The sequence below is a fragment of the Triticum aestivum genome, chromosome 7B (assembly GCF_018294505.1).
Source record: "Triticum aestivum cultivar Chinese Spring chromosome 7B, IWGSC CS RefSeq v2.1, whole genome shotgun sequence".
NCBI lineage: Eukaryota > Viridiplantae > Streptophyta > Magnoliopsida > Poales > Poaceae > Triticum > Triticum aestivum.
In genome coordinates this window covers 609585440-609657528 of record NC_057813.1, presented here as the reverse complement: position 1 = coordinate 609657528, position 72089 = coordinate 609585440, and the positions used below count along the sequence as shown (strand labels likewise).

Genomic DNA, 72089 nt, shown 5'->3' with positions numbered 1-72089 from the left:
CTATGTACGGGGGCAGGGTTCAAGACCCGTGAATTGAAGGTACGGTCTCCAGCGAGGAATAGTAGAACACAGGATACGGACCGGCCAGTTGGCACACCATGCCCTCCCGCCTCCCATGCCCTACACATCCTCGGAGGAGTCCCCGACCTCGGCGGTGCCGGACGTTGGATGGCGGCAAGTAGGACGTGTGGCTGATGGTGCTCCCGTCGTCGGCCGCCAGCGTGGCCACCGCTTGTGCGGTCGCATCCGCGTCCGGCTACGCCGCTATTGTGTCGCAAGAGGCGACTTGAGCGAGGGCGGCAACCTCGAGCTTCATCCCCGAAGACAAGCTCTCCCGAAGAGCATTCGCACTTGCGGTCATGGCGGATGTGGTGCCAGGTAGGAGGACAATGCGCTATGGTGTGGAGGTTAGCTGGGCGTTGCCTCTTTAAGTAGCCAATGCTTTGATGGGGCAACCTTGGGCACAAACCAAACATACCGTTGGTCGTGCCACAGCACTAACGCCACCCTCGGCACACTGAAACCGACCGTGTCTAGCGAAGATATGAGCGTGTCACTCACCGCAGTCGTCGTGTCCAGAGGCGGTGCTGGAGCTGTGCCCCGTTGTTGGCCCCAACGACCCACATGAACGGTTGTCGGTGGCGAGGAGGTCGTGGGCCAGCTCCTCCATTGGACTAGTCTACGCTACGTCGTCCCGACGGTTGTGCCCCACATGTCGGTTTTCCTGTTTTCCCGACCATATTCGAGCGTCAGTGCTCTGCATTGCGCATTAGGCCTTTCACTATGTAGGCCAAGCGAGACAACTTATTGTTTATTTGAGCCGTTCAAGTATAATCATGTGGTGTTTGCTTATTTCTCATTCCTCTCCAACCCTCTTCTCCATCGATCATGTCGCCCTCCAGTCGAGTCCATCCTCCCGCATGCCTCATTTGTACATCCCGCCGAGTATCATTCGCATGTACCCACCCTAGTCCTCTTTCAAAAGATCTCCGGACCCCGAGATGAAATCGAGAGGGAACGAGTGGGGGCACGTGATACCTAAGGCAGATTCAAAATTTTGAACCGGTGATCATAGAATCCGCAAATCATATATAAAGGGTATTCATTGTTCGTTTTGTTTTTGAACATACAATATACTCCCTCCTATCCTTTCTAGTTTACATATAAGTTTTATGTGTAGTCAAAGTATCTCTACTTTGATCAAAAAGGTATCAACATTCAACAACGCCCAATCAATATTGTTAGATTTGTATGTACTCCTAGATTTGTACTCGAGATGGTTTCCAATTTGACTATTGACAAGATTAATAGTACATGAGATGTATAATGTGAAAAATATATCATTGGAAACTCCTTTCACATACCAATTTGACTGTATGCTTTGTGTAAGTTCCATGTCATATATTATTACTCTAACATTTGGTCAAAGTTAGCCTCGAAAAGCGCATTAGACCCTGTATGCTTTGTGTAAGTTGCATGTCATATATTATTACTCTAACATTTGTGTAAGTTGCATGTCATATATTATTACTCTAACATTTGGTCAAAGTAGTATAGTGGAAGTGGATCCTCTAACGTAGGTATCCCTACCTTACCCTCCCTTTCGGTCACTTACTGGCGGACCCATGCTTGCTAGGCTCCGAATGTCAGTTACTCAATGGGTTCGGCCACGTCAGGGGATCCTCATCCGTAGTATACTCCCTCTGTTTTTATTTACTCCGCATAAAACGGAGGGAGTGGTGGTATAATAAATGACGCGGGCAGGGGAGGGGGAGGGACGTCGGTTTGCTCTCAACTGCGGTCCCACAAGCGAGCGAAAACGCAAGACGAAGTGCGTTCCATTCGGTGAGCGACGTGGAGGGTCCAGCGTGCCGGGCTGCAATGCAAACGCAACAAGAGCAATGTACAGTCAAAACCGATTGACCGGTCGTCACCGGAACAACTATTCACACCAGAACCTTCGCTGCTCGGCCTATGCCAGCCACTGCCCTAAAACCACACCAAATCTCGAGCCCATTCCCCCACCTTTCGATCCCCTAGCCCGCATCAAGCGTCCCCTAGTTCGCCGGAAAGCCATGGTGTGCCGCAAGATCACTTACTACAAGATGCTGATGCTAGAGCGCCGTGCAGAAATCGCAGCGGCAGTCGGCGCCACAGACCTCCGTTCCCAAGCTCGCTTTGCGGCGGGCCAATCCCCGAGTTCTCTGAAACCAAGCTACGAGGAGGAGGAAGCCGATCCAATGTTCATCGCGGAGGTCGCGATGCAGAAGGCCCCCGATGAGTATGAGACGATGGACGTCGACTTCGTGCCGGCGTCTGAGTCCCCCATGGTGCAGGCGGACTAGCGGTTCAACATGGCGATACTAAAGGAGGACCGGGAGGCAGAGGCTCAACTCTACGCAGAGCGCATGCATGTTGCTGCCATCGAGGCTCTCCTGCAGGCGGAACCGTATGTCGTGGATGTGAACCGGGCGGCGGAGGCTCAACTTGAGGCGGAGCACGCGGATGCCGTTGCCATCGAGGCCCTCCTGCAGGCGGAACCGGACGTCCTGGACTTGAACCAGGCGGCAGAGGCTCGACTCGACGCAGAGCACGCGGATGCCGCTCTCATCGATGCCCTCCTGCAGGTGGAACCGGACATCCTGGACTTGAACCGGGTGGCGGAGGCTCGACTCAACGCAGAGCGCGTGGATGCCGCTCTCATTGACGCCCTCCTGCAGGCGGAACCAGACGTCCTGTACTTGAACCGGACGATGGAGGCTCGACTCGACGTGGAGCGCGCGGATGCCGCTGCCATCGAGGCCCTCCTGCAGGCGGAACCGGACGTCCTCGACTTGAACCGGGTTGTACTCTCGTCCGTGCAGAGCGCCCGCATGCTCCGCTTGAGCGAGTAGCTGGAGGCCGAGGACAACCATGGTATGGAGACACACGTCGGCAGCGACGGCTGGTTCGCGCCGGCAGCCAAACACGACGAGGCCGTCTCTTTCCGCGAGCAGTGATAGTTTTTCTTTATGTTGCTGTTTTTATGGATCTTTTGATGTGTAAAAACATATATTTGTTATGCAAGTCGCTTGACTTGGGTCAGTCTACCATTTCAGGCGGTTGGATGAATATCCTACGTCTCCTAACCCTTCTTTCCTTCTTCCTCACCTCTTCTTCTTCCCCAATAAACCACCGCACGGGTCGTACGGATACTCCCCAACATGCGGTTGGATAAACATACTCTATGAACAAAAATTATGTGTCAGCGATAGGATGGCTGAGTTTGGTTTGTTCACATGCGACAACACGTGTCAGTGAGGGTGCGTTTCCTTGGTTGAGTTTGCGGCGTGCAGGAGCGACTGTGTGAGGGTGCGGTGCGACCGTGGCGTGCAGGAGCGACCGTGTGAGGGTGCGGTGCGACCGCGACAGCCGTGCGCAACTGTACCTCCTTCTCATTTTGAAAACTTTAGGCAAGCTTGGCAAAAATGTGTGGCGAAGTTTGGCAATGCAAGGCCTAGACCCAAACAGGATAAGTATGTACGTACTAGGAGTACTAGTGTTAAAAAAGAAAGGCGGGGTTTTCCTTCATGCGATTTAGTCGATACAGATCCTCGTTTCACGTGTCAATTAATGCGTATTTGTTTCTCCAAAGACCAAAGAGCTAACCATCTCACTCCTCGTTGTTTGATTAATGCAGCGCCATGCAAACCAACCTTCTCACTTCCGCATGCATGCAGGGGATATTAATGTCCTTGGTTGCTAACCCCATCAATTTTGCCTCGATTAGTGTTAGTGGCCCTTTGCAAATTGTAATTTTGATATTACTGGCTTTGTGTACAAAAAAATGGAGGTAGTAACTATATTTGACTTCCTTCCCCATTGCGGTGACATCGATGATATCTTTCTTTTGTGGTTTGGCGAAGTGCGTTCGACGGAGAACACCATTGAGGGAGACCACGGTAAGACGTTCGCAAGTGCCGCCTGCAAGCCGAGACAACCGCCTTATTTGCATCCAGGAAGTCCTTTACTAGTACTACTAGGAGTACTAGTGCGGTGAGATGGTTTCTCGAAGAAGACGATGGAGAAGCAGAGTCAACGAAGAGTGAAATGATGGTTGCTTCGTTCGTGCTTTTGTGATTTGACACCTCGCTGCTTTGTGATTTGTGATAGAAGGGACAGGGGAGTAGACTCTGTGCTCTATACTGTAGTACATGTGTCCAAACATGGGAGAAAGAGGAGAGATGTTGCATTTTTCTATTCCTTCAATCAATCAATCAGGGAGCTTCGGTTCCATCTTTTTGGCTTTGGCAACACCGTCCACAATGGTTCCCACGATGCCAAAAGCTATTTTCACATTTGGCTACACATTGTGGATGCCCTTAACCATACCACTTGGTTTTGCTCCTGTGTGCTATCTATACAAATCTCAATAATATTGATCTAAAAAATTATAGAATCAAGATTAGTAAAAAGGAGGTGATTTTGCCGCGCGGATGGCGGGGGAGGTTTCTTACTTGAGCAATGCTACATCCACGTAATGGTTTACGTAAAGTTATGAACTGATGTGATGTGGGACTATTTGATTGGATTAAAGGAGAGGATTAGGCCCACCCCACCTGAAAATCAGGGGGGGGCATATATATATTAGATGGAAAGTATACGTAGCAGCTACGTAGCCCTTTGTAAGTCTAGGATTAGGCTTCTTATTTTCGGAGGACGTTGTCCTGGCGGTTTGCTAACATGAGGTCCCACGTGTCAGTGCTTTACCAAGCCGATCCGCATCCCACATTAGGCAGAACAATGGCAGAAGCAACACATGGTTAAGTTGAAGAAGATGAGGGAGAAGCGGATTCAGCAACGAATGAAATGATGGTTGCTTCATCCCTCCAACTTCTTTTTTTAGCATTATTACTTCGTCCCTCCAACTTAACTGCGGGAAAGGTGCAGCTTTGTGATTTGACGCCTCATTGCTCATTACTACGCCGGCGCCATGACGGGGGTGCTTGGCGCCATGACGGGGGTGCTTCACCCCGGCTGCTCTGCACTGTATTCAGGTGTGGCACCCGGTAGCTTGATGTCCCACATGTCGGCGAAAGGGACCAGAATATTTATGAAAGCGAGCGCTGCACTCTTACGACGGAGCAGTAGATGACATGGCGGCCCAGTGAACTGTCACTTGTACTGTATAGTACTATAGTTTTGCTGTTTCGCACGATCCATCAGTACAAACCCGATTAAACAACAAAGGGCAGGATTTTTCCCGCGCGGTAGATGATACTGGCCATACATTTCAAAGGCAATTTTAATGTATGCAAACTGAATAATTATAAGTAACAATATGATATCTAATAAAACTAAAAACACATATGATTTATTGTGTTAGAGTGTAGTAGTAGTGTTGTATTGCATAGTTGTTAGATGTAACATGCGAGAACGTGTAGAGATGTAGTTTTGGAGGGCCTACAGAGAGAAAAGCGTAATACGGTCACCGAACTTCAGAATAAGATGATTACGGTCACTATATACATTTTGCGGTGATTATACGGACACTTGCTCACAGTTTAGCATCAGATTGCACTCTGTTGACCGGCCAAATAGTCTGCGTGGCGCCATGTTGACTAGTTAAATTGACCATGTTCCTTGTGGGTCTCACCTGTCAGTTCGCATAGGGAAAAGGTCAAATAAACACAAATTTATGTAGGTGCGACAAGGCTCCAACCCGTGCGCGGGAATCACCTGGTTGTGTATGTGTTTGTTAGGGCCTGATGTGTGCGCATGCACGTGTGGGTTGAGCACTTGAGCGTGAGAGTGTGTGTTGGTCGTCTGGTGTACTGGTGTGTGCATGCATGTATGTGTGTGTGCGTGTGAGTGTGGCGTGCGTGCGTGGCTGCGTGTGTACGTGTGAGTGTTGCATGCGTGCGTGGGTGCATGTGTTTGTGTGAATGTTGCGTGGATGCAGTTCGTGTGCATGTGTGCGTGTGTCTATAATCACCACACCAGCTCTTGTGTGTTAAAACAGATGGCTCAGCATATCAATACAAGGCCACCTTGTCCTCTGTGCCCACGGTCATGACTTCAAACCACCGTCCAAATATTTTTTTGTCGTTTGTTTTCATTCTTACTAGCAAGATGTCTATGCGTTGCACGTAACATCAAGATGCATTTTTATGACTTGTTTATCTTGTGAGAGAAAAGGATGAACGAGGGAAGGCCTTATTTGCAAATGTGGAGAGGTGTGTGGGTACCTTTTTGCAAAATTGCCATAGTTTCTTTCCTATCTGTCAGATATAAATCGGACGGCCTATATTGCACGATGGCAGGCACACAATCATCACCAACTCTATTTTTTTAATAAGAGTGTTTTATGTATTTTATAAGAGTGTAGATGTAGAGTAGATACAAGTCAACAGGTGGGCACGATGGTAGTGAGATAATGTGATGCAACACTAGAGGTGCCACGTGGAGCGTTTATGTCATGAGCAAATACAGAGTTGTACGGTGAGCCCGTGACTGTATAATAACCACTAAACGTAAATGGTGACTGTAATGAGTGGATTCTGAAGTCCAATGTATGTGTCGTGCTTTCACTTCAAATACAATGATCGTCATTGCATATATCGCGAGAGAAAGATGAAACATGCGTGAATTTTCTGGGGGCTTACTTTTAGAGGACCTGGAGATAGTTTTCTGTGCATACGTGAAAGGGGCGTATAGGGGGGGGTATGCGATGGAGAGAGAGATGCTCTTCGTTTCTCTTTATTATGACTAACTTTGTATATAGTATTAAAAATATACAAATTCGCAGTGCGGAATAAATATGATTGTGGGCACCATGCAATGCAAATTAGCGTTCGTACTCCTCCATATAACTTTGTAATGTTGTATATATGTAGAAACTCTAAAATAGTTTTTTGGCCACACTTTATTCAAAAGGAATGTTGTATGCGAAATAAACGTGAATAGAAGGCCTTTTAGATCAATGGGGTACGTGATGTAACATGTGTGAATGTGTAGTTGATGCATTTGGTGGGGCCTAGAGAAGTATGTGTGTGTATTACGTATTCGAGAGAGGCATGGATAGAGGGGCCGACGGGGGTGCGTGGGAGAGATAGCACGAGAAATGAGAGTGGTCTAGAGAGAGAGACGAATATGACGTCACGACAAGAGATTCCATTCCCTTGAGTGTGTATATGCAAGGGGGGGGGGAATAGAGGCACCAGGAGAAATTTTCTATGTGTGTGGTATTTGTGTTGGTATGTGCGGGTGTGAGAAGATAATGAGACGTGGGGGCAGAGGGTCTGTCACCGCGTGAGGTCCGGTGGGTCGAGGTGAGGCCCGTCGTTTGGTTCCATCCTGCGCCACATTGGTCGGTCCGTGACGCATTTAGGAAGACCCATGGATGACTAGTCGTACAAGACAAAGATAGCAGAATTGTGAAGGACTCTTTGTCCACTGACAAAGCCGGCTAGGATTTGTAACCCTAGGTTCTCGGACTAAGGTAACCCCTTTATCTCTGATATTACTATTCATCCAACCTAACTTTAAAGGGCATCCTATAGAATGCTCTGCTAGAATCATACTCATCAATTAGGAAGAGAGATGTGAGACAATGCGTGAGAGATAGGCGTAAAGATAATGTGCGTACATGAGACACGTAGGCAGGTCCATGTATATAGAAAGGGTCGATGAGGATTGTGCATGTGTATGTTTGCGAGAGGAAGAGTTCTTGTGATAAAGGTTAGTGAAAACAGTTGTAAATGGTTACGAGAGGGAGGGAGGGTTATATCTAGAGCATGTGTGCGAGAAAGACACCTCGGGAGAGAGTGTGTGAGCATGTGTGAGAGACCACCGATGGAGAGTGAAACTACACGTAAAAGACTACTCTACACATTGATTAAAGATATAAATTGTATCCAAATATTAGGATGGGATCATGATATTTGCAATTCGCACAAGGAGCGGTCATTGATCTATCAGACATCTAGATTCTATCGAATTTGAGCATGTCTATGTTATTATTCGACACAATTGATCCACATAGTTAGTATTTCGAACTCCAGACAATGCATCGCTTTAGCAATCGAATATAAACATGAGTATAGTTCATGTTGTGTGTGTAAAGCACATTATACATACGAAAGTTATACAATGGACATTATAAATAGCTACCTATGAACTAGCATACATTTGAATTCAACTTAAGGTGGTTTAAAAAAATCGAATTCAACATGAAGTCCATTCAATTATTTGAATTTGATATCATGGCATTTGTAAACCATACCTAAATTATGGGGGCACCAATCTTTGCTCCGATTTTCTACATAATAGCATATGTAGTCGTGTACAAAATAGATTCAAATTTAGCTCCTCCATTCCAAAATAATCGTAGTTATAGGATTTTCAAGTGTCAAAATTTCAAAAAGAAGCGGATAATTTAATGAGGTTTTCAAACATACAAGGTCAAATATAACGTTGTCTATTTAGGTCAATCCTCATAGTTCAAGAGTACTCTAAACGTGAATGCTTGTGTTTCAAAATTTTGAACGAAGCGCCAAAAGAGCCTCTACTCGCCCGAAACCGCGTGAGACCAATGTTTGGTAGTACAAGGAAATTACTTTTCTAATAACTCCGACCCGTGAAACCTACCGGCCCGACGTCCAAAGGTCTAAACCGGGGTAGTTTGTAGCTTCATCTAGACGCCACGCAACCGCCTCCGAAAAACATTCATACACAATGGCCGCCTAAGCACACATGCGCGCGGCCGAAATCGCTCCCGCCCACTATTTGGGACACCTGGGATTACCATCCTACCCCCGACCCGCAGTAGGTCCGAAATTTAAGAGGGGGGCAAAGTTTGTACTTTCCCCAAATTTCAAACAAGCGTGTCTCATCTTCTGTTCAAAAAAGCCAAAAACAAGCGCGTCCCAGACCGAAACATGGTCCCCCCCCACCCGTCCAATTCCCCATTCGTACTCTGTGGGCGCCAAAACTACCTCTCCACCAGCCGCGAAACCCCGGCGTCCTCCGTCCGCCACCCCATCCCACCCATCAACCGCCGCCCTCCTCCATCACGCCGGAGCGATACCCGACGTCGTCGTCCACCGCAACCTCAACCGCAACGCCCTCCACGGCTAGTAGTTGAAGCCAAGGCCGAGCCGTCCATACCCGAGCCAGTTCAACCATGCCGTCCTGTGCCTCACCGTTGCCGCTCCAACTTCGCCACCCTCCACCGCACCGGAGATGTTCCTGCTACGCCGTCCTTCGCCGCCTCGGATCTGCTTCCCCTCCGCCGACATACGGCCACGGCAACACAGTCAACAATTTGGCCATGGGTTCGTCCAAGCCTGCACCTCGAGAACATCGGTTTCCCCGGTAAAAAGAACAAGATTGGCGCGACATGTGGAGGTGACCACACCAGCAACCGAAAAAGGTACTCCTCTTCCCTTATTCGTGCAAATCTTATGTCTCTGCTTGCACGGTATTCATCCCACAGAAGACACTAGTTGACCGCTTCTTCTTGATACTAGATGTTCCTAGTAACTCGCGATGCACAAGGTTTCTCCTCATATACTATTTCACCTTAGCTAGAGGTCCGTCGCCCCCCTGAATTTCAATTTCTGGCCAGTTGATTCCCAATTAACGGAAGCATTCCCCGGCGTAACAGGCGCTAGTACGCCTATTACACCGGGGAAGCAGCGCCTTGGTGTTTATCTTAGGGGCGTGTGCGGCCTAGAGCTACTGGCGCCCGATCTGGAGGTCGGCCGGGATTAAAGGGATGGCCTGGGGGCGCTGCCAAGCACGGCGGTGGTGTGAGGTCGATGGGAGGGCGGGGCGGCGGAGGCAGGGGTCTGGGCCGGTGGTCGCTGGCGGTTCGAGAAAGATCGTCAACAGTGACTGGCGGGAGGTAGACGAAGGCCATCTGCCCGTTCCTTATAGATCGTACCGTTCATTAAAAAAATCGACTGACCTATTTATTTTCAGTCGACTGATATCTTAGATATGACCACATGTGGTGGTGTGCTGGAGGAGTACCTGCATTTCCTGTGCTCATATATTACAAAATCATACATAGTAGAATCTAATTTTGTTTGCCATGCAATGTTGTAGAGCTATCATATGTCTCCTGTCATTTATTTTTCAGCCACCTGCTATCTGCTACTTTTACAGTGCACTAGTTCTACACACACTTCACCCATACTCTCACTATTGTGTTTTTATGCAAGGGTATTTCAGAGTCTGCCGAAAGAGAAGCAGCAAAGAGAAGAGAGAAGTCGCACCAGCTTTCTTCGCGGGTATGCACGACACGTTACAACGCTATAAAGGGTGCAGTGTCAGCAGATGGAGACGGTAAACGTAGCTCTGGAGTTGATGACCTCGCTCGCAATGAACCACCATCCCAGGTGCTTGATTTAACTTCGCGGTGTCATATGTGATTGCATGTTCCATATGGTGTCTAGCTTGTATTCGAAAGGCCGAAGTGGGTAAGATAAGGAAAGACATTTTTTTACTTGAACCACCATCCCGTGAGCACCAGAAGACAAATAGCTAGTTAGGGCACTGGCCGAGCCAGTGACAAGACCAGCAAAGATAGGAATCATCTGGAAGCCAACTAAAAAGCTGTGATGGTGGCGAAGCAGCCCGCCTCCCACCAGGATCTCAGGTCCTAGATGATCATGCTCACCACTCCAGCCGGATGTCTAGCTTGTATTGCTTCCAATTTGGTTAAATTGCATCTGCTTAGCTTACACATTATACCTTTGAATATGACATGCCTTTCTGTTTTTGGTACATACTAGTACATCTGTGTATTAACCATGTTCTTACATCAAACTAATGTTCGTGTGTATCCCTCATCAATCACTTATGACGAGGCAGGCAGGCAAGGGGACTACTCCTCATTTAAAGAATGCAGCGTCAGCCTCCCGACATGATTCTCAAGAAACAGAAATGCTAGATGAAGATAGTGAACGTAGCTCTGTAGTTGATTACAGCATTTCCCCTACACTAGCATCGCAGGTGCTTGCTCTAACTTGGCAGCGTGATATGTGGTTGCATGTTGCATATGGTGTCTAGATTGTAATTCTTCCAATCTGGTTAAACTGCATGTGCTAGTCTGCTTAGCTTATACATTATACCTGTTAATGTGACATGCCTTCCTGTATTTAGTACATAGTACATCTGTCTATTAAGCATGTCCTTACATAAAACTATTGTTTTTTTGTATCCCGCATCAATCAACATGACGAGACACCTTTAGTATATGCAGTGCGATATTAGTTGCATCTTTCATATGATTTATAGCATGCGCTGCTTCTAATTTGTTGAAATTCCATTTATGATGGGACGCTTTTAACTTGGCAGAGTCATATTGGTTGCATCTTTCATGTGGTGTCTAGCTTGCATTGCTTCTTATTTGCTGGAATGGTTTCTGCTTAGTTTACACAAACAGTTGTGAACATGCCATGCGTCCTGTTTTTCGTACATATTCCATCCTGGTATCATGTGTTTGCCTTACATCAAAGTAGTGATTGTTAGTATCATGAATGAATGAGTTCTGAAGAGAGAATTTTATTGCTTTTTCTTGTCAGTTTTACTTGACAATTCAAAATCAATAAAGCGGAAGGAAGTTAGCAAGGCAGCGGATAAAGGTGCTCCTTCCGAACGGAGGGCCTCTACAGTTTCTACTCCTCCACACCCCCAAGATGATTTCCAAGACAACACATGCATAGACACTCAACAAAGCTGTGTTTATGATGAGCACGTCTCCCCTAGTGCAGCATCACCGGTGCTCCCTCTAACTTGGCACTGTTATATGTGGTTGCATGTTATGTGTGATGTCTAGCTTGTATTGCTTCTAATTTTGTTGAATTCCATCTGCTTACTTTACACATTATACTTGAATAAGACACGTGTTCCTGTTTCTAGAACATACAATATCTGTCTATCACACCATGTTCTTACATCAAATTACTACTGTTGTGTAACCTGCAACAATCACTTATCATAAGACACGTTTGACTTCGGAGTGTGATATAGGTTACATCTCACATTCTTTTATAGCTTGTACTACTAATTTGTTGAAATGGCACTTATGACGAGACAGTTTTAACTTGGTAGAGTGATATTCGTTGCATCTTTCATATGGTGTCTAGCTTTCATTGCTTCTAATTTGTTGAAATGCCTTCTCCTTAGTTTACACATCATAAGCTGTGAATATGAAATGCTGTGAATATGCAATGGCACTAATGACGAGAGACCTCTAACATGGTTGTGTGATGTTGTTTGCATCTTGCATATGATTTATTTCTTGTACTGCTTCACATTTGTTTAAACGCCATTTATGATGAGACACTGTTAAATTGGCAGAGCGATATTTCTAGCATCTTTCATATGGTGTCTACCTTCCATTGCATTGCTTCTAATTTGGTGAAATGTCTTCTTCTTAGTTTACACATCATAGTTCTGGTTATCTCTTCCGTCCTGTCTTTCATACATATTACATCCTCCTATCATGTGGTTGTCTAACATCAAAGTTCAGTTTGTCCGCATCACGCATCAATTTGTTCTGAAGAACTAAATTGTTATTCGTTTTTCTTGTCGGCTTGACTAAACATGGCACAGAGAAATAGGAAGAAACACAGACTGGCAGGGAGTGAGAAGCGGATGAATCCTGCAGATTCTGCTGGTACTGATGGTGCAATAGAAGGTCAAAGTCCAGCGGAAAATTCTACAAACACGGCATCCCATGTTACACGAGTTGCAAAAAAAGCCAAACAGAAACAAATAGCTGCCACCAAACAAGCAGAGACAACCATAGTTCTTGCAACACCTACCACAGTACTACCAGCTACATGACTTACTCGTGCATCAACTGAGCTAGCAGCACGTTCCCAAGCTCCCTTGCCACCTGACACTACTTCCCAAGCACTCTTGACACAAGACGAGTTGGCAATATCAGATGAACCTTGTGAGCTTCAACAGCAAGAAGGTAGTTGCTGGAGTCAAGTTATAGTTGCATGCTTCTTTATATGTAGTCTCACAGTTTGATGTACACTAACACTTCCTATGTTCGTTGTTGGACTAGCACCTAGGCGCAAGAGGAAACAAACATCAGGGATAATGCTCGATAGGTTAAGTAAATCTAGAGGAGGAAGAATGGAGATCCGTTTTGAGGCAGGTTTAAAAAGGCCACGTGATGCTACAGAGTTAGCCAAGTTAGTATCAGAGGCAGCGGTTGTCGTTAGGTGTCATGTACGTATCCTCCCAACATGGATTCAGTACAGGAATGACAAAGACGAAACCCAGTTCAACACCTTCCTCGACCATTTATCAGTAAGTATGGTTATGTATGGAAACTAGTAATATCGTCTTGCTCTGTCCCATACTTTCTAGGTTGCTGATAATGAGACTCCCATAATTTTCAATAGATGAGGTTCAAGTTGGATAGCCAAGATGATGCAACCAGACAAGCTTGCACCCATGTTTTCAAGTCTACTCTGCGATAGTATCGGTATAACTTGAGGAAAACTCACTTTGAAGGCAAGGCTAACCATGAACTTTCCCAAACATCTCCAGTGGAAAATATATCGGATGAAGACTGGAGGGGCCTTGTTAAACACTAGTCTGATCCGAAGTATCAGGTACATTATATATATGTTATCAGATCACATGTTGAAGTCCTATTTTCGCATGTGCCACACAAATCTATCTTCTTGTAGGTGAACTGTTCAAAGAACAAGGCCAACCATACGAAAGTGAAATTCCAACAGACGACAGGATCTCGTAGCTATATTGCACACTACGAGGCTCTTGTAATTAGCTGATGTTTCACTCTTTTCGTTGTACCATATTATCAGATCTATATTGACTTGTTCGAAATGCAGAGGAAAGCCCGCAAGGACCAAAAAGTACCTGAACCAAATGTTGTGGAAATCTTCAAGGACTGTCACACCAGCAAGAAGAAGGGCATGACTACACCAGTCAAAGCCGCTGTTGTAAGTCCTTAATCCTCATGCCTTTTAACTACTACTTACTCTGACTTGTGCCTTGAACTGCATGGTTTGCAGCCAATGTCTATTACTCTTTTCAATTTTATACACAATTGTCTTAGCATATCATTGCACCTTACAAGGTTTAAAAGAGAGGAGTGATGTTCCTTTGATCTTGACCCGTAATCTAGTTCCGTGCTGGACTTGCCCACAACATTACAATTGCATGTTTGTCTGTTCTCAGTTGTTTTGTTATATGAATGATGTCATACTATGCTTACTATATTATAAACTTCATCTCTTTATCCTTAGCCCTCAATACAATGTGAAGAAATAGACAATACATTAGCGATGGTACATGGTCACATGTTTGGAAGCTGGTTTTATTATGTACTTTGCAATAAAATACAACTAATATTTTACATGGGTTCACCGGAATAAGTTCTGTATATAGACCAAAGCTACTTTGTTTGGTTTTGCTGCCTCCTTAATATCTTCTGTTCTGGTACTACTAATGTAAAACCTCAACTTTTCAGCGAGCTATGGAAATAATGGTGGAACCGCCACCTTCTGAAGGTGGCGAGGCAACTATAACCGCAATGTCAGCTCTTGTTGCAGTGGGTCGGTACCTGTCCACTAACAGTGCCAAAAGCACGTTCCTGCATAATACTGGGTTGGTTGTTAAGGCAATATCATCCAAACTGCCTCATGATCAAGATATTCAAGCTCAAAGCAATGTTGTATCTGCGCTCCAGACACAAGTCCATTCCCTAATAGAGACCCTTTGTGAAACAAGGAGAAACATTGCTCAATGTCGTCAAGATATGCATGGTTTTGAAACCAGACTATCGGACATTTGCTATGTTGTTCAGGAGCCTAGGGGAAATGAAGGCGAGGGTTATGGTGCTCCATCAGACAATACAACATGAAAACGTAATAGTCAGGTCAAATGAACTGAGCTTCTAAACTTTTGGTGGTGCATTTATCTGCTAGACTATTAGTTTTATGCCAACCTTCCTTTTGTTATATAGTTGTAATTTGTTTTGGTGCGATACAAAATTTATTCTTAACGTGCAGCCACCGGCTGAAGAAAACAGCAAGCCATTTTTGTATAGTGTAGGGTGTTCCCTATATTTTCACTGGTGGCGATCTTTGATGCCGAGTGGATGCAATCTGTGCAATCGCCTTAATAGCCTAGCATTAGTTTCGGCCTTATTTATTTCTTAGTCTTCTTTTTCCCTGGTTTGCTAGTGGCCGCAACTACCATGGGCCATATACGGGGCATAGGATCCATCGGTCTCCTATGGGCCGTCGATAAATGGGCCTGTAATCGGTGGGCCTCGGGTCGTCGGATAAATGGGTCTACATGGGCTGTAATCGGGCGTAATTGGTATCGGCCCAGCAGGGTAACGGGCCGTTAACAGGCCATAGGACAGCAAAGGCTTAATTCTGTCACAGGCATAATGGGTCGTTAATGGGCCAGAATATAGGACGGGCTGGAAACGGCGCAACAGGTTAACAGGCCAAAAACGGGCGGACTCTTGCCATGGGCCGAATTTGGCCCATTAGGGTAACAGGCCAGTAACGGGCCGACTCTTGCCATGGGCCGAATTTGGCCCATTAGGGGAACAGGCCAGTAACGGGCCAACTCTTGCCATGGGCCGAATTTGGCCCATTAGGGGAACAGGCCAGTAACGGGCCGGAAGTAATCAAGGGCCGAAAAGGAGCCCAAGAATGTATGGGCCGTCAATAGGCCGAAAGCTAACACGGGCTGGAAATGGCCCATGTAAATCACGGGCCGTTAACGGGTATAAAGAAAATTACTGTTCATTATGGGCTAGAGTCACCGTGGTCCTGTAAAGGGCCGAAAGATACAAAGGCCTCATATGGGCTGAAAGACGTCGTGGGCCATACATGGGCCGAAAGTGAAATGTGCTGGTGTTATATTCGACGGCCCACATGACGTTGTTGGGTCGATTTCCTTTAGGGCCTAACGGGCCGTAAAATGGGCTATTTGCGAAGAGACTGTTAACAGGCTTTTCATGGGCCAGCCCATTAACTTTTGACCAAGTCAAACGTGCCAGCTTTGTAAGCTAAATGGGCCAGTGGTGGGCCGTGGCACGTGTCGACATATCATAGGCGCCTATCTGACCCACTGATGAGCTGACACGTGTTTCGTCCGGCCAATAAGAATTTTACACGTGGAAATTTCCCATTGGTCAGGGCTGTTAACGGGTTATCGGATCCAAAACCCGACCCGATAGCATAACGGCGTTCTGTTACGGTGGATGTCATGTGTCGGTCACCCTTGACAAAAGCACTTCTGTGATGCGCGATTTATCATCATGGAAGTGGACACTTCCGTGATGATAATTTTGGTAATGTCATGGAACACTTCTACGACAGCACAGGTATGACTATCTTGATTCTGTCATAAAATCTTCATGGATGTACATGCATGACAAAAAACGCGACCTACTGTGACAAACACGTATCATCACAGAAGTGTATTTTTTTGGTAGTGCATGTAGTCGACGTTTACATAACACCACTAGAGGAAAGACAACATACATTTTATCAAAATATCCAACGAATACCAAATTCACATGACTACTAATATCAAGACTTCACCCATGTCCTCAGGAACAAACGTAACTACTCACAAAGCATATTCATGTTCATAATCAGAGGAGTAATAATATGCATTAAGGATCTGAACATATGATCTTCCACCAAGTAAACCAATTAGCATCAACTACAAGGAGTAATCAACACTACTAGCAACCCACAAGTACCAATTTGTGGTTTGGATACAAGATTGGATACGAGAGACGAACTAGGGTTTTGAGAGGAGATGGTGCTGGTGAAGATGTTGATGGAGATTGACCCCCTCCCGATGAGAGGATCGTTGGTGATGACGATGGTGATGATTTCCCCCTCCCGGAGGGAAGTGTCCCCGGCAGAACAGCTCTGTCGGAGCTCTAGATTGGTTCTGCCAAGGTTCCGCCTCGTGGCGGCGGAGTTTCATCCCATAAGCTTGCCCGCGATTTTTTCCAGGGTAAAAGCCTTCATATAACAGAAGATGGACACCAGAGGGCCACCAGGGGGCCCAGGAGACAGGGGCGCGCCCAGTAGGGGTGGGCGCCCCCCCCCCCCCCCCCACACACACACACACCCTCCTGGCCAAGGTGTGGGCCCCCTGAGGTGTTTCTTTCGCTCAATAATTCTTATTAATTCCAAAAATAAGTTTCGTGGAGTTTCAGGATTTTTGGAGCAGTGCAGAATGGGTTTCCAATGTTTGCTCCTTTTCCAGCCAGAATTCCAGCTGCCGGCATTCCCCCTCTTCATGGTAAAGCTTGTAAAATAAGAGAGAATAGCCATAAGTATTGAGATATAATGTGTAATAACAGCCCATAATGCAATAAATATTGATATAAAAGCATGATGCAAAATGGATGTATCAAACGGCCTTGTGTTCGACCGGCCATGGTCGAAACGGGATCCTGTTCATCGAGAAAGGTCTGGCGTACCGCAAAATGGAGGAAACGGACTTCTATTGAACCTCCTACGGTCGAAACGGGGTCCTGTTGATCGAGAGGGGTGTGGCGTACCGTAAAACGGAGGAAACAGACTTGTGTTGGAGCGCTAGGTCGAAACGGGGGTCTTGTTCATCGGGAGGGGTGTGGCGTACCGCAAAAGGGGACTCCACGGGATACTGTTCATCTCCACCATCAACCTCCTCCACAGGCTACTGGTCATCCACCGTCGACCTCCTCTAGCCTCCACCTGTGACTGTTCGTCCATGGGCTCATGTTCATCTAGCCTCCACCGCGCGCTCCTCCACCAGCTACTGTTCAACCAACACTCTCCATGGGGTCCTGTTCAACCACCCCTCCACGGGCTGCTGTTCATCCAGCCCTCCACTGGCTACTGTTCAACCAACCCTCCACCGGCTACTGTTTAACCTTCCCTCCACGGGGTCCTGTTCATCCAGCCCTCCACGGGGTCCTGTTCATCCATGCCCAACCGGTTCGATCGATCGGGGTCCTGTTCATCCAGCGGCAACACCACGGGGTCCTGTTCATCCAAACCCCATCAGGAGTTGTTCATCCAACCCCCCCCCCCAGCAACGCTCACTATTCATCCAGAGGCAGCATCGATCGGCTTCAGTTAGCAGTAGTAGCGAAAGAATCACTCGGTCGCTCGGGTTCAGTAACGCATAGTCTGCAGTGTAATCGATCGGGTTCAGTTAGGCGACGCCTCGCTCGGCTTCAGTTAGAGCCCAACGCCTCTCACCCACGCGCATACGTGTACGAGAGAAATGCGCATTGCTCAGCCCCCGACCACCCACCATAACCGGGAACTCCCCGACATTTTCCTCGCCCTCGCTTCTACCACGGTTTTTTCCATCATGGATGGCCCAAAGAATGTCATGCAGCCGCGTCTCCGGCCCGCCCAGGATGAAAAACCCATTTTATGTCATGATTTTTGTCATAGAAGTAGGAGCCCACCACATCTATGATGATACCGGGTTTTCTCACAATTATCATCATAGAAGTGTTATAAGTATGACAGAATTTTTTTTTGTTCGGCCCAATATGTCACGGATGTGTCTTTTTTTTGTAGTGTAATATAAAATGTTAATTCATCTAATATGTGAGTATATTGGATGTTATAAGATATTATAAAAGAGTGTTGTACTACATCATTGTGCAATTGTTGTTTAGCTTCTAATATTAACTTGGTGCTTTTAGGTACATATGTCATTGGTAAAGATCCGCGCTTCGGCCCTTTCTGCGTATGGGGAATGAGATATCGGTGAACCAGCATCAAGTGAGGAAGCTGATAAAGATTGTTAGTAAAATGGGTCAAAAGATGGCAATTAAACTATTTTTTTACACTTTATCCAATACAACAGCGAACTGCAGGATGGTAAGTAAGAATTCTGCAGCCTTCTTTTTACTGCCCATAATGAGTTGTGTTATATGACAATGTCTGAATCTTTTTCCTTTGCAGTGGTTCCCAAAGCAGTTTACTCAAGATTACCTCTCAAACTACATGATTGGTGGGCATGCAAAGGTTAAAGTATTTCTACCGGAACACAATGATTATCTAGATGTTTTCATGAAGACCGTGAAGGATGGGCGGTCGGCCATCAAAAGGGGTTGAACTAGAGTTGTGCGTGCCTTCTGCATGGAGGAGGGCACAATATGGACATTCCGCTTCACCTTATTCAGCAACCAGAATGTATTTCGTCTATTTCTTTACCGTCTTTAATAGTACAAGTATACAACTGTGGTTCATCATTTTTTACTTGGTTCTTACATAATTCTTGTACATATGTACCTATGAATCGAATAACGCATTGGTTGTTTGAACCTGATGAATATGAATAAAGCTATAACATACATTTTCAAGTTCAAATTCAAATCCGGTACAGTTTGAAATAGCAACAATTAAATCACGGTGAAATTACGCTCTCCAGTTCGTTACGGCACACACGGTTGGTAAAACACAAACATTTGCAATGTACACCATAATTCGATATGATTCACAGAGAGAAAACGTGTGCAAGCATGCACATAGTTGTCGTTTGCAAAGCCTGTGCGATGTCAGACAATATCACAAACGGTGCAGGCAAACTAAATGTTTGTGATAGTTGCCTTATCGTACACGATTCGCAACCATGAACTGTTTCTGATAAAGTATGCATCGTAAACGTTGCACCATAGAATAACGTGTGTGATAGTTGTCGTCTACGACGATGTTACGATGATCCGACGTTTTGTAATCCAATCCGACACTCTTACGATGATTAGCTAATCTTCTTAATTAGTTATCGCATACGGTTTGGGAAAAGCGAATGTGTGTGATTGTATGCTTATCATACACGTTCTATAATAGTGAACCATTTGTGATGGACCGCGCATCATAAACGTAGCACCACGGAATACCGACTGCGACGGCAATGTGAGCACAAACGAGTAGGAGTACTGTATATGCATCTTGGCTCCCTATCCCCGACGGTTTCTGAGTCGTGTGGGTAGGACCCCCTATTGCCCACACTCACTTGGCGACGGTTCCAAATGTCGTCGCGGAAAAGAGTTAAAAACCGTTTGTATAGCGCCGACGCATACTAGTGCATGCTTCAACAATAGTACTTAAGTTACTTGAGGAGTAATGTAAGATGCACCGAAATATGGTGGACATACTTCGTGACGGAGCTGGCGGAGAGATATCAGGGGTGATGTTGAGGCTGTCGGCGAAACAAATGGCCAAATGGGGTTCCTCGATGCGAGTGAGCAGGCTGATCGGTTTCCGTGGAACAATGCAATTTTGCAGCAACAACGTATTGGGTTTCATTTTCAGGTGGAGAAGAAGTGATTAAGGCATGTGCACGATTCATTTGTTCCTTCATTTGATCCTCCCTTATTTCACTCAACTTAGATTCATTTACTTTTGCACTTACCCATGGTTGACGAATCGAGAAATTTAGTGACATTAATTGCAATGAGAAATATCATATATCCATAAAACTTAGATACTTTTTCAATAGAAAATGATTATGATGAGCCAGTAAGATTTTTAATTTTTTAAATGCCCGTGGCAACGCATGGGCATTCTACTAGTGTGACTTTATGTCAACGGATGTATGGAATAGGTGAAAGACAACTAGTTATACCAGTTTTGGGCACATGAATCTTGAGATTTGAAGCGACGGCTGGCGATCTACATACCGGCACCACGCAATTTTTCAATTTACTCGGTCCATGGGGGTGGTAACACGCGTGAGGAACGGAGGACCGCTGGATCACGCACGATCCGACAGCACCGCACGCAACCGATGCTTCGATCGGATCAGCCGGCTAAGTACAATCGTTTCCTTAATGGGAGAGGGAGCATAATTTATTCTTGATTTCGTTACGTACCATATAACCCATTAATAAATACTTTCTCCCTTCCTTTATGTAAGATGTATTATTTTTGGCACAGTAACCAAGGCGTATAAATATAGAGGTGTTAGGACATAATTACCCTTGGCAAATTTATTGATTAGTGGCAAGTAAATCAGTAAGTGCAGGAAAGTAAGAGATACATGCAATTTAGAGAGAGATTCTTTCCTTATTTTGCAACAAAGAGAGGTACATGCAGTCAGGAGAAAGATACTTTCCTTTTGCTGAAGGGCTAAAAAGGGAATTAGAAGGATTTAGAAGAAATGCATCTTATATTATGGATTTTATCAAAAAAACAAGTACACCTTATATAAAGGAACGAAGAGAGTAGATTGATAGATTTCTGTTTGCTTTGTTCCACGACTAGAAGTGCTATAAATAGCATATAAATAATTACAACTTGGAGGCTAAGCCATACTAATGGAATTAGAAGCAAACTTGTACAAACTTGGAAATAGCAGGGAAAACCTTCTACGGGACGAAACCTTACCATCTCCAATTCGTACTGCGTAGTATTTAAACTTGCACTTGGGCTGGCCCCTGATGTGGGTCGCCCCCCACATGACAGTTACACAAACCAAGTAAGGATTGCAAGGACTGGGTAGAGTTAGCAGTGGTAGATAGAAAAACACTTAGGAAAAAAAGAAAAAACAGAGACGATGATACTTCAGGACGAGAGTGGTGGTTCTTCCAGCTTCACAACAGGTTTCACTAAGTTTGGATGCTCGGCAAACTGGCTCTCAAGTTGCTCTTTTAGTGCTTGGGCGTGGGAATTGCCAGGTAGTAAGACTTGCTTCAGTTCTCCTAGATTCCCTAGGCCAGTGAACTTGTATACCGGTGACCCACTGAAGCAGTCAATCTTGAGCAGCTCAAGTTTTCTCATTGCTTTTGAACCGAAAGTCACATCTAATCTGCTGTTGCTCAAACCGCAACCAATCTGGAGGACCTTGACCTTTTTATAAGAATCTTCCTCTTCTCCAGGCACCATAACACGGAAATGGAGCTCGTGGTTATGAAGCAGCTTGATACGAAGAATGCATAGTTGTGGTAGCGAGCTTAGGAATCTCATGCTGTCTTCTGTTAAAATGGCCATCTCCAATTCCAACTTCCTGAGCTTGACCCAGCTAAGATGCCTCCCTGGTGCTGGCAACATTTTTCCAAGCCCATACAGTTTCACGCTCCGAAGGTTCTCCCAAGGCAAGAGGACGTCATCCAGGCAGCTTTCGTTATTTTTTTCGAGCCACACTGACAAGGATTCTAGATGGACATGACCTGAGATTGCAGAGATGAACCGTTTCCCGTTCTTCCTGTTGATGCCGGACACCCCGAGCTTGCGCAACTGGGTGAGCTTCTTGAGTTCTTCCACAATGGCCTTCCCTCCTGAAGCGCTGACATTGACAACACCGAGCGTGTGCACCGCTGTCAATTTTCCAATCCCTCTAGGCACCACAACACCAAATACACAACGACGTCTGCGGGGCTCTGGCAACCTGCTGGATGACCTGGTGCCGACACGGATATACTGCAGCATCTGTAACTTGGTGATGCTTGCAGGCAGTGACACTATGGAGGTGTATCTGGCATCCAAAGTCTGCAGATGCCTCAGATCACCTAACGAACTTGGTAGATGGTGGATGTCACTGCATCCTCGAAAGGAGAGAAACTTGAGGCTGCGCAGCCGCTTCACTATCTTAAAAAGATCTTCATCCTTCAAACCAGATACACCCTCCAGATCAAGAACCTGAATCGACTTTCCAAACATTGTGAGCGAGAAGAATGATTCCCACTTTCCAAACACAGTCATCGACCGCAGCCGTGAGAAATCAATGCGCTGAAATACATCTTTGTCTCTGTCCCAAGACTCCAATATGACAAGATGACGCCCTGTGCGTTCAGTTGTCAGGGTACTACTACCCCCCAGCACAAATACATGGTTCTCTTCCATTTGCCGTGAGATAATGTACTCATGGATAAAACTGTTGACCTGGCACAAGACCATCTTACTGTCATTGAATACAATGCTGACTGACTGTGGTACTTGCTGGACTATGCTCAGATCAAGGAGCATGGAGAATAAATTCTCTCCTTCCTCCTCTGCTGATCTTTCATTGATGTCCTTGGAGTAACCCTCTGCAATCCACCGCCTTATTAGTCGCCTCCGACGAATAATGTAGTTTCCAGGAAAGATTGGCAGGTAGAAAATACATGGCTTGAGAATATCTGGGCCTGTATAGAAGCTGGAACGCATCCAACTGAATAGTTTCTCTAGTCCATCAAACTCCGGGTTGGCCTCTAAATGTTTCATAAATTTATCATTGAGAATTTTCGCAGTTTCCATCCAACTGATTGTCTTGGTACTCAACAAAACAGCTATAGCAACGATTACTTTAGGAAGTCCGCCACATTTAAGAATAAGTTCTCGTACCACTGCCGGATCGTGACGTACCACTTCATTATTTTGATGAAGTGATGAACACTGCATTGGTCAAACAAGTTATGATCAGTTCAGCTATCATGATACATATCTACATGAGCAAATGATAAGTATGTGCCAGTTTAAGAGAATAATTGCACAACAAATAAATTATTTATTCTTACATGTATTAATTGCCAAATCTAATACCTTGTAGTCCATTTCTACATATATGTATTAATTATAAAAAGTAAAAACTCGTAGTAGTATTTTGTTTTGGGTGAGCTGATTCTCTTAATGTTTCATACTTACACATGCTTACTTGCTATCATTACCGCCTGGACAATTAGACAGCCAACCCGTAATCGCAACGACCCAATTGCAAGAGCGGAGCTCTACCAACTGAGCTATATCCCCCCCCCCCCCCCCCCACCACCACCACCCCGAGCCAAATGGAGTATGCATGAAAGAGTCAGATGCTTCTTCTATTCTTTTCCCTGGCGCAGCTGGGCCGGGCCCGGGTATGTAAGTTCAGCGATGTACAAACAAGGATTTATTTTACTTCCGTACCTAGGTTGGGGGGTTCTATTTAGGAAGAATAAGGAAGAGGAATAGAATCTCCATCTTTTCCCGAATCTCCCTTAACGGAAGAAATAGAAGCTCGAGAAGGAATACCACTAAATACCTAGTTCGCTCTCAAATAAAAACCTAGTTCACTCGCTAAAGCATCCATGGCTGATTAGCCGTAAATCAATTTGATTTTGTTATGCCGTTAAGGAAACACTATTTGGGATACAATACCCATTTTAGAACCGTTCACTACTAACAACTTCCTGATTGGGATTGGTCTGTGCAGGATCTCCTTCCCTATGAGACTCTTGCTTGGAATGAAAAGAGGAGTAATGCTTCCTAGCACGGGACAGAGAATAGGACCACTTAGATCGAAATAGCATTCACATAAATGTTCTAACATAGAGTAGACGTAAAAGGAAGGAAAAAGGAATTCGAAATCAGTCCCTTCCCACAGAATCATCGGGCTTGACTTTCCTTACTTTCCAACCCCGATTAGCGAGATGATCTTAAAAACTACAGGCTTGCTGATAGGGAAGAGTGGGGCAGCTAGCTAGGGCTTACCTCTGACCCTTTTTCAGTAGCAGTCTTGCAAGCAAGCGCCGTACGTTCAATCTATCATCATCACGGAGCAACCTGGTACCTTTTCTTAGGCGAGCGACTGAAATGAGAGCTTTCAATTATGCCGTTTTGGTGATCCGCCGATGGAATCGATTAGGTGAAATAATTGACATCGAATATACATATGAATATACATGCTAAAATGTCATAAGAACATGTTGTTTTCCTGTGAACCGATTTCTTTTCCTTTATGTTACATACTTACATTAGCTTGGTTGCCTAAAATTTTATGTTGGAGAAGCAGTTTCAACTGTTATGGTACCAAGTATGCGAAACCTCGGAAGAACAAAAAAAATATTTATGCTTTATTATTCCACTATACTAATACTACAGGAAAAACACATGTAGCCGAGTGTTTTCAGGTACGTCGAGTGTTATTTGTCATGTTCTCGGCTTCTAGGTTCCTAAGAGCATCTCCAGCCGTTCGGCCCCCCAGGGCGCCGAAAAAGAGCGGCCTGGGGGTGAGCCGGCGGTATACTCGGCGCTGGGGGCGGTTGGGCACCCAGCCGTCGCCTCCAGGCGCCGATTTCGGCCCAGTATTCAGCCCAATTGTGTCCAAAAACAGCCCGATATCTGTGTGAATCGGTCCATATTCGGCACGGTTCAGCGTGTTTCGGCGTGAATTTTCGTATACAAATAGAAATCAATTAGTTCGTCACATAGTTCGGCGTGTTTTATCACATAAATCAAATATTTCATTTAACAAATAAAAACTCAAGTTTCATCACACGTCATTCCCGCGTCGCCCCAGCCTCGCCCTTGAGCCTCCATAGGTGCTCCACCAGATCGTGTTGCAGTTCTTGATGCACCTGTGGGTCTCGGATCTCCTGGCGCATATTGAGGTAGTCAGTCCAGGTTGCTAGTAGCTGGTGATCAACTTGGGCAAGACCCTGCCTGTAATATGGTTTAGTGTCAAGCACTGGCTCTTCCTGCTCGTTCTCAATGATCATGTTGTGCAAGATGACACAGCAAGTCATGATCTCCCACATTTGATCTTTCGACCAGGTCTGAGCAGGGGCAATCCATCTGGATTGAGGTGAATCCAAGTGTGCCGGTGCAATCCATCTTGCACTTGAAGTAGCTGTCGAACTCCCGGATGGAACTCACAATCCTGAGGAAAAGCTTTTGGCTCATTCAATAACGGCGCCAAAAAAATTTCTCACCGTGCAATGGAGCGTCGACGAAGTAGTCCGAGTAGAGCATGCAGTAGCCTTCCAGACGATGCTGGTTCTTTGCTTTCACCCGCCCAGGCGCCAAGCCACCTTGTCGTGGCTTTTCACTGCTCGCGAGCAGGCCGGCGAGGGCGGCAAGCACCATGAGATGCTCCTGCTCCTAGACGTCGACTTCGGCTTCCTCCTCCAGAAACGCCACGAGCGCCTCCTCATCTTCGGAGTCCATCGCCAGGCCAGGCAAATCACCGAACACCTTGCGGGCGAGGTGGGCGCAAACCCGCCAGTGTACAGGCCCTGCGCGGCCGGAACGCCAGAAAAGTTGCCCGGACGGCGGCGGAGAGGCTGCCTCGGCGAAACCTCTTCTTTTTTACGGTGGGGAATGATCTGTCTAGCTACGGTGGGCGGTGGACGGCGCCGGGATCGACGGGGTGGCGCAGCGTGTCGGCCGAGCTCGGGGTGTCGGAGGCGAATCTGGACGGGTGGCTTGACTTTTCGCCTGACAATGTGGCCCCAGGAGCGCTTTTCCCTTGCACCGGAGCCCCCGAGCGCCCCCCCCCCCCCCCAGTGCGTCGGGTTCGGCCTGCGATCGCTGGGCGCTAAAACAGGCCGAGCCGGCGGAATTCGGCATCCTGGGGGCGCGACTGGGGCGTTTTTTCGGCGCCGGCGCGGAAAAAACGTCTGGGGAGGGCTTGTTGGGGGCGCGGCTGGAGATGCTCTCTAAGCTGAGTACTGTCTCAAAAGCACACGACATAAAGAAGACCCTCGGCATATCACAAGCTTACATTAAACACTTGGCTTAAGTAGGAGAAAGTACTCTGCGTATACACATGGCTCAGTGTTTGGGCTGCCACGTTGCCATCATTCGCGTGCTTATCGCCTCCATGACGGCGGGCTCTATAAGGCTAGTACCCACTAACAGCGTACTCGCCTTACATTTTCCCTTTTGTAAACGCCCGCCCGTTCGCCTTCTAGGTTAGGGGGTTTAGGGGCCACATGTCAGCATTGTTATTCTATTTGTATGTTGACTTTCAGTCCGCTGGGGCTCCCTTTGAAGAGATGTTCCTAGAGGAAGGATCTCGACTATTGCCGTAGGGCTTCATTCCTCTTATTTTCTTACTTTGCTAACCTTGGTAACAAAGAAGGAGAGAGTAGAGCGACACCGACAGTCGAAATACCAACGAGGGAGTGTCCACCATACATACAACCACTTGAGAGATGAGATTTTTTGAAGAGATATGAGATATGAGAGATGTTCCCTGAGGAAGGATCGCGACTATTGTCGTAGGGAGTCATTCCTTCTCTCTTCCTCTGAGACCTCTGTAACACAGGAGGAGATGGGGAGGAACAACCATCACCAAGAGTCAAAATACCAGGGAGGGATTGCCCACCATATATACAACCACCTGAGAGATGAGAGTTGTTGAAAAGAGCCTCGATGGACTGAATGTTAACCCACATGCCGAATAAGCGAGCCTTCTAGGTTAGATGTTTAGGGGCAACTATGAGCGGCATTTTGTTATGACAATTGAATAGAAGAAAATTATGCTTTGTTGGTCGTCAAGTAGAGGATATTTCTTTTGTGACATAATTTTTGTTAATGAATTTTTAGGTGTTAGCACCGACCTCGAGGTCATATTGTCTCCCAGCGACGCCCCTCCCTTTAGGGTTGAATCCCCTACCGAGAAGGAGGCCAACCACATGACGGTGGAAGTCGCGACAGAGCACGCCAATGAGGATGTCTTGGCTACGCTCGTTTAGGCAAACCCACAGCTCCTTGCTGAGAGCCATGCAGTCTATGAGTCCATCAACGATGAGATGAAGGCCCAGGTCATTCCTGAGATGATGGTCCACCTTCGTGTCGGGCAACAGAAGTTTTTCGATGAGCTTGACAAGAAAGTTGCGTCGCCCGAGGAGAGCGATGACCCAATCCCGTCGAGTTCAACCCTTGCTTTTGTCCTAGTCCAAAAACAGACAATGATGAGGTTTGTGGACCGATTGTGATAGGTGTTTTTAGTAGTGGGGTTTTGAATGACTTTTGTAGGCAGATTTGATAATATGTTATACATGTAAGGACAACTATCTATGTGATGTGAGGGCCCCTCTCTTCCCTCGCGAGCGCCCCTCCATCGCCGCCGCTGCTACCAAATCGCGGCCGCCCCTCCCCTCCCCTCTGTCGCGCCCGTGCGGTCCCAGCCCCAGCTGTCGGACCTCCCCGCCTTTCCCTCCCTCCCCTCCACCACCGTCGGTGGTCGGCTCCGGGCAAAGCCCGTGCATCCGACGGCGGCGGTAGTGGTACTTCCTCCCCTCTCGGGTCTTTGGGTGGCGTGGTACGCCCCATCTCGAGGGTGTGATCCCGATCTGGATCGTGGCGGCGCCAATCTGGAGCAGGGTACCCTGATGGACAACGACAGTGTGGCGGCCGGCCGACATCCCAACGGTGGCCTTGGCAGCAGGGCTGGCGCAGCCCTTCCCAATCAGGGGTGAAGGGCTCTGAATCAGGGGCGGGGGGCTCTGGATCAGGGACGGCGGCCCCTAGGATGGCCTCTCTGTCCGGTGGTGTAGCGGGGCGGGTGGGCTCTCGGGGATCGGACTGGGTGGCTGGCAACTAACCGGTGGTTGGTGTCGCGGCTTGCTGCCCCTGCGGCCAACGGTGCCGACCTGCTCCCTCCTCCAACCCATGTTGCGTGCACTCCATCTTACCGGACATGGTCGTACTGCTAAATAGTTACCGCATGAGGGCGGAGCGGGAGTTGGGGATCCAGATTGGGATAATTCCCGGGTAGGCTCCTACCGGCCACGACAGCAACACACTTGAGGGTGCCGTTTCTCTTCCTGGAGACGTCGTTCGGGTTCGCCCTACCTTTTCCCACCTCACGATCTCTCGGGTGAAAACCCTATGGCGGCGATGACACCGAGAGTGTCGTTTTTCTTCTTGGAGACGTCGTTCGGGTCCACCCTACCTTTTCCCGCCCCACAGTCTCTCGGGTGAAAACCCTAGGGAGGCGATGATGCCCGAGGGTGCCGTTTTTCTTCCCGGAGACGTCGTTCGGGTCTGCACTACCTTTTCCCACCTCACGGTCTCTCGGGTGAAAACCCTAGGGCGGCGACAGCGCTCTAGACGTCGTGTCCTTCTTGAAAGCGTCGTCGTGAGAGCTATGTGGCGGTGGGCACAGCTTGGGTGCGTCGGTAGTTGCAGATGGTGTGCCTCTCTTCCTGTAGGTGGTACCTGTTCCCGGAGAAACCATAGATCTGGGTCTCCCGGATCAGATGATGATAAAGACTATGGTGTCGTTCTCCCTCCTGGGGGCATCGACTTGGAGCAGTGGTTCACTGGAGAGGCCAACAGGTGGAGCGGTGTTACATCGACCACATTGAAGACGGTGGGTCTCGGTAGCGTGGAGCAGTGGAGTCTCAGAGTTGGACGCGGGTTGACCGACGCACGTAGGCTGGTGGAGCTGTCTGGTGTCGTGGTGATGTCGATAGCAGATGGGACTGACAAGATATATGCAGTGATTCCTCCTGAAGACGGGATGGCGGAAGATGGCGGCGAATGATCCTAGAGCGTGCGCAGATGGTGCACGTTCTGGGATGCCTAGACCGGATGGTCTTAAGGCCTCTTGATTAGATTGTGTCTGTTATGCGGACATGGCACATCTGTATACTTGTTGGTGCAGGGACTTTGTTCGTCTAGAAGGGGGCTTCGGGTTGATCCTTATATTCATTTTGTTAGACTCTGGAGAATAATTAATAAGGATGGTTGTATGCATTGTAATGATGCAGAGGCCGGGTGTAATCCTCTTTTTCGAAAAAATTAATATCTATGTGATGTTACCTAGGACGATGCAGAATACATGCTAAATAGGCTGCAGGACGACTAATAGAACTTATGCAGATAACCATGACGTGATAACCTCGAGTGAAGGACGACCAATAAAACGTATGCTGATAACCAAATTAGAGTAGAGAAAGCATACCTTCTCTGTAAAGAGATCATAGGCCGCATCGTCTTCTAAACCCTTGACATTATACACGACCTCTGGGTCATGTGCACAATATGTGGCGGTGCTTGCTTCCGTCGTAATCACAATGATAACACTCTGACAGGGTGTAGATAGCAAGGCAGCTCGTATCAGATCCCATTCTTCTTTGGTCTGGAGATCATCAATAACAATGAGGCATTGATATTGCACCAAAAGCTGCTGACACTCTTGAATGGGGTCTCTTTCTGGATGAAAATCCTTCAGTAAGCTCCGAGAGAAATCTCTTAAACTGAAAGGATGAGATACATCCACCCATCTGTACTTCTCAAATAGGCGGCGGCGATCAAGCATTTCGTTGCGGTACAGGCGTCTGACCAGAGCTGATTTACCAACGCCTGGCATCCCCCACACGGACATAACAACCGGGGAAGAGTTCAAACGTGCCTCAGCTAGATATTTACCAAGTTCACCCATTTCTGTCTCACGTCCAACTAGGGAATATCTATGCATCAAGTCACTGGCTGCATCCTTTTCTGGGCGGAGGGTTTTGTCGGTAGAAGAAACAGGAAGGCCACCTTCATATCTATCACCAGTCCGACGCTGCAAATAAGGAACATGCAGTTCAGACTTATATATACAGACAGAGGAGCCAGGAAAGACACCCGGGAGAATAGCATATATACGCCCGAAGCTAGGAGTAACTAATAATTGACAGATGATGTAAAACAGTAAAAGAGTATTAGACTTACACCCTTGAGGAAGGCATGAACAGCGTGCTTAGTAGGTAACTGCATCAGATCGAATACTTGGTGTGGCTGTCCTACGCACAAGCTTGCTACTTCAAATTTCTGCGACGACACGATGATTGTGCTGCCATTCTTCCTGTCTGGAAGGAATGTTCTGATAGCATCCCACTCTGGCATCGTGGACAGGTCCTCCAGGACAACCAGATACCTTTTATTGCTGACTTTTTGAGCGAACTCTTCTAACAGACCACCTTTCATAACATGAGTAGCTTTATCTTCCATCTTCATTAGTTCTTCCATCTTCATTAGTACTTCCATGCCTGTGATTAAACCCTCTTCTTCGCAATTGTTTGTGTAGAACTGGGACATCAAGCACCGGACGAACTCTTGGGGATTAAAAGGCTGCGTGAGCTTCACCCAGGCGCGGCATCCGAAATTATGGCAGACTTGGGGGTCACTGTAGGACTTCCTGATGATGGATATACTCCCAAAATCGCCTCTTGTACACAGTGAGATGACTTGAAGGTCGTCATCTCTCTTGGTAAGCAACTGGGTGAGGTCGCCTTGCTGCGTTGTGGTCGCATCACTTCCCTCTAGTAGCATATAGAGCTCTGGTGCGCCATTGACGACTGTTACAGTGCGCACGGTCTGCTGTTGCTGCACGCCGTCTGTCTTGTTGTTGGAACTAGAGACGACTCTGAAGAGGCCCGCGAGGCTGTTGGGTGCGTTCCTCCTGCTCACGTCTTCGATCATACCCTTGAGCAGCTTTATCTCCGCGATTCCGTCCTTAAGTCGCAGCGTCGTCCGAGACATGCAGCGCAACCGACGAGGAACCGTCGGGACCATCTCCGACAAGTGAGGAAACAACCGACGAGCAACTGTCGGGACCATCTCCGACCAGTGAGGAAACAACCGACGAGCAACTGTCGGGACCATCTCCGACAAGTGACGAAACAACCGACGACGCAACCGTCCGGACTCCTTGTCCATCTCCAGAATAAGTTCCATGCGGCCATCCACGTAGTAGGCTAGTTCCTCAATCTGCATCACCCAGGACTTCACTAGACTGTTCTTGACGCTTTCTTCGTTCACGACGTCGAGCGAGGACTTCATGTTCTGTAACTCGCCAATGATGAAGGTCAGGTCACGCAGTGCCCTCTGCTGCAGTTTTGTCTCCTTTGCGATCGTTGACTTGGCCTTTGTCAGTGCACCCTCCAACACGCACTTGACCAAGGCAACCTCAACCAGCAGGTCCCCCTTCCATTCTGTCCTGGTTGTAGCTTTAGGGATGTAGCTCACAACTGGTGCTGGAGTTGTGGGTGCCTGAAGAATTTAAGAGTCCCATGTCAGCAGCTGCGAAACAATAAATAATAAGTTTGGCTCGATCTAGAGATTAACTTTTATTGCACAAAATTGAATTCTACACGAAAATGTCCGTGGTTTCATCCGCACTCCTCCCATCCATTCGCCTCTGATGTCGTATCTCTTAGCATCGCCCCCGCCGGGGCTTCCCACCTCTGCCGGCCTCTTCCACCCTCGCCTTTCGCTTCCCCTCTCATGTAGACTTCTCCCGCTAACTCATAGGGGAGCCAAAGAGGACAGCCAGGAAGAGGGGCTGATCCCACATCTCATGAATGGAGGTGTCTCTATTCTTCTATACAGTATGCTGATGATACTATAATTTTCATGGAACATGATATGGCCAAAGCAAGAAATATGAAGTTGGTTTTATGTCTGTTTGAGCAACTGTTTGGACAAAAAAAAGTTTTCATAAAAGTGAACTATTTCGCTTTGGATGCACTATAAGAAGGAACCGGAGAACTACAAACAGTTGTTCGGTTGTGAGATTGGATCCCTTCGATTTAGTTATCTTGTGATTATAATTCACCACCGAAAGCTAATTAACAAAGAATGGAAAATGTCTATTTGAGCAACTGCTAGACTAAAAATAAATTTCTATAAAAGTGAACTATTCTGTTGTGGATGCGCTAAGAAGGAACATGAAAACTACAGACAGATGTTCGGTTGTGAGATTGGATGCCTTCAGTTTAGTTATCTTGGGATTCTAAGGCCTTGTACAATGCTAGGTGCTTAGAGAGGTGGTTAGTTGGACGAGACGTGTCTAGCTTTACACAACATAAAGACTCATTTGTGAGTATAATATTAGGTTTGGTTCCCTTAAATATACGGTTCGGGCGGGCAGTGATTGGGGGACGACGATGGGATAGATGACTGCATTTAGTTCGAAGGTTGATGAAGGTCAACTTGTCTAATGAGACAGATGTATTCCAATTGAAACATTTGGTTTCAGGTGTGTTCTCATTTAAATCTAAGTATTTTGACTTGATTAATAATGGACCAATCCCCGGCCTATCCATATCTAATGTACATTTAAAAATAAAGATTTTTATGTGGTTTATGCATAAAGAGTGTGATTCTAACATAGCACAATTTTGCGAAACGTTGCTGGGAGCAGAGTAAACTGTTTTTTTGTGATCACAAGGAAACGATTCAACATTTATTTCTCACATGCCCAGTAGTCAAGTTATTGTGGAGAGGTGAACAATACACGTATCATTTAACGTACCTCCACTTAATAGTATCTCCAATCTATGGGGTAATTAGGTGGGGTTGAGCCTAATACGGCGGCACATATTTGTGTAGGACTTTATGCATTACTTTTGACTATTTAGAATTGTGGGGATGATTATGTGCTTAACATGACTAATATTACAAAAAGTTGCAGGTTATCTACCGGGCATCTTGATGGATATGTATGTGGTCATTACTACACCGTGAGGAAATGAGGGAGTTTATGATCTTCGGGTGCATCCGACGAGAGACGGTAGCGCGGGTTACATACAACCAGTTTGGATGGCGATTCAATAATAAGATAGGTGCTTAGCTATGGTGTCCTGTTTTTGCTAGTTGTGGCTATTTATTTTATTTCTTCATCTTGTTTAGCTACTTGAGATGTTATTTGTAGTTTAATACTTTATTATTTTTAATAAATAATTGTGTGCATCGTTTGATGTAGAGGCTGAGGGTAATCCTCCTTTTCAAAAAAAATTGCTCCCACTAACATTGTCTGGGCCTAGCGTCGTCTTCCTAGCAGATTTGGTGACTACGGTGGAGGGGAAGACGTATGAAGTGGCTCTAATCGTGAATTATCCACAACGTTCATGCCATTCCCACAAACAGATCAACAAGGTGGAAGACTTGCTCCAAATAGTTAGACCCACGAGCTAAACCACCTGACAGAATGGCTAGGCACCTAACAAACAAAAGTGAAGAAAGTAATCGCTTGGTATGGGCGGGTCGCTATTTCAGAAAACCACAAACAAAACTGAAGAAAGTACTGCCACGGCAGGGAAAATGAACTGAAGTAATCCCACAAGGTTTATTCCTAGGGAACTATATCTCATTCACCTGGGTCACTGGGCTGTTGTTTGATTGTCTGGTTATCAAGTTTGGGCTTTTCTTTTGTCAAATTAGGCGCTTGCAATTTGCACACGGGTTCGTCATGTGTAACTCGCGCACATGCAACTAGTAGAAAACAAAATCAGGTCGACAGCAATTGTATACGTGTTGCAACTGTTGCAACTGTGGATAGGCATGTCACATTCAACTCGCCCATGTGCGACTATCTTTCCTACTTATAAAGGTTGGAGTTGGTGATAAGTTCACATGTGGGACCAACAACCTTCAACAAAAAAAAAATGCACCCAACCCAGATGTGGGACTAACAAACTTCCAAGAGACATAAATAAACAAATGCACTTTTACTCATAGGTGGGACCTAAAGCAAATAATCAAGTACGCTACTACTTTTATGTGAGACCGGCGCTTGCAGAATACACAAATAAGAAATGCAAAATGTGACTCCAACTCAAAATTTTGCTCTTGCTTTTGGTTCCTCTTTTCAACCAAGCTCTTTCAATTCTATATTAGAGAACAAGAGAGTGAATAAATTGTAACTTCAAAGCAGAGGTAGTCCTTGCCCTTCTACCCGGTCGAACACCTTGTACGGTCAACTCACTAATGCCTATTCTCATATGTACCCAACATTCAGAATGTTGTGTCTTGCAAAGAACCTACGGATGGCTTAAGATTCACCAATGCATGCAACTTGATCTTTAGTTATATTTTCACTATTTTTAATCATGAATCACATGCAAAAAGGCCACACTACACCAATGTATTTGACAACTTTCTAATGCGGTGACCCAACTTCTCATATTTTATAGTTTTGTAGCAACGCACGGGCATTGTGCTAGCAGTAGAAAAAACTTAGGTCAACCTTTGTTCAAGTCGCGTTGTGCCCGTGCAGTGACAGTCGGGCTACACCACTCACAGTTGCATGTCTTTCATGCAACTGACACGAATAACTCTGACATGATAGTGATGATGATATCATTATGACAATAATATTTATATGGTTGTTGTGGTGATATTTTTTTATCTCTGTTTTTAATATGATTGTTTTTTTAGAGAAAAGGCGTGCGCCCAATTTTAATATGACTGTGATGATGATTTTTTAAAAGTGCTATTTTTAAATATGACGGGCTATAATTGATACCCACATCTTTTGGTTTACTCTTTCTCATAGCAGGTGCTTCAAGCATGGGCGGCAAGAGTCTTGTCGGGCACTCGATTACTCACAAAGGAGAACGAGCGGAAGAAGGCGAATGATTCTCAAGGAGATGCGTGGGAAGAACCCCCAAACGTAGTAAGGAGTCCTCCTCTAGTAATTCTGAACATCCCCCCTCCCCCGGCACACACACACACACTTCTGTGGATGGAGAGTCTGGAGAGGAGGAGCACGTGTTTCTAGATATGGAGGTGTAGCAGCAGTTGGATGGTGGAGGGGATCATGATGATGAGGTGCAGGAGGACCAGCAGGGATGCATCTAAGCTCTACACTCGAGAAAGTGTGGTTGCATGATCCCTCAAGCGCCTGAAGCAGCATCCTCTTGATCTGATGATAGTTATGATGGAAGAAATATGCCCGGTTATGGTCGGTGACGGCGTCATTGATATCCTCTCTACACTCACACTATCTCTGTCTCAAGTCCAGGCGCAAAGTCCGAGTTCAAGTTCTTCTATACCAACTTACCAAGTCGGCCTGAGCCTACTATGTTTAGGATTACAACCTGAGATTTAGTCTTTTCATTCAACCACCTTTTCTCTTTACATGCTTGCATTGCAACTATTTTTTGAGACTGTGATGACATATTGTTGGCCCAATTGGAGGAAGAAAGGATTCACTGAGTGGCAAGCGAATGATCCATGGAGGAGAGGTATGCGGAAGACCGAGCTTACTACCAGGAGCAACTACCAGTTAGTCTTGCCCGTAATAGCCAAGAGAACGTAACAAACATCTTTGCTAGAATATGTAACCCTACCTATTAGAAAAAAATCTATAGACTCGGTTCGCTCATTTTGGTGAATGTCGCCGACCCCTCCTCTTCCTCCATGTGCTCCAGACGGTGTGTCAGTGGGACGACAGTCGACAAAGGTGGACTTGTGGCACCCTCTGGCAACACCTCTAGGGCCAATGGCTAACACTTTCCAAGCCCGGGTGACTGCTCTCAGCAAACACTGGGACACGTCTCTTAGACTGGTGCTCTAGGTTTTGCAAATGTCTGGCAGGGGGCACTCGACAAACAGATGGATGCGAGTCATTGTTTGTTCCATTTTGTGTGTCATCTGACACCTTTTATTTTGCTAAGTGCTTGATTTTGATACTCGACAAAACTTTGTCGAGTACATGACAAAAAAGGAATCTACAAAGAGTAGGGATGCAAAATTGGAATCTTTAGGGTACCCTTCGACCCTACTTCTAGCTCAACCAAATGAACTTTCAATAATGATATGAATTCTGAAATTTTAATTCATTTAGTTGAACCAACTAAAGAGGGCCGGAGGGTACCCTCAGGGTTCTAAATTTGCATGCCTAGCAAATAGTGGTTTGTCGGCCCGAGGTTAGACGAGCAACATATCATGAGTTTACACTCAACTAAGAGTTTGCTAGGGATTTTACGCCCTTACCGAGTGTCAATGACACTCGGCAAATGAAACAATTCTAGTAGGGCTCCCCTCCCCCAAACATCAACTTTTTGGTGCAAAGACTTTTCCCTCCGAACCGCCTCCCGTCGTTGGCCCCCCGCCGCACCCTCTATCATAGCAACGGTACCCGTCATCCTGTCTGAGCCCCCAACCACCCCTCCTCGGCTCTCATTCACTGTCAACGGTACACGTGCCCAGTGCTCCCCTGTAGCACCGGTTGGGCAAGGTTTTGTATCAATGTCTCTCAGGCTCGCCACCACAACAGGGACAATTCTGTGCCCACCTTTGTGCCCAACAGCCTTCCCATGCAATTGAACGCCACATCGCTGCAACAAGCCGAATGATAGATCAGGGCCTCGGGAGAAGGCCGCATCGCGGTCATCCCCTACAATGTGCCCCGCATGTTCGTTTTGGTAGTTCAGCCCACCCTAATACTCCCTCTTCTACCAATCGATCCCACTTGGAAGGCATTCAACACAAAGTCACACAAGTAAACTTTTTTCTACTTACCTTTCTTTGTTAAATTCTTTGTGGCGAATGGAGATATGGATACGGCTCATAGAGTTGCAAGAGGAGAGGTTGAGTGGGAAAGCTATTTCCAATGCACACTTGGTGGGGGGTTGATGAAAGGAAGGTGGAGGTGGAGGAGCATAGGCTTTCTCTTGAAAAGAAGAGGTTGAGGAACAAGGCCGGGAAGAAGATGAACACTAGGAGGGAGCAAGAGGAAAGAATCATGTATATGTATGCAAGATTGTTGGACGACAAAGCTAGAGAATATTGGGAGACTTCTATGAACTTTATGAGATGTGATAGTGCTAGTTGTTGTCGTAATGGGTGTACAGAATTTATGTTTCTTTTGATGAACTATGTGAACTATGTGAGATGTGATGGCTTTAGATGAACTATGTTTTATGTGGTGGCTTTTGGGTGCTCTATGTTGATGCATTTCATTGTATTGTTATGTGGTTTGATTTTGAAAAAAAATTAGATTTTGAACTTAAAATGTTATTGAACGGTTTGGGTTGTTGTACGATTTGAAACCTAAAACTTAGGGAGGTAGAATTTTAGGGGAATGGCTAGAGATGATCTTTTGTTTTTGTTTGACACACTAGAGATGCTCTTATAGAGCACAACATATAACTATGTAACTTATTCCCATAGTTTTAAATAGCGGGTTATGCCTCTTGGCGGCAGATCTCTCTAAATGCTATAGCCTGCTATTTAAAACATTAATTCATGTGTTATGACTTATGAGCAAGCCTCTTAGCACATGACATCTCTAAATGCTATAGCGGCGCTATGGACACTATTTAAAACAATGCTTATTCCCTTTCTTTTGTTCAAACAGAATAATTGGTGAAATGAGAGCAGGGTTGTAGCTACAATAAGTTAATCCCACCAATATATCCAAACAAAAATATTTAGTTGTAATTTATTGTGCAAGGAACATCTACATTGATAAAAAAAGGGAATGCTCATATCAATGGTGCTCCCGCTTCTATTTCGTCAAGGGTCTGTCTATTCCTCAATAGGCCGTGGTAAATGGAATATGTTTATTCCTCTCTCGATTTTTCCTGATGGCTCCGATGAACAAAAAAATGTTTTACCATGCATGCACAAAAACAATATAGCCATGAACAACACTTGAGAATCGACATAGGAAGATAATTTCCCAGTCAGTTGGTGTGAACAAAAATGGAAACCACATTAATGATTATTCTGACTGGTATAAAAAACATAAAAAATGTTCACTATGGACAAAAATTCAACTTGTCATGAACAACAACGTACACAGCAAAACTAAATCAGTCTATTCCTCGGTCTAGTGAGGAATTACTCAGTCAAGTGAACTGAGAAACTGTAAACCTGTTTTCTCAAACCTTATAGGAAACTGATGAGTTTCAGCTAAAGCATCTTGGAGTGTGGTTTGAAATATTTCTTGTAATATTTTTAATAATAAGTTTTGATTCATCCTACTAATGTTAACTATTTTAAGAAAATAAGCTATCAACTGGTATATTTGTTGTGATATTCAGATGCCATTTGGATGCTTCACAGATTATGTTTTTGGCTACCTTCTCTAGGATGCTGATAGGATGCAAGCCTATATAAATGTTTGCTCATATCAGTGTGCCATTCAGTTTACTTTATTAGGGAGCATCTCTGCTAATGGTTTATTACAGACATTATATTATTTTCTACCAACGTGACTTGCAGCAAGCTCAGGATTAGTATACTACACAAATGATTGGATTTTTTTTCATGCTTTTCTTTGACTTCACATTAGTGGTTGCGAGTCTGTCTTTCCTTGAATGAAGATAATAGCTTTTGAATGGGTATTTTAGATAAATTAGTTTATTAACGATTTGTAATTTTAACCAACCTTTAATGGAGCCTGTGACCCATCTAAGCTTTCATTTAGGTATTTTAGAATTAAGCAAAGATATATACTTGACATCTAGCTTACACTTCTCAGAATTTTAAAGTTATGTCTAATAGAGGGTGCAATCTTTTCTTTGCTGATCTGTTATTCAGATATTAAACTTGTGGCCCATGCAAAAATAAAGCTAGCTAAAATAATACCGAGGTTTGTAGGTTTCTTTTGTCATAAATAGCATGTTCATTCAACCATTATATCGAGCTGATACAGCTGCTTTGAGCGGGTACTCTGCCTCTTCATAACAAGATGCAAACAGCCAACGCGTCTCATAAAAGTATCAAACATCGCTTTAAAGAAAATAAATAAATGACCAGCCCCCTAGGATATTTTTGGGTTTCTGTTTTGTGAAAAAGGGCTCCAAATACCATTCTGGTAATGTACAGGAGTGCAAATCCGATGTGAAGTTTAGCAGGGTGCCGGCCTGCCATTTTCTCTCTCTCTTTTTATTAAGTTTATGTTGTTTACCATGTGTGCCACATGGTCTACCATTTTATTCTCACATTCTGATATGTAAGGTATTCGCATTTTTGATAGCACAAGATTTATTTCTCAAATCCAAAATCATATTTGTCATGGCCCAGTAATTAATTATGTACATAGATTAGGGAAGACTGAAATAGGGCATTTAATTTTAGCTACAGTTTTGGCTAAACAATGTTGAACACCCCTAGTAACAAATACTCCCTCGATTTTATAATATAAAGTGTATTAGATTTCCTTCAGACAAGATTTGAAGAATAATGCGGTGTCTGCACCTAATTATTCTTCAAAGTCTTGTTAAGGAAACATGAAATTAATATCAATGGATGCTCACCGTAGTATCAATGGCTGTGTCAGGTGCTTCTTGTATCTCAATGGATGCCTTTCCTCCCTCTTGATAATTCTGAGTGACTGTACTCCGGTCCAAAGGCATCGGTGACAAACCCTCAGATTTTGGCCCATCCTCTGCTGTGTCGATCAACATGCCTTCATTAACACTCGAGGGTCTGGGATCTTTGCCTGTAGTAGTATTTAGTATACTGCCAAGATGACAAGGTAAGACATATGAGTGGCAATTAATTAATCTGTGAGCGATATGACTAAAATTGTTATACAAAATATACTGCACTTTCAAATGGCCCACTAAAAATTGGCCCACTAGTGAATCATTTTATTTTATTTTGCACATGCAACGACCACTAAATTTTTAGTTAGATCCACTCGTATAATCTGATTTTAAAATATATGGAAATTTTGCTTGGGCAAGCTGGTTCAGTGTTTTACATGTACAAATTTTGCACAAAGGTTACTTTGTCCCTCCTGAATAGTTCATTTTTCTAGGGAAGTTCCTTGGGAAGTTCAGTTTACTATCTTATTAGGAAGTTCACTTTGTTGTCCAGGAACTTAATCTTTTTTTCTTTCTGGAAGTTCAGTTCATCGTGCCCAAAAAGAGTTTGCTTGTTGTGTCGCTTAGCCCCATTTCCCCCATCCGATAAGTACATTTTTAGTCCAGAATTTCAGTTCATCGTGCAAAGTTCATTCTGTATCCAGAAGAGAGAGTGGATCAGTTATTTGGGCATATAAGATTAGATTAAGCAGAAGACAGAAAAAGACAACCATGGTTGAGCCATATATAAATATGAAATAGACACCTGTGACTAAGTCAATTTTTATAACAACGCCTTCAAGATAGAATAAGGGTCCTTACGCCGCCGCCGTCACGTCTGGACGAAGACTAACTACCGAAGGCCAGCAAAATGGCAAGGAGACAACGCCTTCAGCCAAGGTAACAATGCAAGTTCGTTGCTCCTGAACCAAGCCAATGAATACTTGAACAAGAGTTTTCACCTTGACATAAAAGTGATGTTCTAGTCATCATTTTGAAGATGGCCCTTCTTACTAGTCACGCCAGCCCGTACTCCACACTAGGCCAGAATGGCGCTAGCTATAAGGTGGGACATCCTCCCACCAAAAACAACGTTCCACGCCATCAGGGGGTCATCCATGGCGTCGCGTGGAATTGGCCACACCTGCGCCACACCTGCACGAATTGGCCAGTATCATCTGCCACGACCCAGGGCTGCTTCCCCAACTTCCTTTCCACGAGATGAGACAAACGCCTCCATGCGTGATGCAGACCTGAAGCCGTGGGCCGCGGGTGCGCTCTTGCCCCATCACCAACAACCTCTGTGCTGCCAATGTGAGGCAACATGCACACAGGGCGCTGCCCGTGCACATGAAGAAGTGCGCCAACGACGTCCCCAGACCGGGGAGGAGCACCCCATGGAAGAGTACATTTTGTACACATGGGGAGTATATTTTTGTTCAGAAGTTGTTTTTTGAGAAGTTTACCTTTCTATATGGGGAAAGAGTAACTTTTCTTGGTGGGGAAGTTTTTTGTTAGGCAGCTCATTTCGTGTGAAGGAGTTTAGTGTTTGTTTACAAGTTGTTTTTTGTTGTCGCTGGGGAGATTACCTTTTTATATGCAAATTCACTTTGTCCACGGTGAGCTGATTTGTTTTCAATAGGGAGAATCGAATGTTAGTAACAGTGAAGTTGACAAAAGGTGGCCATCAATTATTAACATTCTTATCTCTGGTACACAGTAGGTTGCAGCCGATGGAAGACGGTAGCACGGGCTATCTTCAGCCGATTTAGATGGTGAGCTAATAATAGGCCAGGTGTGTAGCCTATTTTTTATCGCCGGATGTGGTGCTTTCTCGCCGGGTGTGGCTTTTTACAGATTTGTTTATCTTTCTTGCTCAGATTTTGAGCTTACGTGGAACTTACAACCTTGTTTTGATTTATAATAATATGGTTGAATGTATCGATTGATGCAGAGGCTGAAGATAAGCCTCCTTTTTCAGGAAAAAAAGGTAGATTTGTGCAGGGGCGATGACCTCCGCAACTAGGTGAAACGCCCTACTGGCGGCCGCATGCAGAGTCGTGTTGGCCAGCTGGAAGGTGTGGAGCAGCCCTGGGCGGGATGTCGAGGGTGAAGACCTCGATGGCCAAGGGGAATCACCGTTGGTGGCTGTGCATGGAATCGTTGTGGCCGGAAGGGATGCGAGCAGCAGCGATGGAGGAGTCCTAGGCTGGAGCATGGAAGGTTTGTCAACGGTGGTCGATCAAGGGAAAGCAGGAAAAGGTGCTTACAATAGGCTAAGGGCATCTCCAGCGCTGGCCCCTAAGGGCATGAACAACAGAAGCATTACTAGACGGTGGTCTCATACCCTTCATGTAGGCTAGTATGTATGAAGTCATTGCTTTGTATAATTATTACCCAACACAAGCATCAGCAGCCTGTGGGTCCCATGTTGCTCCCTCTCTCTTACTTTACCCATCTCTTTCTTCCTTATTCACGCACGCATCAACTAGAAGAAAAACGATTGGCTCCTACTAATCCAACCCTTTTTTCCTTTTTCTCTAGCCTTTTCCCTGAAGCACCCGACTCTTTTGCAGGCAGCAGTAGTACACTGCGAGGCATCCGTTCCTAACACCCGAACCTAGCTGGACGTCCTGCCACTCCCAAAGCTCCCCAAGTAATTTTGGTTTGCGGGAAGAGGATATCCGGACCGCTCCACAAACTGATAAGGGTCCCATTGAATTACAAAAGTTGACAAAAGCGATCCAGACACTACAATCAGAACATATACCAGAGTATTGAGGGTCTTCTTTGGAGATGCCCTAACCCCTATCAAAAAATTATACAAAACCAATTTATTATTTAGTAAAAAGAGGAAGTAGCTAGTATCATTATGACTGCATGCATGCAAGTATTAATAGGTTGCTAGTATGAGAAAATATCATTAATTCTTTCCTCGATTATTGTTGATGGTCTTGTATTGATGTAAAACGTATATTCCGTAGTGGCCTTGTATAAATAAATGGAGGGAGTACTAATATTTAGGGGGGAGGGGGGGTTTTTTTTTTGCGAAGTAAAATCTAGATACTTGTGATATGCCATATGTGATGTTTGGGTACTGTGATATGCAAATTGCTATATATTTTGTGTGAATATTTGAATTGCAGTGTTATTTAAAAATACAAACAAAAAGACTATGATATGCACTTTGCCGAGTGTTACCCAAAATCGATGAAATTTTTTCAAGTTCGACGAACCTTTTTTTTTAATCGATGAACCTTTTTTTTCCAAAATCCATAAACTTTTAAAAAGACATGCTGGCCAACCAGATTCAAACTGACAACATTAGTGTTCGATGGCAAGCCGACTAACCTTTTCTTTTTTCTAATGCGTGGATTCTTTCAGAGTTTATGAACTTTTTCTTCAAAATTGATGAACATTTTATCCAAAATCCATGAATTTTTATTCAAATTTGTGAACATTTTAATCAAAATCCATGAACTTCTATTCAAATTTGTGAACATGTTTTTCAAAATCCATGAACTTTTATTCAAATTCGTGAACTTTTTTCAAAATGAATGGATTTTTTCCAAAATTGCTGATTTTTTTTCAATTTCATGAACTTTTCTAAATTTTGATGAACTTTTTTAGATCGATGAAAATTTTCATGATCAAGGAACTTTTTTCGAATAGATGAATTTTTTTCCTAATCCGATGAACTTTTTTGAAATTTGATCAACTTTTTTTAATGTTCATGAACTTTTTCTCAAAATTGCTGAAAAAATTTCAAGTTCAATGAATTCTTTTTGAAAATCCATGAACTTTTTTTAATTCACATTTCTTTCATTTTGTGCTAATTAATTTGTGTTTTCTGTTTTATTTGGCAAAATGCGATCTAGGGAACCAGGAAAAAAATGTGAAATCTAAATGGGCCGGCCCACCACCCTCGGCAAAAGCGGACATGTGTTGCTCGATGGAGTCTTTCCTGGGCCCAAGGTTGGGCCTTTGGGCGAGTACCATTTTGCCGAGGGCCTTGGCTGTGCCACCGGGCCAAGGCTTTGCCAAACAGGTCCAGCATGAAAGTCGGTTGACAGAGGGAATATTGTGGCATGCTGGTGAGCTTCAATATTTGCCAAGTGCTCCCTGTTTGACACTCGCAAACATATAGGCATGTGCCAGCGTCGTCGCTATCTTCATGTAGTCACTTTAAATGCTGAGAGACTGCCTTTGACACTCGACAAAGATTGTTTCTTTGCCAAGAGCCTACCTTTGACACTGGGCAAAGATAATTTGCCGAGAGCCCGCCGAGAAGTACTAGGCAAAGACCATTTTGCGGGAAGGAGTTTAGCCGAGCGCCTATGGGCAGTTGGCAAACGAGATTCAATAGCGCGTGAGGTGGGAGGGGGGGAGGGGGATGTTAAGTCAGGCCTCCTTTGGTTTGAAGGATTTTTGTAGGAATTATGTGGTATAGGATTTCTATAGGAGAAACTCCTTTAGAGTACTTTGGTTTCTTATTCCTACAATATTCATACAATATGTAGTAATGGAGGAATTTTTTAAATGCTTCACATTTCATAGGAAAATAAACATTAGCCTAAAGTCAATGAAAAGAAATTGTATGATGTGAACCAAAGGATATCTCTTGCCCTATTCCTCTTCATAGAATTTGAGATTCAAGACATCTTATTTTCTATAGGTTTCTTATTCCTACAATATTCATACCCTATGAACCAAAGGAGGCCATTAATAATTCATGCTCATGTCATGATCTAATCAATCTTCTCAAGCAAAATAGAAGGAAGCAGATAGGTTAGGAATTCAAATCGTAATAGTTGACTAACCTTGGTGGGTTGTCTGGAACCGAAGTCGTAGGCTGCAAAGGAGTGCTTGTCGATGGTGCTGCAACGGGTGTTGCGTTGCTTCGTTCTTGGGGATGTTGGATGTCCTCCGAGGTGATCGTCACTTGAACAAGCACACCGGGCCATTCGATCTTGTCCGAGATCGTACGGGGGTCGAAAACAAGATTTTTTTCATAGAATACCATATCCTTATGGTTGGGAGAAATTGCCACGTAAAGCTTGACATTTACCACGAGCGGTGAGTAGAGTGGCACCGCAACGACAGACCTTGCCAGTGGAACAGGAATTGTTAAGCCATCGGACGAGGGGAGTAACTCCACTTCTTCGTTATGAGGATGTCTGAAGAGTACGCTCTCGTCGCTGAATTGTTCGATTTTTGCGGTGATTTGGCCGTTGATGCGGACCCCGTCGGTTGTGACTGTATTCAGCTTCAGCTGGACCTGCACGGTGGCCTCTATGGCGTTGCTCAGCACCACGTAGGTCACCACCGCCTTCGTGCTGGTCCCTGTGGCGATGGTCTCCATCAAGAGCTTGTCATGCACAGCGTCGTCGGCGTAGCCGTCCCACAGGGTGGCCCATTGCACACTGCTGGATTGGTCAGAGGCATCTGTTGCGGGGATGCTGGTAACTTGAATAGCGACGCGTCCATCAGCTGAGATGGCTCTATATGGTCCAGTCAGTTGCAAATTAGTATCCTGCATGCATAGTTAGGCCAACGTCAATACTACTAGTGAGTAGTAGTACTATCTATCGGTGGTGTTCGTTTCATTGACAGTATATATGCCCCTCCAATCAGTGATAACTAAAGAGCAAACCCACGATTAATAATAAATAATATTAAAAAAAACTTGGTCACGTGGTGCAACACATCCATACCTCAGAGTCGATTGTAGCGTCTCCTTGTCCGTCGTGGTTGTAGATGATCTGGCCGCGTTTCCCGTCGAAGACGGCGATGTTGCTGACCAAGCCTGAGTTGGCACGCACAGAAAACACCTCCATCAGGAATTGCCCATCATCATCATCATCATCATCATCATCATCATCATCATCATCATCATCATCATCATCATCGTTGTGGTTGTCATCGCCATCCTCGTCGTCATATTCCTGCTCCTGCTCCTGCTCATCTTCCTCTTCTTCCTCCCTTAACACCCCCTCCTGCTCCTGCTCCCCCACCTCCTGCTGCGGTGGGCCTTGTTCTGGAGAAGTCAGGGGCGCCTCCTCCTCGTCCTGCTGCTGTTGCCGTGTGCCATGTTCTGATTTCGGTGGCTCCTGGTCCTTTGACTCCTTCGGGACATGGCGGCCTCCACGTCCACCTTTACGGCCATCGCCCCGGCCCCGGCCCCGCCCCCGCCCCCGGGATCCTTTTTCCTGGCCATGTTCTGATGACGGAAGCTGCTGCTTTTCTTGGGCTTTCTTCAGCTGTGATGACTTTTTCAGCAGGCAAACTACACGGCATGCGCTGGTTAGGTCCTCAATCTGCAGATCTGTCAGAGTTTTGGAATACTTGGCCGTTATCATTGCCTTTGAAATGCTGCTCCATTCATTCACAAGTTTTACCTCGCGATCGTCGAGAAATATCTCTGTGCTCCGACCATCTATGACTCTGTCGTAGTGCGGAAACATCCGAGCACCCTCGCTGATCATAATAATCAAGCACAGCAAATGTTTTTTGGTTTCTGTGCCAGCAATTGCGTCCGCCCCCTGGTTGTAGGACGACAGGTGACACGCGGCTTGTTGCGCACGTCTTAACCCCAGCTTCACTCCACCCAGGCACCTATTGGCCTCATTCCCCTTGCCGGCAAGTAAGGATCCATAGTCAGACTCGCACCCTAAAAAGGTGGACTCGGTTAGGAAGGGCACCTGTTTGCCATTGTTCACACCGAACTCGTACCACTTCCCACTCCCGTTACTGAAACCAATCAGGTACATGTTGTCATCCCGGATGGCCAGGGTTGTCTTCCTTGTCGCCTCCGTTATTAAATGAACGTGCATCAACCTCTTCGGCTGACAGGATTCTTCCGTGGGGAGCAGAGGATGATCTTTGATCCAGTCACCGTAGTCGGAGATGTTGCCCTCGTGTTCTGGGTGCTTGGCGAGCTGCGCACGAAGAGTTTCGATGCATGCCTTGTAACTATAGCAATCGAGGTGCATGTACACGTCCACAACCCTTGGACGCTCATCCATCCCCACTACCTGACATAATGCAGTGCAGACATGTCGTCAACATTTTGTACGTACAAATTGTATGATTTGTTAAATAAGAATGAACAAGCAGCGTGGTCTGCAGATTTGCCCGGCTGAATTTTGTACACATAGTTATATATACATATAATCGTAGGCTTTACATGGTCCTCAGTGCACAATTTTAACAATATTTTCTCCTCGCAAAAAGAAAAGCTTCAACAATATTTTCCATACATAAATATATTTAATATCATAAATCATAATTGCTGAGATCCTAAAAATGGTCGGGGAAATAATCGGTGAAAGATACTCCCTCCGTCCCATAATGTAAGACGTTTTTTTACTCTAGTGTAGTGTCAAAAAACGTCTTATATTATGGGCTAGTGTCAAAAAACGTCTTACATTATGGGATGGAGGGAGTAGAATTTATAATTTTTACTTGGCAAAATACAAAAGAATCTCTAGCGTGAAAATACTTTGACTACATAGTTTATTCCCCGCCGATGCTTTTTATGACTCGTCATCCATAGGTAGTTACCTCTAAAGATTGAAAACCGCATGCATTATGATGATTTTAAAACATGCTATGAAGAAAATATTAAAAAAAACTTAAGTTATTCACAAAAAAACTGAAGTTCTAATCCATAGATTTAGCTATTTGTGAAGTTAGTATGGAACACATATAGAAACCTATTCGGGGCGCCCGATGAAGGGGAATTTCACCCTTTGACGAAACCCGAACGGATGATATTCCACAAGTCACGACAGAAGAGAATGGTATCTTCATGAGATCTTCCTCTGAGAGGAGGCGAGAGCTGTGGTGTTCCAAATGGAACATAACAAAGCTCTAGGCCCTGATGGCTTCCCTGCAGAATTCTATCAAAATTTCTAAGATATCATTAAGACTGACATTTAGGAGTTGTTCAATTGTCTCCATGTCACACAACTTGACCTATTGACGCTGGTTTTTTGTGAGATTGTCTTGTTGACAAAAAGTAAAGGATGCTGAGCACATCCAACGTTATAGACCCATATGTCTCCTTAATGCAAGCTTCAAGATTAACACTAAAGTTGCTACCAATAGGCTCAACATAGTGGCTGACCATGTCGCCCGGCCATGGCGTTGCCTCCTTCTCCATCACCGTCCTCGCCCCCGGTTGCAGGAATTTGAGAGTCTTTTCCCCTCTCTAGTAATGCGTGGTTGTTCTGATTACTTTGCTGTGAGATGCGAATTTGATCTTCGTTTGCAACAACGTTGTACCTGGTGCCATGGTTTGCGGGCACAATGGTCTATCGGTTCATCATTCCTAGCAATGTCCATATTGTGTACGCATAGGCTTTGTTTCGATTTATGGTGAACAAAACAACACAGTTAAGAAGAAAGGCAAATCCAAGAAAAACGACAAACCCAAGAAGGCAGGTAAGACCGATGCTTCTCGATAACCCAAGGGAGGTTCTAGGTTTGAGACTGAGTGTTAATTCTGTAAGAAAAAATGATATTGGAAGAGAAATTGAAAGAAGTATCCGATAGAAAAAAAGAACACTAAAAAGTCCATCTTAGATATGAATGCCAAGAAGGGTTGTTCTTGCCAATGGCACATAGCACGACTTGAGCTGGAATCAGTGCCCCAAGACCACTCATGTGTGAAACAGAATGACTAAGGTTCCAGATGCTTCTGCAATTGGATCTATCATGTATCCCATGATTTATACAAGGCCAACTGTGTCCTATGCTCTAAGTGTTACGAGCAAGTACCAGAGTGATCCAGGAATATATTATTGGACACCAGCCAAAACTATTATAAAGTACCTTAGTAGGACTAACAAAACATTCCAAGTGTATGGAGGGGATGAAGAGCTCATTGTAAAGGGTTACACTGGTGCAAGCTTAACGAATGATCTAGAAAACTTTATCTCAATCAGGTTTTGTCTTTACGCTAAATGGTGGTGCAGTAAGCTGGAAAAGTTCGAAGTAAATTACTGTGGCAGATTTTGCAATCGAGGCGGAATATATACCCGCTTCAAAAGTGTCCAAGGAGGGTTATTGGATCAATAAGTTCATGACCGAGGTTTTGGTGTGGTTCCGAATGCGACGGACCCAGTGGAGCTCTATTGCGACAATAGTGGTGCCGTGGCTGAGGCTAAGGAACCAAAATTTCACGGTTAATCAACACACTGAATGCAGATTCCACATAATTCGAGATTTTGTGGAGTGTGGAGACATGAAGATTTGTAAGATTCATATGTAAATGTGTCAGATCCGCTGATGAAGCCTTTTACCACGAACAAAGCACGAGCAACACCTGGATGTCATTGGTGTTGGAGAACTTATGTAACTAGATTATTGGCTTAGTGCAAGTGGTAGACTGTTAGGCATATGCCCTAAATGCAATAACAAATCTATTAATATATTTTCATGTTCATAATAAAGTTTCTATTCTTGTGCTATAATTGTATTGGTTCTTGAATGTGAGATTCGATTGAAAAAAAAACAAATACATGTATGGAAACATAAACACCAATGTGATCCCTAGTCATGCCTGTAAGACTAGCTCGTGTATTGATGATCTTGTTTTCCTCGTAACGAGCATTGTTATAGTAGCAATTGTGCTATCAATAATGAGGAAACATTGCTATCGGAACAATGGTGTTGGATAGACCAATTTATGATTACTGAGAGATCACATTGTTATAATGTTCTCGGTACTTACATATGAAGTGTTAACATTTACTTAGTTCCTTAGACCATGAGAATATCGTATTCCAACTATCAGATGGTTACTGCGGGGTTACTGAACGTCACTCCGTAACTGAGTAACAATAAAAATGACTTATGAATATGTTTCCGGTATCAATAGTTCAAGAATGTGATTTGCTCCTCTAATGATGGAGGCATACTCTTTGGGACCACTCAATGTTACGCTATCATTATCGTCTGGCTAGACATTATGATGAAGATCACGCGTAAACCGGAATATAAATACGAGTAAGGAGAACAATACTAGTAGCGAGGATAATAGGTATAGTGATGAAGGAGTTGATCACGGGGATACTGCTAATATCTTGCCTAGGGTTTTGTAACGTATCATGAAGCAAAGGAAATGGTATTTGGGGGGGAAATGTTCGATTGAGAACTTCGTGAGTATGAAGGAGCTAATTGTTCAGATCTTATTGTTAACTATTGACCGGAAATTATTCTGGGTCATGTCCGCTTATGTTAACCTACGCTCCAGTCCCCGTCTAATTATTCTAAAATTTAGACTCCCAATTATACAGGCTCCAATTATGGTCTCTAATTGGTCTAATTAGATTAGATCCTAATTAGACAGAACGCCGCTATACTTCTCTCTTGTTTGCTTGGAGCTCTTCTTCCTGGACATCAGAATGATGTTGGATTTACTACTTCGAAAAAGGATTTACTACTTCGAAACAATACCTCAGAGGGTCGTCTACCTCGACTCTTGATCGGGGGATTGTCTCGGAGAAATTCTTGTTCCTCGGAAGTATAACCTAGCCGCACAAATCGTCTCGCTTCACCAATATCTTCACTGCTTTTGCTAATCTGCTAGTTGGTGAGTTTACTCGTTACCCGCCATCTTCGTAGTGTTCCTATGTGTGACCGTGTAGCATACAATTTTTTTGCGTAACAGGTTCGGCTACACATGAGGCAACAACAAAACACACCCCACAAAAAAGGAATTTATGAACATGCCATCGAGGGCTGCAATTGCTAAAACAAATCATCGCCGTCCATCGTCCACCACCAGTGTTATCGAAGTAGCCGCCAGAGTAGTAGGAGACGGACACCACGGCCAAAGAGCCACTGGAACACCATCGCATCAATGCTTTGTGAGATGAAGGAAAGCATCGCTTCGTTGTGGAGCATTGGTCGGGGTACAACCACGTTTTCCTTGGGCCAAGGCTTTCAATTGGGGCCTTACCTTATCTCCTTGTGCGATTTTCTGGTCCACTCATTGTCGATCACAGTCATCACCCCCTCCTCTCTCTCTCTCTCTCTCAACAACACATCCAACCATTAGCAGCGCCGTCTAAAAAAAACAATAGCAGCGCCGTGATGTGCCTCACCCAAGCCCTGAGCCGGTGATGCCGAATTTTTGGTAGCCTCCATGTGCATCGCCTTCTGCAAGGGAAGGCACCACGGGTGCGAGCCCACTGCAGCAACGCTATGAGGGGGGCAACAAAGGACGCTCTGAGGGGGCAACACACCACAACTGCAAGGGCGACGATGCGGAACGTCTTTTAACAGCTGTACAAGAAATGTTGCGATGGCAACCAACAAGGGGCACACAAGATGTTGCCATGGCGGCAAGCCCTGATGTTGTGAGCGTAGGTGGTCGATGCTAGGACTGGCCACACATTGTGCTATGAGTGTAGGCTATGGATCCTGAGATCAGACACGACTGTCGCATGTTATGACAACGGAGGGTGCATTCTAGAACTTTGGCAGCCATGTGATGGGACCTCGATGATCGCGTGCTATAGTGGTGTGACTAGGATGCGATGACCATGGCTGCCACGTGCTATGATAGCGGCGATGGCGGCCAACAAGGGGCATACGAGATGTTGCGATGACGACAAGCGCATAACTGATGTTGCGAGCGTAGGTGGTTGATGCTTAGGACCGGCCACACTTCATGCTGCGAGTGTAGGCTATGGATCCTGGGATCGAACACGGTGTCGCGTGCTACGACAATGGAGAGCGCATTCTAGAACTTTGGCAGCCATGTGATGGGACCTCGACGATCGCGTGCTATAGTGGTGTGACTAGGATGGGATGACCATGGCCGCCACGTGCTATGATAGCGGCGATGGCGGCTAACAAGGGGCATATGAGATGTTGCGATGATGACAAGCGCATAACTGATGTTGCAAGCGTAGGTGGTTGATGCTTAGGACCGGCCACACTTCATGCTGCGAGTGTAGGCTGTGGATCCTGGTATCGAACACGGTGCAGTGTGCTACGACAACAGAGAGCGCATTCTAGAACTTTGGCAGCCATGTGATGGGACCTCGACGATCGCGTGCTACAGTAGTGTGACTAGGATGCTATGGCCATGGTCGCCACGTGCTATGATAGCGGCGATGGCGGCCAACAAGGGGCATATGAGATGTTGCGATGACGACAAGCGCATAGCTGATGTTGCGAGCATAGGTGGTTGATGCTTAGGACCAGCCACACTTCATGCTGCGAGTGTAGGCTATGGATCCTGGGATCAAACACGGTGTCGCGTGCTACGACAACGGAGAGCACATTCTAGAACTTTGGCAGCTATGTGATGGGACCTCGGCGATTGCGTGCTACAGTGCTGTGACTAGGATGCTATGGCCATGGACGCCACGTCCTGGAGACGTGGCAGCCGCGTACTGGCACCTTTTTCTTTTTCTCCAATACACCAAGATGGCATATCATTGCATCGCGTACTGGGACCTCAATGGCCGTGTGCCACAACGGTGTGACAGGGTCACAGGGGTGCTACGACCATGGTCGTTGACAGTGGCGTGCGCCTGCTAAAACCATGAGGGTTGCGTGCTCGGGTTGCGGCGGCTCAGGTGGACATGGTCCGGGCAGGTCCGATCCCTAACCGAGGCGATGTTTTGACCGACCATCAGCCGACCGGACTGGTCAGGACCGAAGCACGTCACCGTCCCCTTTTCCGGCACAGGACCAGAAGCCCAAAAGCTTGGTCGGGACCAACGGACCGACCAACCACCACCTGCGGCGAGGTGGTGACCATGGCGTCGGCGAGAGACAGCTCAGGGCTCTAATCAGAACGGGGAGCAGAGGCGAAAGGGGCGATGGCCCACCACAAACTCAATGGAGGCGTCGGGAAGGCCGGGAAGCAGAGACGGTGACGCAATCGACGATGAACGACGGTTGCCGGAGTCGGGGAAGAAGGATGATGGCGACGGCTTCTGAGTTAATCTAGCCAATTCTTTACATGGGGAAGGAGATCTCATGATGGCGGAGGTGCTAGACATGGTTGTTAGCTACGGGGAAGCCGATGGCCGCGTCGGCAAGGGGGTGTGCTCTGGATGGCGGTGGCTCCGCCGCAGGCACGTACGTGCATGTGTTTTCTTTAGCGACTTGTCCCCTGATGCGTTCGTGCGTGCGGGCTAGGTCATAAACTGAACCCTGGGAGGCTACGATGTGGTGGGTGTAAAAAAAAATCCGGTCCGACCGACCGAGTAGACAGAGCCAAAACAGGACCGGACCGGATGCTATATCGGGCCCAATTCGACAGCTCGTATCGGCCGATTTATTTAGCGGGTCGGAACCGTACAATCCAGTCCTTAGCGGGCCGAATGGTGGGACCTCGACGGCGCGCTACAATATCATGACCGGGGTACTTTTTCTCAAAAAAAAAAAAAATCGTGACCGGGATACTCTGACCACAGCCGCCACTACGACGACGGCGAGCACCATTTTGCGAGTACGGTGGCTGCATACTGGAACCGCGGAGGCCAAATGTCGGGACCTCGACAGTCGCGTGCTGGAACGCAGCGACTGGGTTACTGTGACCACGACCATCACTACAACGGCAGCGAGCACGTACTGCGACTAGGGCGTCAGCATGCTGGGACGGCGACGAGCGACGGCGGGGTGCTATGGGATGGTATGCCGCAAACGCCCACCGGGGTGCTGCGATGAGCGTGTGTGGCCGTGTGGAGCGGAGACGAGCGGCTCCGTAATCATCAGATGGATTGAAACGATTGTGCGCGAGGTGGATAGGGAAGACCGAATTGGCTATTTGGCGTGATCTATTGGTCATTTGGTTGCACGCGAGGCAATCCTACGGCGTGCGAGGCCATCGCTCGAGGTTGGCGCCGGTCGGCGGACGCCGAGCACTGGCCAAAGGTAAATTAGACAATTCACGTCGAACGGTGTACTGATTATCCCGTAGCTAGCCAACGCTAGCTGCGAGGTCCTGTTCGAATCCCCGCCCCTATTTTACCGCTTTATTTTACGATCTATGCTAACAATTAAGTGGGGGCCGTATGTCAAGAGATAGAAATAGAAATAAAAATAAAAATAAAGGAGAAATATAAATAGTAAGGGAGAGCGTGGGCTTGACACGTCACCCTGACAGTGGGCCACCGCCACCCTTGCGTGCCACATGAGCGTCGCATACCGAAGTTCAAGCACCAACTTCGGGTGTTTTACAATTTGAGATACCAAGATGACGACGAGCACAAATTTAGACATTCCTCGTGTATTTTCCTCTCGAAACTGCTCTACATACGATGAATTTCTTGTCCGACCAGTACAACCAAAGATCAAAGCATCTCTAACTGCTATGGCCCACAAACTGAATTATCTCTGATCGTACAGTGTTGGACATGCATTCTATCGTATGTATAGCAAGGTTCTTTTCCTCTAGCTCAAAGCGAGGGCAACGCTAAAGGCAGTACCCTCGGGAGGCATAAAGAAGTCATCCAGCTGGCTCGGTGCCAAGAGGTAACAAGGTTTAAGTCCTAGAGCACCAGCGTTCCTGGCCACGCTGTATTACACCTTTCGTGGAAGTACTTTTCTAAGCTTTTATCGAACAATGGAGCAAAAGCATATAAGGCCATGTGCAATGAAAGGTGCTTAAGGAAGGTGTTTATAAAGAAATAAACCAGACTTTTCTTAAGCACTGATGCTTATTTATACAGGATAGACGCTTAACTAAGTGTCTCTCCTGTATAAATAGGCATCGGTGCTTCAAAAAAACCCGGTTTATTTTTCTAAGCATCTCCCATTGTACAATGCCTAATACTTCACGCTCCCCGCAACTATGCTTGTCGCTCAAAGCACCAAGTCCTGGGTTGTATTTTTATTTTTATTTTGAAACGGAATCGTAGGTTGTAAATAATTTACTCTACTATTGCTAAAGCGAGGAAAGCTAAAAGGAGCAGAGTATATAAAAGGTATAAAAAGTGAAACCAAAAGTTAAATGGAGGGAAAAGGTATAAAAAGTGAAACCAAAAGGTAAATGGAGGGAAAGAGACAAAAGGGGGGCTAAACTAGGGAAAAGGTGAAACCGTGAACTGAGTTAAGCTCAGATGTTTAAGTTATGTGTGGTGGAAACCAGCCTTTCAAGTCCCATACTTGGCACAAGTGTTTGTATTTTTCTGGATTTATTTTAGGCATACTGTTGATAGTGGGAGGCGGACGGTTCCACTGACTGTGACATTTTTGTGGCGAGTTTGTCACTCTCAAGATTTGCCGCCCTAAACTTATAGGGTAAGATGTATGTGGATGCATTCATATGGGTAAGTACGTGTGTGTATGTGAACATCTTCGTTGTACTAGGTTTCTAAAAATAGGCAAAACAAGCAAGAGCAAACTGAAATATGAAAATGATGAAACTAATACCAAAGATAAAAAGAAGAAAAGAGAATGCAAGACGGTTACTGAGGATTGCTAGCCCTAGCAGGGTGACTAGCTAGGTGATGATATCTAACATTCTTAAGAAGTTGCTCCCCACTTCTATCTATTCTCTTAGCATGCATATTGTCCACATCATCACTTTGCCACATAAGCTTTTACCGTAGTGGAATTCTCCATCAATCAATGTCTCCTGCATGCAAGCGTATCATCGCTGGGATGCCCAATAAACGGAAATTTATACGTGCATGTTGTTGAAGCCATCGATATAGGATCACACATATTATCATCTGTACAAGGAAACTGCTTTGATTACGATGGAAATTAAAACGCGGGTGACTACGGTCCTTCATCTCCCTGAAGGAATAAATCTCTCCATCGATCCTCTAACCAAATCCCCACCGATTCTTCTCAACTTCCTCTCTCTCTCTCTCTCTCTCTCTCTCTCTCTCTCTCTCTCTCTCCGCATAGCGCCTCCGCCAGCCAAGACTTCACGGGTCTTTGCCATCAGAGACCCACGAACTGCTGCCATATACTTGATTGTTTGTGCCACTTATTTGTTCAGGTGATCGGTCGAACGCCACGGTGAGCAGCGTCGCCACCTCCAATGCAATGACGCGTGTCCTTCAGGCTGGTTAGATCTCCAACGAGCACAACTCCCTCGACAATTTGTCGACACCAGTTCAGATCATCCAGCCCACAGCCGGTGCGCTCCCTAGGAAAGGCGCCCTCGTGGTGGTGCTCACGGCCAGGACATAGTCGTCGAGGGCTTCTGCAGCTCGTGCTGCGGCATCCATGGCACGGACATCAGAGCCAGGTACACCTAAGCGTGGGTGGGTGACGTCGAGCACGAGTGCACCGCCGACTTCTGATCCCAAGTCCTCCACCTCCTTCCCTTTCCCATATAGTATGGAGTTCTCACGGCCGGCTACAACATCGTCGTTGACATCCTCTATAGGACCTTAAATCGCAAGAGTTCATGACTTTTATCTCCTCCGTGAATCCCATCTGTAAGTTTTCCCCAAATTATTTTGAATTAGCGTACATATCATTGTAAGTTAAAACTATGCAAGTATTTTTTGTCTTCATACCATCATTTGTGCTTACTTTTCATCTTTGTTATTATTCTTTTTTTAATGTGGTTTGAGCCTGAATGTTAGATCTTGCGACTAACGGCCCATATCCTAATTCAACAACCCGATCCTGGCAGCGGTTTATTTCCCTTTTCCTTACAAACGGGAGCACTAGCACATCTCCTGAAACGCATATCTTCTCGCCACGCGGCTCAACTAGCATACTAGATCTCCCTTTACCTTACAAAAAGGTGAGCACTAGCATATAACCTGGCAGTAGCAATTCAACAACTCAATCTAGGTGTGTCTTACTTAATTAGGATACCATACTAATTATTTTGTGGTTTAGTGGTTTTCCTGTTTTGATGTTTTAGCAGTTATTTTAGTTCAATATTCTACTGTTACTTGTGCTTATCCTGCAGGTGACGACTGAACTTAGAGGGAAGCACTGAAAGGATTAATATTGTGTGTGAAAGTTGTCACATAGGCTACTAATGTTTGATTGTGTTGTTCAAAGACACACTTTTATTTGCAGGTAGGGTGACAAATTGTGCATGCTTTGGGCTGTTGCGAACCATCTGCCACTTTTAGCTTCTATTTCGAGCAGTTATTCTCACGAAGTGCTAGCCACATGTGTTGTATATTTAAAATTTTACTATGGCCTTTATACCATTAGTGATTAGTGATATATTTCATATGCCGTAATTTTATAAAGCATTTAATTTTTACTTTGTGTGATTTAGATTGCTCTTTTCTTTATCAAGATTGTTCTTTTTACGAATCCACTGTAATGCCTTCTGGATTTGTAGCTCATCGTTAGGTAAGAGTTTGGTCTAGGGTAATTATCGATTAGTTTTCCTTCATCATCCTCAGTTAAATATTGTGACGCTCCCTTCCTTAATCTCTTATTTAAGCCATAATGGAATATTCTTCAAACTCTCTGAATGAGATATAGTTGTCCGATGCAATTTCTGTAGTTTGGTGAGTTTTGAATTGAGAAGATGGATCAATGTGAACTTTTCTCGACTGAAATGTGTCAATCTAATAACTATCGCATTACCAATTTCCAATTCTTTTCATATCTCTCTAAATTGTTTCAGAATTTCCCGCCGCAACGTGCGGGGCATCCTCTAGTTTTAATAACTGTAAGGCAGTTTCTTGAATTTCATCATATTCCACCATCCTTTGTTGCAATATATATACAACTCATAGACTTAGGGGCTGTTTGTTGCCACCCTGAGCTGCATGTCTGAGAAATTGTAGCGCCTGAAGGTAGCCGCAAAACTAAATGATTTTAGCCTGGCCAGGCAGCGGAGTGGTATCCTGTTTGGTTCGTGCCATGAGCTTACTGCCATGCTATAGTACAGTTTAGTGCATTAAAAACTCCACATCCATTCGATCCATGTGAAAGAAATACTCCCTCCGTAGGTGTCAAAAAATATCTTATATTATGGGACGGAGTAGTACTATTTTTGTCAGGCATTGGTGCATGCACACTCAGGCGTAAGAAAGAGGAGGCCTCACACAGGCTAACCACGCTACCGGTGCCAGCTACGGCTAATCACTTTGTTAGCTTTTTTAGACCAGGCTACAACATGATAGCTCAGGACACCAACCAAACAGGGTTGAGGCAGGTCTCAGGAAAGCTTCAGGTCAGGCAAATTTACGTCAGGGCAGCAACCAAACAGCCCCTTACAACGGTCATAAAGAGGTAGACATTAGTCTGGATGGGTAATACGTTCCCTTTTTAGACAAATAAACATTCTCTTGTTGGTGTATGCGACCTACATAGAATGCCTAGCATGCTTTTCACTTTCAATGTAACTCAATCGAAATTTCATTGATTTAGGTACATACAGAGATAATTGCCCATCGGTCATAATATTTCAGCAATTGCGGTAGTGCACACAAATTTGTATTTCTTTAATTTTTTAAATGTGTGATTAGATCTCAGACCAATTCAAACGGAATTTTTTGTCCTTTTTACCGAAATGAAAACTGGGTGCTCATTATGTAAATCCAAGATTATGGCCACGAGGTTTTCCTACACAATCAATATTCGGGAGCGAGAACTTTGAGATGGACACACGCAGAAGGTCGACGTTGTCTGGCGTCGTGGTTGCGTCGATGGCAAAGAGGCCTGACAAGGTCGATGCGTCAGTACAGGCTTTGAGGATGGATCAAGGGAAGACGGAGGTGACGACCCTTTGCAGCGTGTGCGTGTGGTACTCACTGAGAGTGCGCCGGACCGGAGTGTTACCCAGTCCCGCCTATGTGGCTTGGATGGGGCATCCGGCGTTAGATGTTAGGTTTTCGTGCGATGTCTGTTTGGTATTTGACCCGGACATTCGGCACCCCTTCATCAGGAGGATAGGAGTAGCGACATGTGTCGTCTAGATGGTGGCCTCAGGCTTACTGTTGTATTACTTTGTAAGACCATCTCCAGCCGTTCGGCCCCCCAGGGCGCCGAAAAAGAGCGGCCTGGGGGCGAACCGGCGCTAGATTGGCCCCTGGGGTTCGTTTCGCCCCAGCCACGCCCCCAGGTGCCGCCCCCAAGGCGCCAGACACGTGCCCCATATCCAAACTCGATCGTTCCCGCTCCAAAAAAGCCACAATCCGGCGATCATCGCAATAGTTCGGCGATTCGGTGCCACAGTTCGGCAATCAAATGAAAGGATAGGCAGTAGTTCGGCGCACAAAAAAAGGAAGGACGCGAAAGGAATGCATCGAACGTCGAGCTCGACCTCCGGAGTCGTCGTCGGTGTACGCGGGCTGGGAGGAGTCGGTGCGGCTTCTGGACTGGTCGGCTCGACTTCTGTGCTGCTGGGCGTCGCGGAGACATCGTCAGTCGGGCTGGGCGGCGGCGGCGGCGGCGTTGGCGTCGCCGGTACCTGGTTCAGGATGAGGCCTCGCTCCGCCAAAAACCACGCCTTGAGCTTCTCGTCACCACTCTGGAGCATGTCAGCGCCGCCCACCAAGAAAGCCAGGTCGTTGTTCCTCTTCTTCGCGGCGACGTTGGACCGGAGCAAGTAGAGTCTGATGGCGTTGTTCATCATCAAAGCAGCCCACCTCGCCTTAGTTTTCTCTTCTCGCTCGGAGGCCCTGGTCTTGGCATCGGCGAGGCAGTGCTCGATGGACTCTTGCACGCGTGCGGCAGTTGACTCGGCGTGTTTCGCCTTCTTGGCCCCTTTGTTGCCGTCGGGGCGCCCGTCGGCCGCGCCTGGGGTCAGCGCGTCCGTCTTGTACGTCTCCTTGGCCGCTGGACAGCCGCCCACTTCTCGCACTTGTCGATCCGCTTGAAGATGTGGAGGTACTTGAACTCTAGGTCGCTGTTGTCATCGCAGAACATGACAAACATGCCTAGCAGGTGCGCCGAGGAAAGAACATCAGTCAGCGCTAGCGCGCGCATGGGCCCGCACACGGCAAAAGCAATAGGTGAGGACCCGGGGGAAGCGGCGGCGGCAGTCGAGCCGGCTGCGATGATGTCTTCCATGTCGGCCTCCGTTGTATCAGCGTCGCCAAGATGCGACGAGGAGGAGGCTTGTGAGTAGAGGCCGCAGCGGAGAGGTGGCGTCGGTGAAGCTGCGTAGTCCGGCGGCGAGTACGTGTACGGAGGGTACTGCACGCTGGCGAACGCGGGCGAGGGCGTACACTGGACCTGGCGCCCATGAGGAAAGGTGATGTTGGGGTTGAAACCACCGTGGACGTCGCCGTCGGCATAGCCCGGCGACGGCGTGCTGCATGGGTGTGGCGACGACGAGAACCCGTCCGGAGAGCCGACGCTTTGCTGGCTCCAGGCCGTGTGCGGGCCGTGCCCACCGGGTGGATTCATCATCGCCGTGCGCGCTGCCTCCGCCACCGCAACTGCGACCTCCGCGTGCACCGCTCTCTCCCTGGCCTTCTTGGCCCTGTTGCGCCTATCGGCGGTGACGGCCTCCCGGCGCTGCACATCTACCTTCCAGTCGGCGTTGGACATGCCCGGGGGCTTGGACGGCGGCGCCCTCAGCTTCCTTTGCTTCGGCTGGGCGACAACGGTGGTTGTGGGATCCGTCGCGGCGTGGGGCATCACGTACTTCTTCGGCGGCATGGCGGGCGGCTTGGAAGGGAGGAGGCGGAGTTTGGCGGGAGGAATGGAGAATGAGAGGGAAGCCGAGGGGGGGGGGGAAGCGGGAGGAAACGGCGGGAAAAGGGCCTCCTCTCGCTGACAGAGCGGCCCCACGCCGCTTTTCGCTTCTGCCGGCGCCCCCAAGGCGACACCCGATCGCTTGGGTTCGGGGTGGGATCGCCGGCTCTGGATTTGGCCCAAACCGGCGCTAAACGAGGTCCTGAGGGCGCGACTGGGCCGATTTTCGGTCACCGGCGCTAAAAATTCGTCTAGAGGGGCTTGTTGGGGGTGCAACTAGAGATGCTCTAAGATCTTCATGAATAATAAATAATATGGCCGCATGCATCACCCAGATGCAGAGGCCGGGGGTGATTCCTCCTTTTCTATATATAAAAAAGAACTCTGAGATAAGACAACTAATTGCAATATTAACTCTTTATTTTCAACCTAGCATATTAGCCTTATAGGAGTCTAGGGTTCTAATTAAGTGCAAAGTTTGTGCCTCTCTTGACCATGATCTTCAGAAAGCCAGCGATGGAAGATCCTGTTTATGGAAAAACATCGAGTGGCAGCAACAGCGTTCTCTCTATGTAAGAAATAAATCCTACTCCCTCCGTTCGGAATTACTTGTCTGCGAAATGGACGTATCTAGAACTAAAATACATCTAGATACATTCATTTCGGAGACAAGTAATTCCGAACGAAGGGAGTATTATGCAATACATATATGTGTAAATAAGAGGTGTTGATTGATGGAAGTCGGTTTAGAAGATGCACTCTAGTTCAGTGTATGATAATAGTAGAGTTGTTCGCTCCTTTCTTTTGATTTTATTTTGTCAATGTTGTACTCCCTCCGTTCGGAATTACTTGTCATACAAATGAATGTATCTAGATGTATTTTAGTTCTAGATACATCCATTTTCGAGACAAGTAATTCCGAACGGAGGGAGTAATAATTAAGGGAGCAAATTCTATTTGGTTGTTATGTTGAACTTCTCTCTTGCTTGCTAGCAACCACATAAGATATTCCTATAGATTTCGATAAAAGTGGCCTGAAAAGCCTCCTTACTGAATTATTTAAATGAACAAAAAATTGATGTTTCATGGTATATCCATGGACCGCCTAAACGCCTATTGGAATGCAAGGTGCCATTGGTTACACGAAGTCATGCATTATTTCCTATCATACCTTACTGTAGCGGAAATTCATGTACATGTTAGTAAACGAACAAAATGTGGTTCGTACTTAACAAGTACCGTTTTATCTGTTTTTTCAGATCTGAAAGTATCAAGATAGAACACAAAAAACATATACTCCCTCCGTCCCAAAATTCTTGTCTTAAATTTGTCTAGATACGGATGTATCTAATACTAAAACGTGACTTGATGCATCCATATCTAGACAATTCTAAGACAAGAATTTTAGGACAGAGGGAGTACAAACTAAAAACGTGAAGGCAATTTGACAAGTAAAATGAGAGCTGGAGCACTAACCTGGAAGATCTCTTCGAGGATCCAGCTATAGCTACTGAAACATTTCAAAAATAAAAGGCTGTAGCTACTCAAGAAATGTCCACGTAGAAGAGATGCGCAAGAAGATGAGACTGGATCAGCTGGTTCGGGTTGCATACATATAAACGAGGAGAGGTGCAAGATGAAGACGTTAAGTATGGTTGAGATCTACAGGCTTTAAAATACCAAGTAGACTAGACTTTACAGCGATTAATTAACAATGTCAGATTAGGGTGATGCATGTGATGGCTGACAGATTCGGCTTAACCATGGCAGTGTAGATATAGTTTCTTTTAGGGAAACATACGCTGTTTTACAATTCTTTTTATTTTTATTTTTTGCGATGGTGCTGTTTTATAATTCAGGGGTAAGAATGTTTACAGATACTGCAAGGTATAAGGAGACCCAGCCAAACATGAATATCGAGACATGTGTACTTAACATTTAATACTTTCAGCTAAGGACGACGCATGTGATGGTTCTACAGGCCAAGACAAGAACCACAGTTGTCTTGATATAGGTTAAAATTTCAAGCGAATATCAAGACGTTGGGTACTTCAGATAAGGACGACGCATGTGCTGGCTGGCTGTACGAGACAAAAACCACGGTAGGTGAGAACCGGGCCATGGCGGGAGGGGCGATCGCCTAGGGCCTAGCCCAGGAGCACAAGTAGACACACATTGCCCAATCAGCACCTGGGTGCCCCTATGTCTCTTTATGCGCCCGTTTAGGAACTGGCGCTACCTAGCCGCACCTGGTGGGCCGGCCGCGATGCAGCACAGGCGAAAATGTGTATGCGGCGAAAAAACGCTCACTAAAAACTAAGGGATTGTTTGGATTGTGAATATGTTTGCCTCATGTAGCCACATTATTTTTTACACCCACCTAACTTCGTCAAACGTTATTCCAAAAAAAAAATCTAACTTGATCAAACTTACCTAAGGTGAGGTTTGGTAAAGTGTGGCAATAAGTAGCTTGAAACCAAACAGCCTCTAAATGTTGCTCCAGCTAGGACTCCAACTCGCCCCATTTACCTACGGTGCAGATTGCCTGAACCACTAGAGCAAGTAGGCGCATGTGACAGATCCTGGCGCGAAATATTTAAAAATAGGGCCATTTGCATTTCTGCCCTTAACTCGAACCACCTACTCAGATTTGCCCCTAATTTCAAAGCATGCTCAAATTTGCCCCTCTGCCGTTAAGCCACTACTCAGAAATGCCCTTCCGTCCAGTCAAAGGCCTTTGACCGTCAGAGGCCCATGTGTACTGTAGCTGACGGAAAGTGCTACAGTATTGAACGGAAAGTGCTACAGTATTGTACGGAAGGGCATTTCTGAGTAGTGACTTAACGGCGGAGGGGAAAATTTGAGCATGCTTCAAAATTAGGGGCAAATCTGAGTAGTGGGTTCGAGTTAGGGGCATAGATGTAAATGTCCCTTAAAAATTAGGTAGCTGCGTTGTTTATTGCGCATCTACTATCTACTCCTTCCGTTGCCAAATATAAGTCTTTCTATAGATTCCAACAAGTGACTACATACGAAGACAAATGAGTAAATATACACTCTAAAATATGTCTACATATATCTATATGTTGTTGTCCATTTGAAATGTCTAAAAAGACTTATATTTAGGAACGGCCGGAGTACTATATACCGAATGGAGGCACACCCAGAGCACGAGGAGACTCGTGCGCTGGTGGTCCCGTGCACGGTACGTGCACTTAGCGAACCAAAAAATATCGGAAATGTTAACGCCCACACGTGGGGGCGTTAGCCATCTCAACCACACGTCTCCATCGCCGTCCATCAGTCTCTGCACGAATCTTGGCACGTTTTGGCTGATTTTGTGTGCCACGTAGGACAAGGCGTGTGTGTGGTCACTACAAGAAATATGTCAACTAGTGACGTTTTGTCAGTGACCCTGGAAGAATTGGTCATAGATCTATGACCATTTCAGACCAATTGGTCAAAAGCTGTTCGAGGGGCTCCAAACCCTAAACCATTGCGACCATTTTGGTCAGAAAGGTCGTAATTTCCTTACACGAAAAGGTCATAAAGCAAATAGCGCTAGTCCGCTGCCTTATTTCTAGTTGTTAACGACCAATATAGATGGTCATAGCCTTGGAAATTGTGGTGGATTGCTATGACTAGGCGCCACCTCATCAGTTTTGCCTATGTGTCATGTCCATGTGGCAGTTTTTGCCCTAGGTTGTGAAGCAACCTATATTTCTGTCATTCCCAAAATTCCCAAAAAATCTCATAAATTCTTTGGGTCATATCTTCGTCAAATATGTAAAAACATTCCTTTCCTAGTTCAAAAATAATTCGAAAATATTCATTTTCCTATTCTGTTCAGAGCAGCACTTTGTGAAGGAAGTACCACTTTGGCATGTCCAAATGGTATCCATTTTCTACAGTGCTTTCCTATGCCCAAATAACCATCCTCCACCAAATGCCAGCTCAATCCATTCATTATTTTGAGCCCAGCTTCAACATTCGTATTTATGTCCAGTGTGGTAGTTTTTAAAGCAAGTACCACCTAGGATCCTCCTTTTGAGGTGAAAATTTGTGAAGACGGTCTTCTTAGTAACTGATCATCCTCAGCCAAAACTCACGCCCATTAGCCATGTGCATTTCCCGTACCGCAAATCAAACACTTGGCTGCTTATTCATGTTTGAGCATCGATCGGTCTCCTCGTGAGAATCTTATGTTGTGATTTTCTTCCTAGCACCTATCTAGGGAGTGCCCAACCCACTAGACATGCCTAGGCCGCCCAGAACACATGGCAACGCCACGGTCACGCGGTGACCACGCTACGGGCATGCGAGCTTACGCGCTCTAGAGTTGGGGCCCTCGGCCACCGTCCAAACCTCGATGTCTCGCCATCAAACCATGTATTTCTGATTAAATAGATACTTATTTACCTAGAAATGACTTTTGGAAAAAATAAAAAGCAAACTATGAGGCAGCTGCAGTTCAAATTTGACCCGCTTCTAGCTGAATCGACGGGAATTTGTCTTTTTCACCAGAGGTGGATCAAAATTTTTGACACCCAACCATTTTGTCAATTGTGCATTATATATGGCCTAGTATTTTATAAAATTGATTAGGTCCAATTTTGCAACAATTATTTGGTAGTTCCTTCACAAAAAACCCTCCTTTTGGGCACTCGAAAAATGAAAAATGAAATTTCCGTGCAAAGAAAATGAAAACTTCCTTATGCAACATTGTTTGGAATTCCAAGATGCACCCTCGTGCACAATATGAAATCATTTGAACAAACTATGCCATGAATGTGGCCATAAGATTGATCATTTGACTTGAAAGCCATGAATCTTCACGCATGATAGCTCATTTCTGAGAACACTTTTTTAAAATAATTATCGTATTACAAGTTTTTTATTTTTCCTGGAAACTTGATCACATATAATGACACAATGCGAAGGTTTTCCAATTTTTTTATTTTTTTTTTGAATTTTTTATGCCCGTTTCAAAATGCGGTCAAAACGGCGGGCCTTACCGTTCCTAGCTAGTGGTTGAATCTTGGAATTGTTTTGGTGTTTCTATGATTAAATAGATACTTATGTACATATAAATGATTTTTGGAAAAAATAAAGAGCAAACTATGAGGCAGCCGCAGTTCAAATTTGACCCGCTTCCAACTGAATCGGCGAAAATTTGTCTTTTTCACCAGAGGTGGATCAAAATTTTTTACACCCAATAATTTGGTCAATTCTGCATTAAATATGGCCTAGTATTTTAGAAAAATGGTTTGGTCCAATTTTGCAACAAATATATTGTAGGTCCTTCACAAAAAAACTCAGTTTGGACACTCGAAAAATGGAATATTGATTTTTCGTGCAAAGGAAATAAAAACTCCCTTTGTCAATATTGTTTGCAAATCCATGATGTAAACTTGTGCAAAATATGATATCATTTGAACAAATATTTGATAGGACTTTCACAAAAATACTCATTTTGAGCACTGAAAAATGGAATGAACTTCTTTATCTTGAATCGATCACGACCAATTTATATTGGTCATAAGGTCATCAAATGGTTTGCTTCGTTCTGATTGGACCATGAGCATATCACACGGATCACGCATCAACCACCGTCGGATGCTTCCGGATCCAACGGCCCAAAACCACCCGAGCCGAAACCCTAGGTCTGTCCTCATGGACATTTTTCACCCACCCCCCGCCTCCATTCTTTCTTTATTTCTCTCCCTCCCCCCTCAGATTCTCTCTCCTCTCCCCCATGCAGCGAACCCTAGCCCCTCTCTCCCCCGCACACCACTCCTCCTCCCTTCCAGATCACAGCCGCCACCTCCTCCTTTCTAGATTGCCACCTCCACCTCCCTCCGGACGAGCTCCCCGCCGTCCATGGCCTCCCCCACTCCCTTCTCCCCCGCGAGCCCTCTCTCTCTCCCTCGCGCGACTCCTCTACTCCACTCGATTCCAGCGAGTTGAGGTGGCTCTCGCCGGCGCGCAACACACCCCGGGCTTCAGGTAAGCAAGTTTTTTGCTCGGCGCCGGTGCGGGCGCGGATCGAGACTGACGGATGGGTTTGGTTCCTTCCTTGCTACAGGCGGTGTTGTGCGCGGCGGTGGCGCTGGCGCTGTGCGCGGGCAGCATTGACATGTCGCCTGCGGCGAGGGGCGCGGGGTGCCGAAAGCACGTGCGGAGGGTCATGGAGTACCGGGCGGTGGGGGACGGCAAGACGCTCAACATGGCGGCGTTCGCCAGGGCGGTGGCGGACCTAGGCAGGCGCGCGGGCCACCGCGGCGTGGCGCTAGTGGTGCCGGCGGGGCGGTGGCTCACGGGGCCCTTCAACCTCACCATCCACTTCACTCTCTTCCTCCACCGCGGCGCCGAGATCCTCGCATCCCAGGTGCGCCCCTCTTCTTCAGTTACCCGTGGGATTAATTAGCGGCAGTAATTGCTACATACGTACTTACTGTGGCACGATGCGGGGTGGGGGGCTACTGGTGACGGACGGGACGGCACGGGGCCGGTGCTAAGTCACTTGGCCGCTTGCGTAGGGAGGTTCGTCCAGGAACGGAGTGGGCAGCGGCTACTGGTTTGGGGGTCCCCTGCCATGCATCGCCATGACCTGTAAACTTGAGGAGAAGTTACATGATAATTCACTTCGGGCTGGTTGTTTTATAACTTACACCAATATATTGCAACCGATTGGACCTTCACATGCGTTTTTTCAAGTAGTATTCGTTTGTTAGCAGTACTGCAGTCTGTTAATTTTGTCCTCTATCAAAGTTGCCTCACGAACAGTTAATTTCTAGTAATTATTTGAGGAGAAGTTAATTTGTTAGTAGCTGATTTGGAGCATGCACTTAATAATTACCTGATGTTCTTCGAATCATAGTCGATTCAATTATATGTGTTGCTTCAAATTGGTTGGTTGAAGTTTGACATTGTACTTTGTTAACTCCCTTAGCTGTTTTGGATGTCAGAGTGAACTGAGAAGAAAATCAACCAGAACTCAGGACAAGTATGGGCTGAGAAACCATCAAATTTCTTTCTCTTTTGTTGCCTCCACTATGTGTAGGAGTCAAGGATATCTGTTTCATAAAAGAAATCAAAGATCATCTATACACACTCCCTCCGTTCACTTTTGTAAGACCGTTTAGACATTTAAGACAACACCCAAATGTTGGTAAGCGCCTGATGCATACAACTTTAATCTTTAAGGAGGGGCTAATAGCATATATGTACTTACGGATGGTTGTTGTAGTTTGAACATACTTTCAGGGTGCATGAGTGTTAGGTTGTTAACTTGTTCCAGAGTTCCGATCACTCTATATCTCTAGCCGTTCCTGATGTATGTCTCTGTTTTTCTGGATACAGGGATTTTCTTTACAGTGCTGGGCGTAGTGATGTTCATCCCTGGGTTCTACTACACAAGAATAGCGTATTATGCTTACAAAGGGTACCAGGGCTTCTCTTTTGCCAACATCCCTCCCATCTGAAATGATCTGCTGTAATGACGGGCACGGACATGGCAGGTCAAGCAGTCGCATCCCACTTATTTGGAATCAATAATAACAAAGCAGATAATATTACATTACTTTACTGAACTGCTCTTTTTGTCCTGTAGATTAAATCTCATTGTTTAAGAGGTCCTGTTCTTTGCTTTTATCTATTCAATACATTCCAGCATGTTGGTTTAATAAAATCCTCTAGTAATGCCACAGCTTGTCATGCATGTCGCATTTCCTTATTTTTGGGGAATTTCGACCAGTACCACCACTCTCTGTTTTGGGAATTTCGTTCCCGTAATTATTATAACCAACTGTTTAGACTTGCTTTTGCGGGGAGCAAATCTGCATGTGCAAAGTGTGTGTGTGTGTCTGTGTGTGTATCCAGTGAGCAAATCTGTAGTAATTACTGAGTATACTATCTGGTTTCTTTTAGTGTCTATTATCTGCTCAGTTCTCTTTTGACATATAGTTTATTCATACTTTTATCTGGTTGTTATTCATGCAATAGGAAGCAACTTAAAATGCGACTTGAAAACTAATTTCCAACCAAATGAGCTTTTCTTTCTTCTATATATTCTGTTGTCATTGAGTTTCTGAATTGCTTTATATTAGGATCGGACTGAGTCTTTGTGATGGCTGAGTCTTTGTGATGTTACTTTATGGTCACCAGCTCACCGGTGTACATGTTTGCTTTCTGTTGGATACTTGGTGTGCTAGGAAGCACTCTTTATACTTCCAGGGTGCATTTTTTATATGTGAGTATCTTATGTTGCTATAAGCATTAACACAATATGACGTGTGCAGGGAGCTCCGCATTCGAGTCCCAGCCCACCTACCCCTCGCCCCTCTCTTTGATCCCAAGGTATCGCGCGGTTCCCGGCCAGTTCATGATTTTGGCTTCTGCGGGCTCTGATCAGTGAATATATTTCTGCTTGTAAGAGGGTGTTTGGTTGGACGCTAAACTTGCTGCACAACTGGACCTCGTTACATGTAGTGAAACAAATTACCACATCACTGGTGAGCTTATTTACATAAGAACACGCGCATGACTAGATCTAAGAATCACACAGATTAAGTCAGCATATCTGATAATTGCTTTCGTTGCTTGTATGTTCAGTTTACGGGTCTCCTTTGACTGCAGAAGCTGAATATCACTCCCTCTGTTCATAAATAAGTGATGTGCAAAGAGGTTGCCTTTAGTTTACTTTCTGCCTGTAGAGTTACTGTGTTTCTGATGGATTTTTAAATCAGACCATATGTTTCTGATGCATGATCCTTCTAATGCTAGGTGATTTGTTTCTTGGAATTTGGAAGAGGAAGACAATGAAGCGTTCTGGTTGTACTTCATAGCTAGTTTCATTGTATATTGTACTGGTCTGGTTGTATGAACAGTATGTAAAGATATTAATAGGCTACACTTATTGGTCTGGTTGTATTTTGTACTGGTCTGGTTGTACTGGTCTGGTCATTTCAAGTATATAGTTCTGTTCCATTTGAAATATTTGTCATGAAATAGTTCTGTTTCTTTGTAGTTTGTACTGTAAAAATGTGAGAAATAGAAAGTTGATGAGTTGGACTTACTTATTGATAGAGGCCAAGGCCCAAAACGTGAATAGCATGCAAAAAGGCCGAGGCCCAAAAAAAGTCAACTTTTAAAAGGCCGAGGCCCAAAAAGAAATGGACCGTAAAGTTCTGTCTTAGAAACCAAAAAGGCCGAATTGCTGGGCTTGGCCCATGTAGCTAGCGTAAATTGACAGGAAAAACATATATAAAAGGCTGAATTAATGGGCTCGGCCCATGTAAAACACCTAATTGGACCGGGCTGAATCTTGTGCCACATCAGCTTGCCACGCTGGATGCCTACGTGGCCTGGGGAGGTTGCTAGTGACCAAAACGCCACAGTAGGAATATTTTGGTCGTAAACGTCCACGACCTTCTCACAGAGAAGATCGCTATAGTCAGTTAACGACCCTCAGCTTTTGACCTTCTGTTTTTGGTCAAAAAAGGTCGCAAATGAAAAACAATGACCTTTCAGTGACCAATAGTCAAGGTCACAAGTTGACATATTTCTTGTAGTGGGTGTGTGACATAGTTCGCCCACATGTCGGTTGCCTCCCCGCGGTCAGCGGTTGCCACTCGGGGACGTGCGGTGGAACTGCTCTGCGCCCGCATGCGACGCCCGACCGTGGTTGCCGTCAAACACGTCGCGCACTTCGCCCCCTCCCCTCACGGTTCCATTTACTCCTCCTCTCAGTTACTCGCAGAACCCACCTAGCAGTTCAGTCGATTGGAGGAGAAGGCAAGAGGAGAAGGTGACGGCAGAGGCGGAAGAGTCGACGGCATTCGCGGCCGTCGGTGGGACTCGCCGGACCGGAGCGTCTTCGCCGTAGCGCTTGCAAATTGAAGGTAATGCTCCCTTCCATGCTCAAAATCCTTGCCTGCATTTCTCCCCTCCCCTCTGTGGTCGATGCTTCGCTCGAGATTCATCGAGATTCAGGCGGGTTCGCCATGCGCCGGCGTTCCCGCCGGCGTCGAAGACTTGTGCTTGCCTTTTTCGGTGGCATTGAGCAGTTTCGTCGCCGCTGCGGTGGCGGTCATGCCGGTGTGGTTCGGCCTATCCGGAGCCAAATCCTGGTTGTGCCTTGGGATTAGGCCGTCGTTTTTTTGTTTGATAGTTGCTCATTGCCTCGAAATGCTATTTGCGATCAGTGGAGTGAGAATTTTGTTGATGAATTTCAAGTTATGATAGTTGCCATCAAACCCTAGATCTGGGTAGTTGTTTTCAAAGTGCAGTATGAATGCAAACATGGTAGTTTCACGAACTATCTGCACTGTATGGCAACTAATTTCCTGATCGACTGTGATAGTTGCCAATAATATGTTTTCCATGTGGCAACTAATTTTGTGCACATGCTATGGTCGTTTCCACGCTGTAGGCATGGTAAAGTGTAGTAAATATGTAGTCATGGCAATTTCAGCAACTATGTGCACTGGATGGAAACTAACTTCCACATCAACTGTGGCAGTTGCCACATATATGCGTTTCCATGTGGCAAGTATTTCTGTGAACACGGTATGGCTATTGCCATGTTGTAGGCAGGATAATGTGGCAAATTAATTGTATTACAGACCCAAATTTGTGTTCTGCCACACTGACTTGTGGCAACTGACAAGATAATATGGCATGGTAAAGTGTAGTAAATATGTAGTCATGGCAGTTTCAGCAACTATGTGCACTGGTTGGCAACTAACTTCCACATCAATTGTGTCAGTTGCCACATATATTTCTGTGAACACAGTATGGCTGTTGCCATGTTGTAGGTAGGATAATGTGGAAAATTCATTGTACCGCAGACCCAAATTTTGGGTTTTGCCACGCTGACTTAAGGCAACAGACAAGATAATGTAGCATGGTAAAGTGTAGTAAATAGGTAGTCATCGCAGTTTCAGAAACTATGTGCGCTAGATGGCAACTAACTTCCACATCAACTGTGTCAGTTGCCACATATATGTTTTCCATGTGGCAAGTATTTCTGTGAACACAGTATGGCTGTTGCCATGTTGTAGGCAGGATAATGTGGCAAATTCACTGTACGGCAGACCCAAATTTGTGCTTTGCCACACTGACTTGTGATATCTGAACATATTTGGTTGTACTAAATGGCAACTCGTTTTTAATATGAGGTTAGTGTGTGCATTGCAATTACAGGTTGTTCAGTAGATGTTTTCAACGCTTTTTTTTGAATTTGTGTTGCATTTTTAACATGGCAATTTCAACCTAACATATTTTGCCTTTGAACACACGGCAACTCATTTTTTTATGAGGACAGGTGTGAGTTCCACATCTTATGTTTATGCAGTGGAAGATTTGTGCCTCTCTTTCGTAATATCTTGTGCTAACATGGCAACTTCAACATTTTGTTTTAAGTGTAGTACGATCTATACATTTTTCAAATGAACCCAATGTGTTTAATTGCCACATTTATGTTTTTGACAATCATAAGGGTGCATGTGTGTTCATATGATATTTGCCTTCACTATTTGCCATTTCAATTGAGCCCATGTGGCAAGCACATTTTGTTAGGTGACAACTGCTTACTTCATACATTTCATTCCCACCCTGACAATTTGGTTTGTTCTTACCTCAGCAGAATGGCTCGCGGCGATCATCAAAACGATGATGA

The 72089-nt window shown here is 45.6% G+C and overlaps 1 protein-coding gene across 1 annotated transcript; it reads right to left on the bottom strand.

Moving 5' to 3' along the window:
* Positions 1–21265: 21265 nt before the first annotated feature.
* LOC123161022 (uncharacterized) lies at positions 21266–62063 on the bottom strand. The gene is made up of 7 exons (XM_044578875.1): positions 61886–62063; positions 45514–46833; positions 44620–45332; positions 39749–39953; positions 30429–31748; positions 29674–30279; positions 21266–23399 (listed from the first exon to the last, which is right to left on the bottom strand). The coding sequence occupies exons 1-7, from the start codon at positions 62018–62020 to the stop codon at positions 21591–21593; spliced, it is 6108 nt and encodes a 2035-aa protein (XP_044434810.1). The 5' UTR covers positions 62021–62063; the 3' UTR covers positions 21266–21590.
* Between the last annotated feature and the right edge of the window lie 10026 nt (positions 62064–72089).

Coding starts and splice junctions, on each gene's coding strand:
- LOC123161022 (XM_044578875.1), bottom strand. CDS start 62,020: ATGCAACCCGAACCAGCTGATCCAGTCTCATCTTCTTGCGCATCTCTT. Junction 31,749..39,748: donor ACACAGCCATTGATACTACG/GTGAGCATCCAT, acceptor TAAATTCTTCAG/GCACCCACAACTCCAGCACC. Junction 30,280..30,428: donor TTCATGCCTTCCTCAAGGGT/GTAAGTCTAATA, acceptor CCTTATTTGCAG/CGTCGGACTGGTGATAGATA.